General features: G+C 44.6%; 4 protein-coding genes and 1 long non-coding RNA gene across 5 annotated transcripts; 2 read left to right on the top strand and 3 right to left on the bottom strand.

Annotated features, from left to right (window-relative positions):
* The first annotated feature begins 13650 nt into the window (after nucleotides 1-13650).
* Nucleotides 13651-16145, top strand: LOC124684297 (NEP1-interacting protein 1-like). Its single transcript, XM_047218642.1, has 5 exons — nucleotides 13651-13843; nucleotides 14423-14601; nucleotides 15115-15198; nucleotides 15313-15483; nucleotides 15720-16145. The coding sequence occupies exons 1-5, from the start codon at nucleotides 13678-13680 to the stop codon at nucleotides 15840-15842; spliced, it is 723 nt and encodes a 240-aa protein (XP_047074598.1). The 5' UTR covers nucleotides 13651-13677; the 3' UTR covers nucleotides 15843-16145.
* A 106-nt stretch (nucleotides 16146-16251) lies between these two features.
* LOC124684295 (putative disease resistance protein RGA4) lies at nucleotides 16252-27135 on the bottom strand. The gene is made up of 4 exons (XM_047218641.1): nucleotides 23433-27135; nucleotides 22431-22443; nucleotides 16468-16551; nucleotides 16252-16368 (listed from the first exon to the last, which is right to left on the bottom strand). The coding sequence occupies exons 1-3, from the start codon at nucleotides 27133-27135 to the stop codon at nucleotides 16494-16496; spliced, it is 3774 nt and encodes a 1257-aa protein (XP_047074597.1). The 3' UTR covers nucleotides 16252-16368; nucleotides 16468-16493.
* LOC124684296 lies at nucleotides 17870-18592 on the top strand. Its single transcript, XR_006996973.1, has 3 exons — nucleotides 17870-18063; nucleotides 18207-18310; nucleotides 18469-18592. It is a non-coding gene; the product is annotated as an uncharacterized LOC124684296 (long non-coding RNA).
* Nucleotides 27136-47552: 20417 nt separating the features above from the next.
* On the bottom strand, nucleotides 47553-54331 carry LOC124662533 (DNA (cytosine-5)-methyltransferase DRM2-like). Its single transcript, XM_047200361.1, has 8 exons — nucleotides 54146-54331; nucleotides 51830-52342; nucleotides 50766-50933; nucleotides 50420-50629; nucleotides 50271-50336; nucleotides 50069-50165; nucleotides 47811-48577; nucleotides 47553-47656 (listed from the first exon to the last, which is right to left on the bottom strand). Exons 1-8 carry the CDS (start codon nucleotides 54329-54331, stop codon nucleotides 47597-47599), a joined length of 2067 nt encoding a protein of 688 aa, XP_047056317.1. The 3' UTR covers nucleotides 47553-47596.
* Nucleotides 54332-67177: 12846 nt separating this feature from the next.
* On the bottom strand, nucleotides 67178-67759 carry LOC124684294. Its single transcript, XM_047218640.1, has one exon. The coding sequence runs from the start codon at nucleotides 67757-67759 to the stop codon at nucleotides 67178-67180; it is 582 nt and encodes a 193-aa protein (XP_047074596.1).
* Between the last annotated feature and the right edge of the window lie 1622 nt (nucleotides 67760-69381).

Here is a 69381-nt window from a genome sequence, read left to right as displayed (position 1 = left end):
GGATCGAATCATTATTTCTCAAACCCTAGTTTTCATATTCGTCGAGTACTTTTCGGCTGAAACCTTCGAGATCTACTTGCCCTCTACATCCAACTAAACCCTAGTCTACAATCCGTAGACATTGACAAGTTAATACCTTGTCACCCGGTGCAGGATCTCAACGGACGGGGTTTCGGAGGCCTGCTCTCCCGGACGGCTGTGCACACAGTCGCCAGGATGGGGAAGACTAGAGAGTAGCGCAGCAAAAGGAACTTCGTGAGAGAGACAGACTAGAGAGTTCTGAGAGCTGCATTCTCCAGATCTGGTATAGCCTGGGAGGAGAGCCGACCCGACCGCGTTGCCACGCGTAGGAAGCCAGGGACACGCGCCGAGCATGCACATGCAGGTCGACACGTACCCAACTCAGTTGGTGCACCAAGCAAAAATTTAGCCTTCCTTGAGTGTGTCTCGAACTCGAACTCGAGTCACGAAACGCGACGTGCGTGCGTGACGTGCCGTGCCTTGCCGAGGCAGGGCAGGCGGAGGAGGAGGAGTGCGCGAGGGCTCCTTCTATTCTCACTCACTTGGAAGGAATAGAACAGCAACCCTTATATACCACTCCAACTCTCTCCCAACTAGCAATGTGGGACTAAACTTTGTCCCCCATGGCTGTCCCAAGCTGCCAACGTGATGGGCCTTGAGATTTCAGGAATTGTAGACTACATGGACTGCCTAACTGGGCTGCAGCCCATCTACATTCAACAATCCCCCACCAGATCTCATATGCACATCAGATGACACATTAGTTCCATTCACTGTTTAATATACCTGCACTTCAGTGGAGACTGTTAAGTTGAACTTCCACCTAGACAAGGAGTTACGCTTGACTACAACTGAACAATGGACTATGCTTTGAATTGTCATTCTTTGTGCAGCAAGTTTCACTCAATGTCGGCACGGTACTAGGCTACCATAGCCTTCCCCTCTGGTGGAGCTTATAAGTCATACTCCTCGGCCCCTCATGAGCTTACTAGAGATTCACCCAAATCTCCCACACTATGACCAGTAGTGTCACTCGTATAGGTGTGTTCTTCAAAGATCGCCCTGTAGGACAGCGTCTTCGCTCATCAAGAGCCGCTCAGAACACATTAAGACATTGTCAACCTGCCTTACAGTAGCTATGAGAGAATTGCATCTGCAGCGGAGTGGGAGTATTAAATTTTCTCTCAACTCAGTTGCTCGGTTTGTTTTCCCAGGTCCTAGTTCACGGAATTTCCGATCACATAGGTTGGGTTACCCCCTCGGCAACTCAAGTGGGTCTCAAACCCATCTCCCTCGATGCAAGGTCTATCATGTTTCTTGATAATCCTTTTGTGAAAGGATCTGCCAGATTTTTAGCACTTTGGACATAATCCAATGCTATCACTCCGGAGTTCTTCAGTTTTCTGACAGACTTCAATCTCCTCTTGATATGTTTGGAACTTTTCATATTATCCTTAGAACTTTTCACTTTAATAATCACAGTTTGATTATCACAGTTCATGAGGATGGTCGGTATTGGTTTTTCAACCATAGGCAAGTCCATCAAGAGCTCACGAAGCCATTCCGCTTCGACGATAGGCTGTATCTAATGCTGTGAGTTCTGCTTCCATAGTTGACCTCGTTAAGATGATCTGCTTGCAAGACTTCCAGGAAACAGCGCCACCACCAAGAGTAAAAAGATATCCACTTGTGGCCTTCATCTTAGCATCTGAAACCAATTGGAATCACTATACCCTTCAAGTCCTCTTGGATACCCGGTATAATGAATTCCATAACTCATGGTTCCTTTTAGATAGCGCATCACTCTCTCAAGAGCATTTTTGCATACAGCAAACGAGATATCAGGCCTCGTAGCACAAGCTAAATACATGAGTGAACCAATGATTTGAGAGTATCTTAATTGATCTTTAGTTGCCTTTTCATTCTTTCGAAGCAAGACACTAGGATCATAAGGTGTGAGAGAAGATTTGCAATCGGCATAGCCAAATCTGCTCAACACCTTCTCAACATAATGAGATTGCACAAGTGTAATCCCATTATTCCCATCTCTCGATAACTTGATGTTCAATATAACATCAGCTTCTCCAAGATCTTTCATCTCGAAACACTGAGATAAGAAGGTTTTTACCTCCTCAATGACTTTGAGACTTGTCCCAAAAATTAGTATGTCATCCACATACAAGCATAGGACAACTCCCTCACCCCCACCATGGCGGTAGTACACACATTTGTCAGCTTCATTGACAACAAAGCCCACAGATGTCAAAGTTCTTTCAAACTTCTCATGCCATTGTTTGGGAGCTTGTTTGAGACCATACAAAGATTTCTTTAATTTACACACCTTTCTTTGTTGACCTTGTAGTACGAAATCATCAGGTTGTTCCATGTAAATTTCCTCGTCCAACTCTCCATTTAGGAAAGCCGTCTTAACGTCCATTTGATAAACGAGAAGACCGTGTGAGGCAGCCAATGACAGTAGTACTCGAATGGTGGTCAATCTCGCCACAGGTGAGTAGGTATCGAAGAAATCTTCGCCTTCCTTTTGGGTATAGCCTTTGGCTACAAACGGGCTCGGTTTGAGCGCAGCAGCAAAACCAGAAGGTGAAAATTGCCTAAGCATATAAGGTTTTTGGATTGTTAGATTATTAGGCAATTTCCGTGTGAGTTTAATTAGTGAAAGCAACATTACAGATGCACAAGCATACTTAACCACACACATCAGACTAAGCACATGCATCAGATCTGAACATGGAACAAGCAGAAGTGCAAGGTAGGAGAGAAAAAGCACGTACATCGCGACCGGGAAGGTCGCACCAGCAGCAGCACCACCACCATGGGTATTGTTGATGTCGCCCATGGTGTAGTCAAAGTCGTCGATGAAGCAGTCGAACCGGCGAACAAGATCACGAACAGCAGCGAGCAGTCGCGCCGAGACGCTCCCCAAAAGCCTTATCGCCTGTCTCCCGGTGTAGGATCTCAACGGACGGGGTTTCGGAGGCCTGCTCTCCCGGACGGCTGTGCACGCAGTCGCCGGGATGGGGAAGACTAGAGAGTAGCGCAGCAAAAGGAACTTCGTGAGAGAGACGGACTAGAGAGTTCTGAGAGCTGCATTCTCCAGATCTGGTATAGCCTGGGAGGAAAGCCGACCCGACCGCGTTGCCACGCATAGGAAGCCAGGGACACGCGCCGAGCATTCACATGCAGGTCGACACGTACCCAACTCAGTTGGTGCACCAAGCAAAAATTTAGGCTTCCTTGAGTGTGTCTCGAACTCGAACTCGAGTCACGAAACGTGACGTGCGTGACGTGCCGTGCCATGCCGAGGCGGGGCGGGCGGAGGATGATGAGTGCGCGAGGGCTCCTTCTATTCTCACTCACTTGGAAGGACTAGAACAGCAACCCTTATATACCACTCCAACTCTCTCTCAACTTGCAATGTGGGACTAAACTTTGTCCCCCATGGCTGTCCAAAGCTGCCAACGTGATGGGCCTTGAGATTTCAGGAATTGTAGACTACATGGGCTGCCTAACTGGGCTGCAGCCCATCTACATTCAACATGAGGTTGACGAAGTCACCACTGACGCCTCGGTGTTGACGGGCACGTCATCTACCACTGAAAGCATCGCCGGTTAAATTCTGAAATTAATTAAGGTAAATGCAAACATCCATATCAAGTCTAGGATTTGTTTTTACATGTATGGCCTACCAGAATGAAGTTCTATTAAGTTAATGGGACCTCGCTCGACAGTACGCGCTTCCTTATAATGTACCCAATTAATTAAGTTGACCATGCATACGATTACTTAACTATTGCATGTGAACGAGCTTCCCTGTTTCTTCTTCACCATCGATCTAAAGCTAGGAAGATTGCATTGCATTTGCATGTGATCTTCACACGGACGTGTCCGATTCATGCGCCACTCCTCTTAACTTCATTTCACGGGTAGATGGCCGGGTAGGTCACCAACTCGATCTAAGAAGCATGAAGTGTTCTAATTATTTCCTTTGTGAAAATCGTACTGATACTACAATGTTTATGTGATCGGGAGACGGGAGGTAGTAAGATAATTCAGCTTGGGAGGAAAAATATCTAAGGGGTTCATGCATCCGCACCCATGCGATGAAGGCCCTCCTATTAATAACAAATCGAGAATTCAATCCTGGGAAAATAACATGTCGGAAAACATGCCAAGTTATGGGCAAAAATTGGATCTCATATAGAACACCATATACAACGATTGTGATCTTTTATATGGGACCCATATATTGATAGCTACAGTTACTAAGAAGAAAATCTTGTACTACTATAATCTATCGGCCGACGATAGATGAGAGACCGATGCTCAAATCATTCGGTGTCGCTTTTTTTTTCTTTCGAAGGTACAATACTGCAATGTATATGATAAAGTAGGTACACGTGTAGAGAATGCAGTCGTCTCTTAATTGTTCATGATGTCTAGATGATTAAGAAGACCTAATATATTTCTCCACTTATCCTGCAAAATAATTTTTCACTTTCTCTTGTTATTTCCCACTTTACAAAGTCGCCGTGCCTCTAGTCTCCTTTGTTGGCTCCTACCCGTCACTGCCTTGACGAAGGGAATATACCTAACAATACCACTATTTACACGATATATGGTAGCACCAAGATTGAAATTGTAGTGTAAATGGTCATGAACAATGAGAAGTCAGAAAATGTAGCCACTACATGGACACAATATTGTTAACTGATAGTAAGTCATAAAAATTAAAATAATGTTTTAAAATTTCACGTAATGCATGTCTGATCCACCACCACCACTCGTCTTTATTTCATTACACGGGTGGATGGCCACATAGGCCGTAGGTCTACCAACTCAGGCGAAGAAGCATTTATCCACGAAGAATAATATGTGAAAGTCATGCTACTATAGTGGACATGATAGGGTCATATGGTTAGTTATAGATATTTTAGCGTGGGAGGAATTTTCTGTGAAAGAAAAAACCATCTAGCTAGAGATGCATACTATACTACTGATAATATGTCGGAAATTCAATCTCGAAAAAATGGCATGCCAAAAAAGATGTGGAGTTGTGGAAGGAGCGAAATGCCAAGGTTTTGACCAACAAGGCTTCCATGCCTTTGGCATGGGAGCTGTGGAAGGAGCGAAATGCTAGGGTTTTCAGCAACAAGGCTTCCATGCCTTTGGCAGTCATGCAGAAGATAAAGGATGAGAGCAAGAACTGGATCTTGGCGGGAGCAAAACACCTGGCAGACATAACGACATAATTTTGTTCTTGTTCCTTTTCTTTTGTTCGTTGGCCTAAGCCTCTATGTTTGCTCCTTCTATATCAATATAAAAGGCAATGCTTTTGCCTCGTTTCAAAAAAAAGAAAGAAAAGATGTGGAGTTATTGGCGAAGGTGATATATGGTTTAAATGGGATAACCATAACTTATATTACGATGGTGATGGTGATCTTTTATGGGCCCATCTATTACTATCATCTACTGATCGACTATATTGAGGACCCATGCTCGAATAATTTGATGACATATTCTTTAATTATATCCTTCAAGGTATATCAAGCTAAAAGTACGTAAGCCTCCATGTTGCTTAGGTATCACAATAAACATGCGCACGCGATAAAAAATCGATTATAGAAGTGTGATTATTCGATAGCATATGGTACAATGGAGAATTATTTCTAATTACATCTTGTAACCAATCAACTCTAAAGGAATCTTTTCAATTTCTCTCATTTATATTTCTACACTAATCCTACAAAGAAGTCTTTCATTTCGTGGTAATACGAACATCAAAACGGTAGTGCAAATGATCATGGAAAATGAAAGGTAGAAAAGATAACCATAACATGGACACAACATTGTTAACCTATCATGTCGTGAAATTTCAAACCGGGGGGGACGATGAGCTCGGTTAAAAAAGAAAACTGCAGTAAAGATGAAAAGGAGAGAGGAAAAACAGCTATTTTTATTCATTTATCCTGATATACTTATATTGGTTTTCATTATTTGGAGCATGCTTCGTTGCTAACACATCTCCTTCAATGGTTTCTCTGTCAAACTTGTGCGTGATGCGTTAGCCGTCAATGGTGTTTCTTTCTTTATTTCTAGAGGATCGTCACCCATCAGTCGTTAATGCACTCGACTGGGCTCAGATCAGCTCAGCTAGCAGCTGTGAAGAGGGCAGGCTGTGTCGACCTCGACCGTGATCGCCTGCGGCCCTGACGAGTACGACGCCACGACGCGCGCGCGGCCCTCCTAGCTTCCGTCGACAGTCTCCTAATACTATGAATTAATTAGCGTGTCTGTGAGTGCTCGTGCTACTAGTCCTGGATCATTTGATCGGTTGGTGAAGTGACATGATCCGGGTGGTTCGTGTCTTCTTAAGAGCATCTCCAGCCGCGTCCCCCAAACCGTCCCCCAAAGCGCGCCGGATCAAGCGTTTGGGGACGTGTTTTGTTCGTGCCGCGTTTGGGACGTCGCTCCCCAGCCGCGTCCCCCAAACGCCGCCCCCAAACATTAAAAGTACTTTTTTTTGGCTAGAAAAAAACTATTTACTAATATTCAAATCGTTGAACATAAACAAATTATATATAAAACTTCGGAAAAATATAATTAAATACATATAAACTATCTACTTCTTCTTCGCTGATAGCCCCGCCTCGTCGTCGTCATCGCGGTGGCGCTTCCTGCTCGTCATCTCTTCCGAAGAGGCGGTGTCGGCGCCCGACGCGTCGGAGTCCTCCTCGTCGTCGGCGGTGCTCGTCGGCTGCACCTTGGCCTTGGCCTTGGCGGCCTTGGCCTTGGCCGCCTTCGCCTTCGCACGGGCCACCGCCGCCGCCGCGTCCTCGCTCTCTTCTTCCTCCGTGTCCTCCTCCCAGCCCAGCCATTCCTCCTCGCCGTCAACCGGCGGCGGGGAATCGTCGCCGGCCGCTCGGCGTCCTGGCTCTCTCCCACCAATGGCGCCGGCCCGGCAGGCTTTCCCTCGCTGGAGGTGTCGAACGGGAGCTGGGAGATGTAGCTCATCGTCGCTGGAGGTGTCAGATGGAGGCTTGGATGAATGGTGGCGTACGTACGGCGTACGTATGGGTCTTATTGAGCGCGGATGAACGGCGGCGCAGAAGTCGAAGAGAGCAGCGGTTGCTCTTCCGAGGAGTCGGAGCTCCATTCCGGCGGGGTTGGCGCGTCGTCGACGCGGTTGCCAATGCGACGGTTCCGCTTCCTGGCAAGCCGCATCGTCGCTACGTATGTGGCGGTTGAGCGTCCGAGCCGCCGACGGGTCGGGCCCCCGCCTCCTCGCCTCTCATTTCGTTGTGTCCGGCGTGCCCGGTGCGTCCCCTGTGGGACGGGGACGGGCTCGGGACGCCGGACACCGTATCGGGCCGCGCCGGACAAAAAAGGCCTTTGGGGCGCGCGACTGGGAACGTTTTTTTGTCCGGCGCGCCCCAGATCGCTTTGGGGGACGGTTTGGGGGACGCGACTGGAGATGCTCTAACTCGTGTACACACACGCTCGCCCTGCCTCTTGATTCTCGCATCCGCACCGGTCTAAATTTTATCGCGTATATGCAAAATTTCCATATGAAATGTTTCACATACGCAGCATTTAATTTCTATTGGATTCAGTTTTACGAATCCAACAATCAATATAGGAAAGAATTCTGAGGATCGAAATTCTGAGGATTTTGATACTCCGAATTTTGTACAAATATCCTTCCCGTTGTCGATCTGTCCCCGATCTCAGCAGGACCTCAAATTTGACTGTCGTCCTTTTCCTTGCCCATACACAATATTGTACTCCATCTTTAATAGGGTACTATTTATAATTCTTATTACATTTTAAGTTTGTTTGTACTATTATGAATGATTATCACTTCCGTCTTTAATTAATGGGGTCTGCACATTTTTTTAGTCAATACGACCTTAACGAGGTGTGGGGTTCTGCATCTGACAGTCCTAGTTCGGTGGAATTTTTTTGGAAAAAAATACGACCTACAAATTTTCAATCGACTGAGAACGTAACTAAATTTTAGTTGCAACCCATGTTGCAAGTCGTGACTAGCACGAATCGCAAAACAAATCTAACGGTTTGGATTTCTTTTAGTTGCATCTCTATTTGCAATTGAAAAACTGAAGAAAAAAAAAAGCTCAGCTGCAATACAACTTGCAACTAATATGTGCACAAATCATGATACAATCTGATGGTGTACGACTTGACTAAAAGTTAACGTAGTTCTCAACTAACTAAGAACTAGCAATTTCGATTTTTTTTTAACATGGCAACCTCTTGGTGAGGTCGCGTGGTTGCAGGTGTATTCTGGACTGCTGATTTATCTCTCGAGATTCCCGCTAGCCTTGGTAGATGGAAAAATTTCATTTCTCTCTCTTCATTTTATCTGAATCTCAAAGCAAAACGGACGGTGTCCAAACACACACAACGTGCGTGGAAGTACAAAGTATTTCCCTCCGTTATATAATCTCCGTTCCAACATATAAGACACAATTTGATTGCCAAAATCTATGATTTCACTAACTATTAATCCAATTAAAAAGTTCGCTTTCGGCTGGCTCAGTTTATGTCAGACCACCAAATAGATAGACACTATTAAGTTTGTACTGAAAAACACTTCGCACGGTTATTATTCTGCAACCATTGGAAAAAAATGTCCAAGAATGATTACTTGTCAAAGGAGAAAAAGAAGCCTAACTCTAAGATTGATTACAGTGCATTGCATTGTACGTAATCCAACATTAGCGTCACTGTACTGTTTAGTCTTACGGTACACATCGTCAAGTCATTTTCGGGACAGGCCGGCTGCCAGTGTCAACCAAAACGTTTCTGAACCAGGTCAGTCTTCATGCATGACAGCTTGCAGCGAATGCGAGTGTCATCCTAAGATTGAGTATGCATCTACCCCTGGTGGATGGGCGTTAAAGCCTTGTCCAAATCTGGAGATTTTGGTTTCCTAATCAGCTCCTCTTTTTTCTGGAGCAACCACTCAGCGAGATAATTTTATATGTAATTTAAGTCCACATGATAAATTCGTGGTTGCAATTGCAACCCCATGTGTTATTCTAAGATGCACGGAGCATAAAAATTTCAACGATTTTGAAGTCGGCTTAGTTCGAACTTAATTCTTGGCGAGAATGGCTTACAAAGCTATTTTATCAAAAAACAGTAGTTGTAAAGAACACAACCGGAGGAGTAACGCTACATCACTACAGGAATGGGAGGCTATGCCGAGGGCCAGGCTATACGCCGACGGCCAAAAGTCGGGGCCGTCGGCGTATGGCTCGGCCAGGCCAGCCTGCCCTTTCAACACTCGGCGAAACATGGCCGTCGGCGTAGCGACCTCTACGCCGAGGGCAGCGCTCGGCATATCTTTGGCCCTAGGCGTAGACAGGGCTACGCCGACGGCCACCCTCGGCGTAGGCTATTTTTCAAATTTGTCTAATTTTGTAAAAATCATAACTAATTCATATGATGTCGGAAAAATGCGTATGAGGTATCAAAATGTTCAGAAAAACATCCTCTATCCGTTTATGTCAAAATCATGCATATTTGAATCATGTAGAATAACATGTTAATATAGAAACAATTCAATCACTTTCTTATATGTTCTCAGGTTCCCGTTTTAGCCAGATGACAATTTAAACGAAGTCAGAAAATCTCGCGGAGCCGCATGGCATCATTTTATGTGTCCTAGTAACCACTCCAAAAGATGGAATTGGGATACGACAATTATTTTGGAAAACCCTTCACGAACAGGGCTATCATGTCCGGATTTCTATGGCTTTTAGGGCAATGAGTAGGAAACGGCCCGTGACACCGCATAGTTTGTCGGAACGAGACCATATTTGGCACGTGCGTGGTCCCTGGGATGGGAAGCAAGGCCCCGGGAGCGCATTTCCAATCCGACCCATGGGCGATGGTTTTTTCATTTTCGGGGTGCCAAAACAGGTTTTTTTGTGAAGGAACTACATGGGGCGCATTTTAGTATTGCGTGAGACCTCTGCGTAGTGGTAGGACACCGCCTTCGCACCCCATATCACATGCCATATGTGCGCGCTAGCTATCTGGGAATCCATGCGGCTTCCTGCGGTGTCCCGCCGAATCCGCTGGAAAGTGACCGGATTTGAACTAGGGCTACACTTTCCGTCGCTCAATAAATTCCGCAAAAATTGTTTTGAGGTCTATGACATATCAGTTTATGTGCTAATTTTTGTCCGTTTAGCGCGATGGTAAACGGGTGCACCAGCGCGCCCGGTACGACCATACCGCATCTCCGTGGGGCCCCCTTTTGGCCAAATGACAATTTAAACAAAGTCAGAAAATCCCGCGGAGCCGCATGACGTCATTTTATGTGTCCTAGTAACCACTCCAAAAGTCAGAATTAGGATACGGCAATTATTTTGGAAAACCCTTCACAAACAGGGCTATCACGTCCGAAGTTCTATGGCTTTTAGGGCAAATGAGTAGGAAACGGCCCGTGACACCGCATAGTTTGTCGGAACGAGGCCATATTTGGCACGTGCGTGGTCCCTGGGATGGGAAGCAAGGCCCCGGGAGCGGATTTCCAATCCGACCCATGGGCTATGGTTTTTTCATTTTCGGGGTGCCAAAACGGGTTTTTTTTGTGAAGGAACTACATAAGGCGCATTTTAGTATTGCGCGAGACCTCTGCGTAGTGGTAGGACACCGCCTTCGCACCACATATCACATGCCATATGTGCGCGCTAGTTATCTGGGAATCCATGCGGCTTCCTGCGGTATCCCGCCGAATCCGCTGGAAAGTGACCGGATTTGAACTAGGGCTACACTTTCCGTCGCTCAATAAATTCCGCAAAAAATGTTTTTAGGTCTATGACATATCAGTTTATGTGCCAATTTTTGTCCGTTTAGCGCGATGGTAAACGGGTGCACCAGCGCGCCCGGTACGGACATACCGCATCTCCGTGGGGGCCCGTTTTGGCCAAATGACAATTTAAACAAAGTCAGAAAATCCCGCGGAGCCGCATGGCGTCATTTTATGTATCCTAGTAACCACTCTAAAAGTCGGAATTAGGATACGGCAATTATTTTGGAAAACCCTTCACAAACAGGGCTATCACTTCCGGAGTTCTATGGCTTTTAGGGCAAATGAGTAGGAAACGGCCCGTGACATCGCATAGTTTGTCGGAACGAGGCCATATTTGGCACGTGCGTGGTCCCTGGGATGGGAAGCAAGGCCCCGGGAGCGGATTTCCAATCCGACCCATGGGCGATGGTTTTTTCATTTTCGGGGTGCCAAAACGGGTTTATTTTGTGAAGCAGCTACATGGGGCGCATTTTAGTATTGCGCGAGACCTCCGCGTAGTGGTAGGACACCGCCTTCGCACCACATATCACATGCCATATGTGCGCGCTAGCTATCTGGGAATCCATGCGGCTTCCTGCGGTGTCCCGCCGAATCCGCTGGAAACTGACCGGATTTGAACTAGGGGTACACTTTCCGTCGCTCAATAAATTCCGCAAAAAATGTTTTTATGTCTATAACACATCACTTTATGTGCTAATTTTTGTCCGTTTAGCGTGTTGGCGAACGGTGCACCACCCCGCCCGATACGGCCATTTCGCATCTCGCGAGGGGTCATGTTTTGGCCACATGTCAAATTGGGCGTCATATTTGGATTCCTCTAATTTTTAGGTTCAAATGATGATATGTATGTTATATTTAGATTCCTCTCATTTTTCTGATTGATTTAGACATATTATTTGTGGAATTTTGATTTTCCGATTTAAAGATATTAATTATTCAATATTAAATAGAAAAAAGACCAAAAAATAAAATCATTTTATTTTTATTTGAATTCAATATTATTATTACTTATATATATTCATTGTTGTCTACTTAAGTAATTGTTTGGGATTCAAAAATAAAGAAGTGTGCATCACGGTTCAAGGGTTAATAGGTTTGATATGCTATTATTATCAGCAAGAGGTGTCAATTCTATAATGGAAGCTCATTCGAATGGAACCAAAAAGTTAAGCGTGCTGAGGCTGGAGTAGTGTGAGGATGGGTGACCGACTGGGAAGTTTAACCATGATTGTAATTTGACATAAGATTAAGTGTAGTTAGAGTTAAAAGTGTATTGGGTGAAAGATAAACAAGTAAAAAAAAGAAAAAAGGAAAAAATTGTGTAAAAGAAATTAAAATTTTTAAATTTTTAAAAGTCTATGCCTAGGGTTTTGCCGTCGGCATATAGAAAAAAATATTTTTTTTTTGAATTTTTTTTTGAATTTTTTTGCAAACGGGAAATTTGAATTTTTTTAAAAGTCTATGCCGAGGGTTTTGCCGTCGGCGTAGCGTCCTACGCCGAGGGCCGGGCTACGCCGACGGCGATAGTGCCTTTGCCGAGGGACTTACACGCCGAGGAGCTATGCCGAGGGCGTCCCTCGGCATAGCCTACGACGAGGGCCAAAGCATGCTACGCCGAGGGTTCCCGGCCCTCGGCATATAGCCCCATTCCTGTAGTGCATCTACATTATGTGCCGAACTTCCAAAGAGATGCACCAGGTGCTAACCCCGCACTATCGGTGCTTAATCTTTTACCACGGATAATGTCGATCGTCGCCGTTGACCGATGATGGCTGGCCACCCTCTTCCTCCTTCTTCTCCGGCGCAGCACTCCACTGCACCGACCTGTCCTGACAGAAAGCCAATCGTTCACCTCTTAAGACACGGAGTGAACATTCAAATTAATAATATTTTCCACAATCAACAACATAAAATAAAAGTCATGTAATTTATGTGCACATGATAAATTTGTGGTTGCAATTGTAACCTCATGTCCAGACGCAAAAGAAATTGCAACCTCGTGCGTTATTCTGAGGTGCATGGAGCATAGTAAAATTTCATCGATTTCGAGGTCGACTAAGTTTTAACTTAATTCTTGGTTAGAATGATTTACAAAATCGTTCTGTTAAAAAAAAGTAGTCCAAGAGAACACAACAGTGAAGTAACGTACAGTACTTCTAGGTTCTGTACCGAAGTTCCAAAGAGATGCACCCGGTGCTAGCCCCGCCACTATCAGCGCATAATCCAACTTCGCTGAAAGTTTCTAGTCCTTTGCCATTCAAATTAACAACATTTCCCACAATCAACAACATAAAATAGAATTCAGTCGGCACGATCTCTACTTTCTTTCACAGTCACAAGAAGCAAACAAAACCCCCGAAGAAATTAATCCATCCGATCGATCTACTCTATCCACCCCTGGCTCCGACTGATTGATGGCGGCATGTGCTTGCTCCGGGGCAAGAAAATATCTGGGAAACACGTAGGTAAAAGCACGGCCGCCATTGATGACACGCACGCACAGGCAGGGCAGGTGGTAGGCGGCCATGGATGCCGTCAGCTCCGCCTTCGCCAGGAAGAAAAGAAGGGCGTCGGGGGCAAGCCGATTCAATGCGCCGGTCACGAGTTGGTTGGCGCCATAAAGTCTCCACCTTTCTCCACTCCCTTCTTCTTCTTCCTTCTCTCTCTTCCACTGCCAGTGCTTCGTCGTCATCAAGACATCGATCCCCTCTCCTCCTGCCAGTGCTTCTTCGATTCGTCTGTCTGTCTTCTTCGATTGGAGGAAGTGAAGTGAGGTTCTGAGGCGGGGAAGGATGGATCCGTCGGGGGCGTTCTCCCGGAGCTCGAGCAATGTGTCGTTGGCGTCGCTGGTCAGGAGCGGCAGCGGCGGGAGCGGGCGCGGCAGGGGCGGCGCCGTGGGGAGCAGGCGGATGATGCAGCGGGTGCTCCGCGGCGTCATCACCTTCATCTTTGCCATAGGTACGGACTACTCAAAATCCTCTCAGTTTCTTCGTCAGTTTGCTTTTTTGCCGGTCGATCTTGGGCTTTAAGCTGATCCGTGTCTCTGATGAGCCTCGGATGCATCTTCTCCAGTCTTAATTTCTTCAGATGTCGTGCCTGTTTCGCTCTTTCGGCTTGGTTCCTACCTATGGCCTGAGCAGAACAGGGATGTTTCTTTGGTGTACACCTTAGCTTCCAGCTTCAGTTCATACCGATGATATTTGTTCAGAAAAAAGGGGAGCATGTGTAGATGATAGCATCCATGCTCATCTATGTTTATGCAGACCTGTGTGCGGGGAGGGCAGGATCCGGGCGTTGCTCTTTCCATCTTGCTCACAAAATTTCTCTCCTTTTTCCCCTCCACTGCGAATGAACGGATTCTTCACCTGCAAAACTAGAGTTTTATTTCCTTCCATATTGAGCCTAAAATTTCGCATTCGGGCCTTGTTCAGTTTTCAGTGTTCACAAAATTAAGCGTGTGATCTTTGTGCAATTACGGTTGATCTGCTTCACATACTTCACACTGATCTTCTGAACGTTGACATGTCTCTTGTGCAGCCGGGCTGTTCCTGGGAGCCGTCACCGGCGGTCTGATCGGCCTCGCCACCGAGAGCGGCCTGTTCCGCGGCACGGGCATTGGCGCCATCACCGGCGCGCTGGTGTCCATCGAGGTCGTCGACTCCTCCATCCGCCTATGGCGCTCCCGCCGGTCCGGGATCTGGAGCATCCTCTACGTGGTAAGCGCCCTGAACCGCATGCTTGGTCCATGGATGGTTGGCAGCAAGTAGATAGGAGTAGGACAGCAAACTCGCAACTGACGCACACGCTTGCTTGCTCATCTAGGCTTCCTTGTCTGTTGATGTATCAGTGTTTCTTGCTTAAATTGCATTGACTAATTGTGCTCCTCACTTCGGCTAGCTAATGATGTGTTTATGTTGCACTGCTGCTGTAGAACCCTAAACATGCTCTCACCTTTTTAAAAGGCTGAAGTTCAGTGTTCATCCCAAAGTAAAGACCCATCTTTTTTTTTCCTTTGCTTTATGATGCACAGCTTGGATTAGAACTTTCTGAGTGGTGGTGTGCACCTCTTACGTATGTATCCTTGTCATCCGAAAATGTTTCGACCACAACAATTCTTCTGAGGCTGCATATCAGAATGAAAATGTCTTTTGATGCTACGAAACTTTGGGTTGGCTGAAACTTTCTGGTCTGCTTGAGCCTAACACACCTTTTAATTACTGGAAATACAGCTTAATGTGATCTACAGCCTCATCACGGGCAGGCTTGTCCGTGAGAAGGTTGATCCGGCGGTGCAGCGGGTGGTTCGCAGCCAGGTCAGTTCATCACCTGCAATACGTGCATGGTTGATGCAAAGCTACTGTCTAAAATTAGTTACTGCACTTTTTATTTTGTCTAAAAGTATCCTGCATGTTTATTTGGATATACAGATGAATGCCGTGGACTCATCGCAGTTCAGGGAGGCCCCTGACCTTTTCGAGATCGAGGGCACCAACGGCATGCCGAGGGCGTCGATTGATAAGCTGCCCGAGAACAGGATCACCGAGGAGTACAACCGCAACGCCGTCGGTGATCTTTCAGGATGCTCTGTCTGCCTCCAGGTCTGCCTGAAACCCGCTAACACCTAAAGCATACACCTCTCTGCAGTTTTTTGTACTCCCCAAAACCTCATTGCCTTCTGTCATGTAAACACTCAGATTGTTTTCCTCATTCTGTTTCCATGTGAAGATCATTGCTTGTTTAGAGTGATGAACTTCTTTTACGTGACTTCTTTTCGAACTTCTTTTTACATGATGTGTCCTCTAAACTTTTTGGTGATGTTGCTGGTGGTTTTCAGGATTTCCAGATTGGGGAGAAGGTGCGGAGCTTGCCCGATTGCTGGCACGTGTTCCACGTGCCGTGCATCGACGGCTGGCTGATCAAACACGGGTCGTGCCCGCTGTGCAGGAGGAAGCTCTAGATCATCATCATCACCATCCTCAACGACGATCGATGAAGAACTGTGCTCTGTTATTAGAAAGGAGGCTATGGTTGCTGCTTTGCATGCTGTGTGCGCGCGCTATGCCTGTGTTGCTGTTGCTAGGAGGCTGACATATCTATAGAACGAACCCTAAATTTATAGAGTTTTTGTTTTTTTGCTTTTGCTTTTTGATCTCTCTCCCGATCAATGTAATATAGTATGTACTACTGAAAAATGAAAAAGCACCGGACCGGCTTGCGCTTTGTTCTCTGGTAATGTTACATATCGCAATATTGTACAATATCTTGCATGGTCTCTGAATTATCGATTCATTTGACGATCAGTTGGTAACTTGATATGGTGAAATTCCTAACGAACATGAAATTTTGAGACCTTTTCCTTCTGGGACTGATTACGGATCTCACAACTTCAGTATGTCTTGGGGCTGTGGGCGTACACTTCAGGATCTGGCTGTCTTGCAAATGAATAGCTCTACTCCAAGTGATCCCTTCCCTGGCTGTATGTGCTGGAAGAAGTCTGCAACCAGGCATGAGAGTTTATAATCCCACTAACTTATTCTTGCAATAAAAGAAGAAAGCGTTACAACAAAGTAGAGATGACATACTTCCAAAGTGTTATTCCCGTGTTTCTCTAATATCTAGAGATGGCATACTTCCATGTCTTCGGTTTCAACAGGTTTGGGATAGGCCTTGGCGTATCTGCAGAGAGTAACAATACAAAAACTTATACTTAGAGGAACATCATTAAGGAAATGAAATTAAGGTTAAAGGAATAATTAATCTGTTCCAGTTTTCTGTCATATAATCATTAGATCATTATCTAACTAGGCACCTGGGAGCCGAATTGAGTTTCTGTCTAACTAGGGGAGTGATGTTTTGGCACATGGGAGCGTATGCTCCCTTTATTTTGAAATGCAAGTTAGACACATTTTAAAATGTTAAAAAATTTGAAACAAAAATTTCGTACGTACATCTTCATGTGCTACGCGTTCACAAAGTCGTTTCATGAAAAATCGACTTGTCGTGTGACGTGTGTAATAAAGACAAAATTCGGTGCTAAAGAAAAGATTTGTCACAAGATAAATTTTCTCTTTTTCTAGTAGACTACAAAAAAAATCATTTTTTCGTGAAACTTGACGAACACACATATAACTACTATATTATAGGGCAACCAACATCTTTTTTCCCATAATTTTGAGCTTCTTTCCGAATTAACCTCCTGCTGACACGTACTCTATTTAATAGTCTGCTTTTCGCTGATTTTTTTGGTGTGTGATTTCGGTGCCCCGTGCGATTTTTATGGTCGTGTTTACTGCATGCTCTCCTTTCTTTCCTTTTGTTTTCCGGGTGACTTTAGCTGGAACAGCGCACCGCTTTGACCAAGTTTAGTCTATTCGCGAGCGCCAGATAATCCTGGAAGAGTCTCCTCGGTGCTTCTCTCCCCAGCGTGCTACACAAGACGGAGCAGCAGCCGCGGCCGGCGCATCCTCGGCTCCACGGTGGCCTCCCTCCGTTCCCCGACGGCCGGCGCCTCCTCGGCTCCCCCGCCACCGGCGCGCGGCGGCCGGCGCCTCCTCAGTCCCGCGGCGGCCGGCATGCGCCCCGTCGGCCCCCCCGGAGGTCGGCGCGTCCGCGGCGGTTGGCGCCTCCTCGGCTCCCCGGCCGCCGGGCGTCCTCTGATGTGCAGAGGTCAGCGCGTCCGCGACAGCCAGCGTCTCCTCTGATGCGCGGCGTCCGGCGCGTTCTCGGCTCCCCGACGGCTAGAGTTCCTCTGATGCCCGGGGGCCGGCGCCTCCTTGGCTTTCCGGCGGCCGGTTACTTCTTCATGGCGAGCGGCAGCTGCAGTGGCTTCCGCAGCAAGCGGTAGCAGAAGATGGCGCCAGGTCGGCGATGACGAGTGGCATGGAGTTGACGGTCGTGACAGAGTGGACGACATGAACATGTGCTCACCGGTGACGCAGGCAGCGGGAAGAGCCATGGTTGCGGCGGCGCTTCGACGTTTTGACCGAGGGAGATGCGGGACCATAGCTGCCGTCGGAGGAGCACAAGTATTTTCTCGACCACCCCTCTCTCGTGTGCACTCTTTCTTAGCCGATGGCGCCAAGAGGCAAGAGCTCAAAGGCAGAAGCCCGTGAACTTTGATCTCAAGTTCATGGATATTCTTCAACTGAGCCACGGTAACATGTTCCCTTGCTCTCTAGGTATGTTCACTCAATCCTCTTCCAAGGGTTTTGTTTGATTGGACTAAGTCAAGCTTAGATCTACATTTTGAATGAGAATTATTTTTCCTAGCTCCTTTTGCTGCTCAAGCCTATAATCCCATTTTGTGTACATAAATTTGTAGGGATGTTGCCATGGTGGACTCATAGTGCAGCAAACGGTGTGCGTCAGTTCACGTTGGAGAGGAAGATATGGACCAAGTTGTGAGAGTTGCAAAATCTGGAAAAGGTCAGATTTCCTACTGATATATGGATTATATAACTGTACCATGGCAGTTCAATACAGCAAGCTAGGTCGCTTTCTACCTTTTCTGTTTTCTCTTCGTATGCTGATTTTTGTGTCTCGAACAAAAGCTGCATATCTCTATTAATCGAGCATATCTGCAGATGAGGAGGCAAATGAACATCATCACCAGCTAGGAGATGGTGAGCGCCACAGGGCACGTACTTCATGTTCTCTGATGAGGAGAGTACCCTCGCTGTCATCCATCCACGGCTCCGCTCGCCGATCAATAAGATACCATTCTCATCTGTCTCTGCCTTCTCCTGCTTATGTTCTCTTATACAACATATGCATTCAGTAATTTTGTTGCATGTATTAGTTTCCTCGCTTTATGTTGATTCTTTCTACCACACGAGTTTGCTATTTCTCCATACATATTTCTCCTAATATGAGTAGTAAGTGAAAGTTGAAGATTAAAATAATGTTGTTAATATTTGCATTTTTGAAACATTCTTCAAATGATCAGATAATGTGTTAATGCTATATATGTTCGAAGAATGTTTTTCACAATTACTTAAACATGAGAACATATGTAAATCCTATTGTAGTTCCCTGTTTTCCTTTGCATTTAGAGAACATATACAGCTTGAGATATATGCACTCACAGAAAGTAGATTAATTGGGATGAGTCGATGATGCATACATATCTTTTGGACTAAGTTAGCTTCTAGGATGTTGCAACCAGTTGATAAAATTTTTAGGCACTGCTGTTATCACCATGTGTTGTCAGCATTTAAATACTCAGTACATTCTGGCCATTTAAAATCATATCTACATTTCAATTGGCAGTACTTGAAAATTTTACATCTTAATAAGTGATGATATACATAAGGGATATGGATGAGCGAGTTCAAACAGGTGAGGTAATCTCTAAATTGTATTCATCCTTAAAATGAATGAGTGGACCTTCTTCTGCCCATTTCGAAAAAATGGCATGGTAGAAGCAACGAGAGAATAGAACTCTCTACATTCGAATGACTAAGACTTATACTTTTTTTAGAAGTGTTTCATGCGCGAAAACAACCATCATTACTCATTATGCTGCGCGTGACAGTGTGTTCGGTGTTGTTGGCCTATATGCGACTATTGAAGTACTTCAGAATAAACTTGGCACTCATTTTGCAATCTTAAGATTGCATTGCCATTGTTATTTATCTTTCAACAGCAAGAACATCGGCCTGTAACTTTGACATCTCTCTCATCTATGCATGTAAATGGCGTGTTCTTTTTTCTTCCTATTTTACTCTTGCCTACAACTTCAGACGCCATGTGCTCTCAGGTCCTTTTCCATGTCTGATGTAATTGAATTGTGCATCTGCTAAATGGCCTTACTTTACTCTTTGCCAGGAATGATAGACAATGAGTAGTGAAGATATGGTGTTACTGCAATCAGGGTCACATCAAATCTTCCTAGCTGGCAAGCTAAAAGTACAGCGATGAAGGAGCCTGTGTCAGCTAGCCGTATTTCTGTGTATATATGGAATATAGCGACAAAGTAGCTTCTGTTAGCTAGCCGTACTTCTAGGTATGTAATCTAATAAATGGAGTTTTATTTATGAAACAATTATTCATCTTTTTGTGTGTTCAGGGGTGGTAACGGTCATATTAATTAAATGGATCTCGGTTAGGTAAACAGTCATACTATCTAAATTGAGTCCTACTTTCGTACTTCACCATCTGTTAAATTTTAATCACCAGAAATGTGTCCTCTTATCTAATGTAATCTTATAAACTCTGCAATCATGTCCAAATATGAATTAGCACTACAGCTAATCCTAATTTTATAGATGAATTTGCGTTGGCACCACTAGGTCATGTGGATTGGATCTGACGCATGCAATAGCAATAAGGGAAGCAAGCAAGTTGCTGCCCCATCTTTCTCTGATGTGCAAGGATCACTGTAATTTGTAACTTTTGATATAGTCTAAGGATATGATGTTTCATATAATCCAAGCTGTGGCATTCTGACTGAGTAGTGTGAACTGGCGGTTGTAGTTTATGAATGTGTAGAGGCAAAATTTCTGAAAGCAGTCCATACTTGCTGAATAAGGTGACTCATATCTGAACTTCTATGCACTTTAAATCTCTTTCAGGGCGAATCCAGGGTCACACACACACGGGGCACTAGCGTGGCAGCGAGTCCGGCGACCACCGGCGCAGGAACTCTAGCTTCCAGGTGAACCATTCCTCTCCCTGCCTTTTTTTACTTCCCTTGATCTGATAATTTATCACATATTTTCTTTTCTTTTTTCAGTTCAGTCAAGTCAAGCCATCACTGCTTTACCACATTGCATGGTGGGGGCCTAGGTGTGTGGAAGTACTTACCGGTTGCCGCCCATCATGGAGGCGTTGGTCAAGGCCAAGGCAACATGCTCCTTGCTATTGGAGTCCATGGTGCAGATCTCCTATGGTGCATATCCGTTCAGTGACAGACTTATTCAACTTTCTCAAGCTATTCCCACACTTTGATTTCATTCAGGTACCTAGCCTACCAAATTTGAGGTTTTGCAGTGTATATATATACACTTATGGGAAATATTGGTAGCTGAATGCAACCAATTGTTTTGGCTCAGTTGTGCATATTCTGTATTCATCTACTACCTATGTGTAATTAAGGCCTTCTCATCTTAAATCCCAGACTACAAATTTTCTGCGAATAAATATTTAATGACTATGTAGGTATGACAGAATATACCCATATATTTTTGATAGATTAGCCAAGTAGGGATTAACTGGTTTATAACAAAGTTTGCAAAAGGCTACTATTTCAGCAATCAAGCATTCAAATTTATTGATGTAATTTATATTCCAATTGTTTGCAATATTCTGAGTAAACTGACCTTACATACAATTGAAGCACGTGGAGCTACTACTGTGATTTAGATTTCGATTCCAACTGCTTGCAGTACTATGATAAATATTCCATACTTTTCAATTCTAGCTGCTTGCAATATTCTAAGATATGTTCCCTCACTACCAGGTCAATGCTCTCATATGAATCTCTCATATCAGCCAATTCGCAACAGTTGAGATATTTAATTGACCAATTGATCAAGAAAGAAATAATTTCTATCACGTTGCTAACTGATGTTAAATCTGCCACCAGGTAGTTGGTCCTCTTTAATGGGAATGCAAAATAAACTTAGTAAGAACAGTAAGAAGTTACCTACTGCATTCTGAGTTTTACAGGATAGTCCTTTTTTTGTATTAGTATCTTTCAATGTGTGCCTCTGATTGTTTCATGTCAATGTTTTAAAAATTGTAAATACATTATTGACCTATTTAGCTAACTTATCTCAGATAGAGTAAGCATACCACTTTCTAATTGTCGTTATTAATTAGAAGTAAACATGCCTTACCTTTTGCTGTCAGTTTTTTGGCATCATTATTATGTTCGGAAATATTTTCAACACAGTTGGTGTTGTATATAGTTTATTATAGCAAGCCGATAACCCTTGCATAATTATGTGGAGGTTATGTGGATTGCCTACTGTTATCTTCTTTATGAATTATTAGTTGGGGGTACATATTCTTCATTTTATATTTGTACATGCATACATCCTGCTAGGCCTATGATCTTAAGTCATGTGTTCTTTGCAGAAATGGAATTTTGACACAGATAGATCAAAGGAAATATTCTGAATTTTTGGCAATCAGGTAATTATATTTATCATAAATGCCCCGCCTTATCGCTAATTGCAGATCTGTTCTCCTATTTTCGTAGGGCCGTATCTCTATTCTAACAAAAGTGCATATCAGATTCGAAATATAACATGTTCACTAATATGTCAGATCTGAAATGCTAATCCTTTGTTTTTTTTTAGGGAAAACCCTCTTTTCATCTATTAGTTAGCCGAATTTTATCACCTTTCAAAGATAGAGGGCTAAGTTTTTTTTTTTCCTTTAAAATGATTTGCTAGGTATGCGGAAATAAGCAAAATTTTGTTTCACCTTAATTTTCATGCAATGGTCTTATTATTCTTTTCCATGATTACCTTCTTGATACCAAATTTATAGAAAGTTATCATGTTCAAAGATACTTAAGGCTTTTGGACAAAATGGATACACATCAGCATCAACTTTCCACCCAGATGGCATTATCCTTGGAATAGACAAGCTTTAAGCTGTTGTTAAAATTTGGGATGTAAAATGTCACGTGAGAAAACAAAAATATCACTCAGATTTGCATCGATGCCATGCTCTTCTAATGCCTCTACTATTAAACCAAATTAAATCTTTCTATAATATTGGGGAAGTGCATTATAAATGGATTGGCTGCAGGGCGTTCCTATTTAGTGTTTTACAGTTAATTAGATTCCTTCTCTAGATTAGTAATTAATTAAGTGGGATTGTTTAACTATCGTCAGTCTTGGCCTCTTTGAAATATGATCAAGTGGATATATAGTTTATAAATGGATTGGTTGCAGGGCGTTCCTAATGATGTTTGCATATAAAATTTTATAAAATTGCTACCTATCTGAATCAGTAACATTTCTATGGTTCCTAAAATGCAACTTTGATACAGTAAAGGAGGTGATCGAAGATTTGGTTGAGTCAGAGAATGAGATTACGGAGGCTAGACCCACAGAGAGGAGGAGCTCGACTGGTCGGACCAAGATGACACCACCAACGAAGAACCTCTGAGGGTACAGCCAGTGATGCCGTCATCCTCTCCTCCGAGGATGAAGATAACGCCAACGAGCGATGGCAAGAGGCTAGAATAATCAGAGCACTTGCCTGAGCATAGTGATCTACCCTACTACTTAAGTTTAGTTTACTGAATGTATGACTTAATCTAGCGTTGCATGCTATTAGTGTTTAGTGCCTAATGAGGTATGCAATGCAAGCTTCACTTCTAAATGTTTTTACACCGTTTTAACTTAAAATAGGAGCATATTTCACTATTCAACTTGCTGCTTCCTTCACGGCGCGGCGTGCCGCCGCGCCAGTCCTTGCTAGTATATATTATGGAGATGTACATGTAAATTTTTTTAACACTTAGAAATATATTAAGGGAGTACATTTAATACTGGAAAGTAAGAGAAGGTAGTAATTGCTATGTGCTTACTTCCATAATGATGGGCATCTATGTCTTCCTCCTGCATGCTGCCCAGCCGTTGCTGCAGGCTTGTAGGGAGCGTCTTCATACCAAGACATTCTGTAATGGTAAGGCGTTGGAGAGATGAGTATGCTTGCGGCCCATCCGGTAGGGATGATAGGGTATTGCAGTCACGAAGTTTAAGGAGCTCCAACAATGGGAGCTCTCCCGAGCAAGATTCCAGAGATGTCAACCCATCACAGCGCCTTATGTCTATTTCCTTGAGGGACGGGGAAAGATGGAGAACCCCTGTTAAGCCATCACACATATCTAATTTTAATTCTTCTAAGTGCTCCACCCAGGCTTCAGGCGATGATAAGGATGAAACTTCCTGTATATTAGATGACCCATGATGAATCGACAATGCTGAGTGTGCCTGCTGCACCCTCCTGCCGAAGTTAGACTTAAGCTTACTGCACCCCGAAATTTTCATTCTCCTGAGAGATGGAGGGATGCTGAAGACCTCAACCAAGCTGCCACAGCACCATATCGTCAGAGACTCTAGACCTGGCAGGAGCTGTTTCGTTTGTGACGATGTTGATGACTCAGCAGGAGCTTGTCTATATCCAGTCAGTTCACTGCAGCGATCAATCCGAAGCCTCCTCAAGGATACCAATCCTTCAAACTCTTTCTCTGGCCAGTATACGAGCGCAAAGCACCAATAAATTGACAAATCTTGAAGGTGTACAAAACATGCACACAGCTCTATCACATCTGAGTTAAAGTATTTTAACACCAATACTGCTAGAGGAAAATCAAGATAATTCCATTTTTCCTTTCCGTCCAGCACTTCCCTTAGAGTATGCTCAGCCATGGTTTTTTCCATCAAATGTTGCTCATCCGTGCCACCGCCTTCAATGTTACTCAGTTCCAGATTGGTCAATGAAGTCTTATGTCTAGCTACCCACAGCAACAACTGGCCCTCACGTCCTTCCATGTTTAACGCACTGAGCTTTGGTGATTTAGCTGTAGTTGTTAACTCTTGACATCTATGAAGACTTGCATTCTGAAGGTTAGGGAAGGTTGGACGTCCTGGCAGTTTTTTCAACTTTCCGCAACCAGTAATATACAACTTCTCAAGCAGAGGAAACATTATCTCGTCTCCTTGCATCGTATCATCATCTGTGTCCCACCATCTCTCCAAACTGTCAAGATCTTCTAGTGTAAGCTCCTTCAGATTTGGGAATGCAAAGGATGTATCATTGTGACGGTTGAACAACCATTTCAATCGTGAACAGTTGAAAAGATGGATCTCACCAATGTTTGGCAACCTAGCCAACGTCATTGGAAACGTGGTTGCTCCATATGAGTGTATTCTTATAGCATATAACCCTTCATGAGGTTTTAGTTTCTCCAGCACTCTTGCATCATTCACATTACTCGATGTATAATAAAGACGTCTGGTCCACTTTAATGTTAACTCTCTTATTTCCTTCTTCTCCATGAGGTTTGCCGCTGCTGCATCTTTTTCGGTGACGTTCTCTAGAGAACTTAGCTCTAGTTGACCACCAAGATTTAAATGCCCGAGCTCTCCAACCTTACTGCAATCAGAGCCACTACCTGCTACAAAACATGTAAGCGTCTGTAGGGATGTGAGTTTTCTGAGGTCTTGAGGCATGCTCTTCAGCGCTGGACAACATTGTGTGTAAACGTGTCGAAGGGCAGTCATATACTTCATTTGTCTTGGAAGTCCACCAAGCAATTTGCAGCCAGAGAGGTTCAGCGTTTGCAGGTTGTATAGAGTACTCATATCTTCAGGAACTGCTCTGATAGAACTTCTTGAGAGATCTAAGTATCTCAAGACATGTAGATGGTTTGGATTCAGAGGAAATGATGGTATATGTAAACGGAGCTGTAATGCTTGTAAAGAGCTGTATTTCGATTGATGCTGCAATGAACTACTCAGAGGGATATCACACATAAGTGTTTGAATAGTTGCAGAGCTGTTCTTCAGAGATCTATTCAATTTTCTTTCGGGTTTCTGGCATGACAGAAATAATTTCCGAGCAGTGTTTGGAAGCCATTCACTCTGACTTCGTTCCTTGGTCACGACAACAGATTTAAGCATGCTTGGTTCCTCGGTTGCGAAGGCACATTCCTTTTCCATTACAGACATTGCAACATCATGCATAAGATCATAAATTTGACATGTAGTAATGGAATAACAAACCCCCATGTGTTCAGTTTCCCGGACTGTGCCTTTGACTTGTTTCACATTCTGGAAGAATGACCTTGAAGCTAGCTCTCTAAATATTTGTTTGCCAACAGTTTCAAGACAAACTTGATTTTCTTGGACAATAAACCCATGTGCAATCCATAGTTGAATTAGCTTGTCCACATCAATCACGTAGCCTTTGGGGAATATAGCACAAAAGGCAAAGCATTGTTTCATACGCGACGGCAACACATTGTAGCTGAGTTTGAGTACTGGTAAGATTCCAGACTCCTCGGTGTAAATGTTGCTTCTGCTTGAAATAGCTTTCCATTCTTCCTCACTGGTCTTGGTGCGGAGTACAAAGCCCAGTGCTGCTGCAGCTAAAGGAGAACCAACACATCTCTTGACAATCTCACCAACCATATTCACCAACACAGCAGGCCTTTGCTCTTCCTTGTGCAAATGGCTGAATGCTCTTGTCTCGATGATTTCTTTGATAAATGTATCGTCCAAAGCTGCGAGATTATAAGCTTCAGTAGTGCCCAATATTTCAGCCATTCCTTCATCACGAGTTGTAGTCAAGACCACACTACCCCTGCCACCATGTTGAAGTCGGGCTATGAGATGTTCCCAGATATGAACCTGTTGTTTCCAGATATCATCCAACACAAGGAGGTACCTTTGCCCAGTCACAACATTTTGAAGGCTATCTAGCGGTGTCTTACTATGAGTTGCTTCTCTACCAACCTTCTTCTCGGGAACTGCCTCAATTATACTTTTAGCTAGAGAATCCACATCAAAGGCATCAGAGACACCCACCCATACCAGAAAATCGAAGTGCTTCTGAATTTCAGGTTCATTATAAACAAGCTGTGCTAATGTGGTCTTGCCCAGACCCCCCATTCCAACGATGGGAACAACTGTGAGAAATGGATTGTTAGCTTGGCCAACTAGTATGTCAACAATATTTTTATTATCTTTGGCTCTGGATTGATTGGTGATTTCCTTTAGATCAAAGATATCATGATCCGTCTCTCGCCACTGGTTGGATACAGGGGGTTGTTGTTGACGCTGAAAGTGAAAGGTACTCATTTCAGTCACAAGGACCTCGATGGCCTTCACAATTTTCCAGAGCTTTCTTCCCATCCTGTTACGGAATATGAAACGGTTGTGAGTGGGAAAGAGTTTTACCACATCGAAGCCAAGCTCCTTGTATTGTCCATTCCTCTTGGCTTCGCGACGAAGCACCTCGTACTTGAACTCATCAAAGACTTTATTCGCCTGGTAAGCTACTTTCTTGATGGCCTCGAGCCAAGCCTTGACACCTTCTTTGTGCGATGCCGCCTGCTCGGCGACAGTGATGACGTCCAAGATGGCTAACAAGCTGCGGTTCAGGATATCACGCTGCTTCTCCATGCCCTTCATCACTTTGTACTGGTCGAGGAGGTTGTTGGATGCCTTCTCCACGATGATTTTGACCAGTGGTTCAACCACCATGGTGGCCACAACCACCGCCATTGGAATACCAAGGAGACACAAGAATACAGAGAAGCACAAGTGCAGTGTAAGGTGGAGAAGAAAATGGTCCGAACAAGGTATGTTTGCTTGCTTGTAAGGACAATGAAAGGAAATGTAGCTAATATTGACTTCCGGGGGGAGAGGTACATGTAGATGTGTTTGATTCCATTTATTGATTGCATCCACTAGCACAATATAGAAACAACAGCTGTACACTTGTATTCTTTTAATAACAGAAGACTACTTCCGTACAGAGCCAACGCCTTCTGCAGTGTTGTGCTCTCACCAAGAGGAACTTCGTCTGTCCAACAACCATCTTCAGTCAGTCGCCGCCGGGCACTTGCTTGGGGGCTGCATCTGTGTCTCCTGTGACCCATAAGTACGAACATATTGCTGCGAAGGATGCCAGCGCCTGTCACAAAGCTGGAGTATACGAACACTACGATTATGGTTATGTCAGACATCGTGATCGATGTAGGGGTTCTCCCCTTCCGACTTGATCAAAAAAAGACATCGTGATCGATCGATTCTTCTTGAGGTTGGAAACCTGGAATACCTCATCTCGCAGCATCCTAGCAATCCCGGAGAGAACAGAGAAAGTGTGGATCGTTAAGGATCCTCACTTTGTACCAAGGGCTACACAAGACGCTAAATGAACATATGGGTATTTTTATTTTTGGAATGGTAAGCCTCCAGGACAGCACTCAGAATTTTTAAGCCGCTAAATGGCAAACATAAAGTTTGTGTTAAGGGGTCTACTTTTTGTTGTACCTGCGTGTGTCTATGACAAACCACAAATTTGTGATGGTTTAGGGTTTCTTCTTTTCTTTTTGGATTGCTGGAATACATATGTTCATATCCAAATGCTTCTGACTTCCGAGAACGGAGAACCATCTGTATAATAGTGTGGATTTCTGGAATTTATGCTCTTCCAGCAGTCACAATTAAAAGTTGGGCTTGCTCACAGATTCAACACATCGCTTTTTAATAAATAAAATAACACAGCGAAAAGCTTCATTGACTTTCTTTTACGAATATGGACAGAAATTCAAGAAGAAGCAAAGAAAGTAAAAAGGTAATAAACCATGCGGAAACACTAGATACAAAAGTTTAATCCAAACTGCCTCGACAATTGCATTTCAGCAGCAAAAGCTACGGTAAAAAAATTGCCCATGGATATAACACTGTGTTACTATCTAGATAGTGTGTTGCCGTTGTTAGAGTAGTAGTAGAGATAGATCGAGATTACAATTCTAAACTACCTAATATGACTAAACCCATAATATACTCTAGCAGCCATCAATGGCATCTTGTATCAGTGCATCAATCACCACCTAACAAGATCAGTGCGTGATATTGTCATGCTTGCCAACTCGGTAAACAATACTATGAAAGGGGCGATGTAAGTAACATTGTTTGAAGCTGTGCTAATGAGAACAATTGGCTACATATAAGATAACCACTTTCCCTGTTCATTATCAAGGCTGATGCAAGTCTTGGGCTGATGTCATAAAGGAATATTTAAAACTAACAGACAATGAATACTTTGAAAGGGACGACGTGAGTAACATATTGTTTGAATTTGTGCTAATGAGGCCAGTTGGCTACATATTAGATAACCACTTTACCATGTTCGTTACCCAGGCTCATGCCATAAGATAATGCGCACTCCACCAAGCAATGTGATGCCTATTAACTTGATAATCAATACTATGAAAGAACTGCTTGAGTAATATAGTCTGTAGCTGTTGCTAATGGGGCCCAGTTGGCTACCTATGAGATACTAGTCTTCCCTGTCCATTGCCAATGCTACTGCCAGCCAGAATAGAAGACTCTTGTGTACTACCACCGTTATGAATTATACGTCCTCCTCAAAATTTGAGCCTAACTTTGATCATAAAAATAGAAGGGCGGGCCTGGTGCAGCGGTAGAGCCTCACCGCCTGTGACCGAGAGGTCCCAGGTTCGAGTCGCGGTCTCCTCACATTGCACTTTGTGAGGGTAAGGCTTGCCACTAACACCTTCCCCAGACCCCGCATAGTGCGGGAGCTCTCAGCACTAACACCTTCCCCAGAACCCGCATAGTGCGGGAGTTCTCAGCACTGAGTACGTCCTTTTTTATCATAAAAATAACTAATAATAATTATTTGTCACAAAAATTATGTTGGTGGAAAATTCTTTTAAATATGAATTCAATTGTATAATTTATGTAGCATATAATTTATATTAATATGTTAAATTCATAGCCAAAGTGCTCAAATTTCGAGGGGCCTTATAATCCCTAACGGAGGGAGTATTATCAACCCCACTTTATACTGTTTGGATAAAACACTTAATTCCAGCCTCACAAACTGCCCAGCACAGTAAGCTTCGGCCATCTGGAGGTCTGAATATTCCTCCTTCCAGAGGGTGTCCATTCCAGTTAGATCAACACACTGTGCCGTTACGGACGATGCTATGCAATGAAGATGGAATGCTCATAGAATTGTAAAATTGTAAGAACAAAAAGGAGATTTAATACAACATTGTACTATTCTAAATCTTCTTATGTCATTGCCCACTATAGCCTATACCCTCCCTTTGCTCGCATGGTGCTAACCCTGTTGCAGCCTAGCTCTTTACACTACTATTTAGGTAACAGTGAGCAAGCGGGTATAAAGACGTTACAAAAACCGTTATAAAAAGGTAAAATAAAGCTTATAAATTTTTATGTCTTTTGAATCTATTGTGTTCTTGAAAAACACTGATGTTGCGTAGAAACTAAAGGAATTCTACGTTTTTTGGTCAGTTCAAGTGACATTTCTATCGCGTTTATGTTGGGTGATGCTCCTAGATGATTTTCATGTGTGTCAGAAACATAGAAAGGGCTAAGAAAATTTAGCACATAGAATAGAAATGAAGTCGATAGACTGACCTTATGTGAGATGGCATGTTTCATTTTGGTCGTGAACAACAATTGGTTTTGAACTTCATAAATTGGTTGGCTACCTGATCTACACGGGCGGAAAATCCCTTTCTCTACAATTGGTTTTGAACTTCATAAATGGGCGGGCAAACAAGTATGGCCAAACACATTTAAAAGATTAAACTAAGGTAGCATTTGCAAAAGTCACCTGAATACAACAGGAGTTGGGTTGAAGAGAGATCTCCAAAGTAAATGGGTAGACATATAAAGTAAAACATAAAAAATTCAACCACTACATATATTAAGGAGATATGAAGAGTTGTGTCGGCACAATACCCGCACCAACATTTGTCGATCCTTTGAACCGGTAAATGATTCGTCAGTAGATGCATAGGCTCTTGTGACTGTTCAACCTTTGCAGACATATCTCCATGTCGTTGGCTTCAGCAGCATAGGCTCTGCACAGATTAATAATGTAGAAACACTTAAGAGGAAGGGCATTACAGAAATGATGAATATAGGTTAATTAAAGGAACATTGAATTTGTTCCAATTTTGTGCTGAACTACTAGTAGATGCTATTATTATTATCTAACTAGTGCATTTAATAATTTTTAGTAATAAGGATTAATAGAGAAGGCAGTTGCTGCGTGCTTACTTCCATAATGATGGGCATCTATGAGTATGTGTTCCATCCGGATGCTGCCCAGCCGTTGCTGCAGACTTGTAGGGAGCATCTTGATACCAGCACTATCTAGAGAGCTGTTTGAGAGATGAGTACACTTGAGGCCCATCAGGTAGGGATGACAGGTTATTGCAAGCAGAAAGCACGAGGTACTCCAAAGACGGGCAAGATTCCAGGGATGTCAACCCATCGCAGCACCAAATGTTTAGATTCTTGAGGGACTGGGGAAGATATAGAACCCCTGTTAAGCTATGACATTTCACTAATGTTATTATTTTAAAATGCTCCGCCCCAGCTCCAAGTGGTGATGATGACGACACCTCCGGCATAGTACTAGATAACCCTTCATCAATCAACAATACCGACTGTCTGTGCTGCATCCTCCTGCGGAAGGTAGACTCAAGCTTACTGCACCAACCAATTGTCAATTTCCTGAGAGATGCAGGGGTGTTAAAGACCTCAACTAAACTATCACAATAATCTATTGTCAGAGACTCTAGACATGGCAGGAGCTGACTCATTTCTCAGGATGTTGATTGCTCGGCATGAGCCTGTGCATGTCCACTCAGATTCTTGCACTCCCATATACCAAGCAACCTTAAGGATACCAATCCTTCGAACTCTTTTTCTGGCTAGTGGACAAGCGCATGGGAACGCCAAATTGACAACTCTTGAAGGTGTACAAAACATGCACACAACGCTATTACACCTGAAAAGTCTTTTAACTTCAAAACTGCCACAGGTAAATCATGACCATTCCATTTTTCCTTGGCATCCAGCACTTCCTTCAAACCATGCTCAGCCACCGCCGAGGTTATTTATGTTTTTTTCGATAAAGGGAATATATTAATATCGAGAGATACCAATTACACCCAGCCTCTGCAACAACGCACCACCCTAATGGCACTACGGATGCACACAGCCAAAAAAAGAAAAAGAAAACTAAGAAACAAAAGTCCCGCTACAGTATCACGGACCTAACAACAGCAATACATCCACCACCATGACAACACCTGAATTGCGGACTCTCCAAAAACGACGCCTCCAAGAAGGGAACGAGTGCTCCAACACCGTCGTCGCCCGATCAAAGATCTTAGGTTTTCACCCTGAAGATAGTCCCCACTCTCAAAACAATGCCTCCACCAAGGTCACTGCCAGGCACAACCAGTTAAGGCCAGACCTTGGGTTTTCACCCTGAAAGGTAGGACTCTGCGCTTCACATGTGTTGTCGCCCCCACTTTCATACAGCTGATGTGAAGTCCGGACACCAAGCAACCCCCTCAACAACGCGGAGACTTGAACCTCCCTTAGCTAGTCCTCCCCTCCGGCCTTCATGAAATTCTCTTCTTCCGACTTTCATCATGGATCCATAGTCACTTGATGTCAACACAGAAAAAGAGCTTCGCGTTGCTCCCTCCAGAACCAAACGGTCGGAATAAACGCATGGGTGCGCACGACCGAATACCTCCGATCCAGCAAACTCCAGGCACAAAGCACTATTACATTCGCCGGCGGAGCCTTCCGGAACTCAACACTCCGGCTAGATCACGAGTCCAGGCCTCCGGTAGGTCTTCCTCTTCACGCAAGAGAGACCCTAGGACCACGCCCGCCACCTGCCACCAGGTCGACGGCGCCACCGCCATCCAGGGCCGCCGCCCTTGGTGCCGTGGTCCCAAACCTTGAGGAGGAGCAGTGCGAGATCCGTCTCCATCATTGCTGGCCGGGCGATGCCGAGGCTAGGACGGAAGGAGAGGATCGCGTCGCCATGTTCCGGATCCCCCATCACCGCCCGCCCGAAGGCCGCGACGAGGAAGAGGAGAGCTGCGCCCCCAGATCAAGGCCATGCCGCCGCCACCAACACCGGCCGCCCGGCGAGGGGCCGCTCCGCCACCACCCTCCACGGTCCGGGACCATCCCCCCGTGCGGAGGCTAGCCTCCTTCCACCGCACGGAGGAATCACGCGAGGAGCCCCCCCGCCCCCATCATCGGCCGCGCCCGGCTTCGCCGGCGGCGACCTCCGGGGACGACGAGGAGGGCGGGAGGAGGAGGGGGGACGGCGGCGGCGGCTAGGGTTTCCGCCCTAGGTCGCCCAGGAGGGGGAGCGACCCGAGGTTATTTATGTAATGTTTATCAGTTCCATATTGGTCAATGAAATCATATGTCGAGCTACCCATGAGAACAACTCTGCCTCACGTCCTTTCATGTTCAAAACACTCAGCTTTGGTGACTTAGCTGTAGTTGTCAGCATTGGATATCCATCAATATGAACACTCTGCGGGTTAGGAAAAGTCGGATGTCCTGGCAATGCTGTCAACCATTTGCAGTCCCTAATACACAATTTCTCAAGGAGAGGAAACATTATCACTTCTCCTTGCATCCTTGCATCTCATCGTATCTATTTCCCACCATCTCTATAAACAGACGAGACCTTCTAACGTAAGCTCCTTCAGATTGGGAAATGTGAAAGATTTGCAGCTCTCTACAACCGAAAAGATGGATCTCAACAATATTAGGGCCACAACCTGCAACAAATTCCCGAGCCCTCCAACAGTCCAACCTTGCTGCAGTTAGAGCCACTACCTGCAACAAAACATATAAGTGTATGTAGGGATGTGAGTTCTCTGAGGTCTCTAGGCATGCTCTTCAGCCTCTGGACGGAGGGCAGTCGTGTACTTCATTTGTGCACTTGTACAAGTTGTACAGAGTAAAACAAATCTACCTCGATCTGCATTTCTTGAACCAATCACGAATTCAGCTATCCCATCTTCAAACAGTTCAGCAAACACTGTCCGCTCTTTTCTGTTCTCTCGCCGCCGGGAGGAACTCCGTGCGTCCGGCAAAGGTCCCTCCTCCACTCCTTATTGCTGCACGATACGCTCCGGCGGCCGCGCGTTGAGGTAAATAATGAGAGGGGGAACGAGGGCGGCGGCGCCGGACGAGGGCGGCGGCGCCGGACGACGGCGCGCGATGGGGCGGGCGATGCCACGGCCTCCTCGTGCTCCACCGATATGTCCTGGCCCTCCGAATGCTCGCCGGGATTCCGGATGTGGCTTCAGGGAAGAAATTGCGGCGGCGGCGGATTCCGGACGGCGTTGTCTGGGATTTGGGGATCGGCCACCGTAGACGATGGGGAACGACCAAGCGATAGTTGTAGATAATGTCAAAAGTGAAAGTAGATGGTTTTCCGTGTACCTCCGGGTGTATTTATTTACATTGCAATTAGCTCGTACATCAAGCTTACAATCCCAACAATAATGTTAATGGATATATGCACAACTAGGATATTCCAGATTCAGCTATCCCATCGGCATGGGTCAAAATAACTAAAAGCAATCTATGGGCATGGGGAGCCTCTCTTTGGTTCATTTTCTAGTTTCCTCCCATCTCTCGAATTTCACCAAATATTTTTTCGAGGAAAGAGTCGTATCCAGAATTCCATATTATTCATACGCAAGTAGAGAGATAACTAGTGTTTTCCTCCTGCGTGTGCTCATCTTTTATGGAATTTTCAAGAACTTTCAACAAAGTTTCCTTTGGATGTATATTCGATCATCAACAGTACCGTACTGCATATCATGCAATACCCATGTGAGGGAATTCCAATTGTTTAGGAACATGCATAATGAAAACCCTCATTTTGTTTTCTCATGCAATGTGCATATATCTAGAAATTCGTGTCTCGTCTCGCCACTTTTGTGTTGAAACATGAACTGGATGAAAGCAAAGAATAATTATGAGAGGGTGATGACTAATTTCTCAAAACAAATCATGATGGTCTTTGTGGAGAATGGTGTTGTGACACACTCATGCAATTTATACTTTATCATGATATATGCACCTCATCTTCTTTCACGATCATGCTTATGTGTGTATTACCATTCATTGGTGATGGGAGAAAAGCTTCTATATATAGCCGCCACTGATTTCATTTGCTACTTGATTGTATGTCAAGATATAGCTAGCTAACACCTAATTTGTGTGCTTAGTTATTATATTGTTGTTACAGAGTATATTCTCCATTGATGCGTGAGAAATTGGAGGAAACCAAAATGCTAGTTGTCAAGCTTTGTCATCGTTGGGTATGAGCATGTCCACCCATTCAATGAAATAGGCCTAACGCAAGCCATTGCGACTCAAACGATAGTGGTGGCACTAGATATGCACATGCTGGACTAGTTCTCCGACATGCAAGAAGAGAAGCTCGTACGACGGTTTGCCTCCTTCTACAACTTGGGTGTACGACCTGAACAACCTCAAGTACGAGCTGGACAAGGACAAGTACGCACAACGTGACATTGACAACAATGATCTCCCAGTGTTGGTGGATTGGAAATCGGAGGATAGGGTGGCCAGACCTGAAAGACCAATGTCGATGCAGCGGGTGCTGGTCATTCGCTGCAGCGGCAGCTAAAAAGGGTTACACTACATTGAGAACAAGGAGTTTGCATACCTCTCTGGTTCAGCCCGATCCTCGGCTGCAGCTACAGAGATAACAACAACGATGTATCAGGCATTTGGTTATGCGACTCCACACATGGTATACCATGCCCTTGTTGGGCTGGAACCGGATCATGCGACTTAGGGCATCGTGCATATATCTAGGAACACTCGTCTCGTCTCACCACTTTTGTGTTGAAACATGAACTGGATGAAAGCAAAGAAGAACTATGAGAGGGTGGTACACACATTGCAGAGTTATGATAACTAAACTTCTCAACACGAATCTAGAAGGTCTGCGGAGAATGGTGTTGTGACGAATCATACAATTTATACTTTATCATGCTCTATGCACCCCGTGTTCCTTGGCGCGCATGCTTTATATGTGTGTATTACCATTCATTGGTGCCGGGACAAAAGCTTCTATATATACCCCCGCGCTGAATTCATTTGCTACTTGATTGTACTAGTAATTTGGCACGTGCAATGCACGTGTGTTTTTGGCGGTACATTCCAACTCGAATACACATTTATCTGTGTGTAAACTAATATGTCGTATTATGATAAGAATATACCTATCGCAATATGCAGTAGTTAGAAGGAATTATCACTTATGCATGTTCAACGATTGAGAATTTTGTTGTCCATACACTACCGATTTAAGTTTCACCCAAAGATATTAAAACTCATAACTAATTACACTGGAATAGGAAAACTGCAGCACATATAGTTTGGGGTTACCATCATCCTCATCCAAAAATCAAACAAAATTAAAAAGACAAGATGGCATAGTCCAATCTGAAATCGAACATGTAGAAATCATTTGTTCATAACTTTCAAAAGCATTTGGATTTGTATCTTAGAAATAAGATACTCCTACACATTGCATCTAAGTTGAGTTCAAGAGTCTCTATACAAATCGATCAAGCATCCATATGGGCAAATAGGTCATGACCATTTTAATCCAATAGCTATGTCATAGTAACATTAACTCCAGCAGTAAGCATATCTCAGAAAATCCAAGAGATATGCGAGCATCCTTCCATATCCACCCAACAACAGTATTTCAGTACTTTAAAACATTTATGTAATATCAAAATTATAACCATTACTCATGCACCTGTGTAGGTTTCCACCAGCTAGCTCGACAAAACTAAAGACAACTAAAGTTAAAAAACTGGGCGCACTTATCTCCACTACTATTAAAAGAGACAGAGCTCCGGGTGGACGATTTTAATGATCAGAGTGCATATTCTGCTTTTTATTCTTAACAGCAAAACAATTGAGAAATAAAATTAATAACTTGCTACATACTATACTTTAACAATATTCAGAAAATATTAGATTTTTTGGTTCTAGATGAAATAGAACACTTTAATTCACGTATTTAATACACAAAAGAAGCTCACTTCTATCTGGCAACAAAAAGGAAATATCTCCTTACGCTATTATATGCATAAGCCTTAAATAATGCATTCCTTTGTTTGGGATACCTGGTTTTGCTGCATCCAACCAATCATCAGATATGTGTTCAATAGCATGACAAGCTCGACTGCATAGTCCACAACTTTCTTGGTCCTACTTCAAAGAAAAGATACATATCTAGTTGACGTGCAACAATGAGATAAACCATGAACATATATTGGAATTGAGATGGGTCAAGAACTTACTATATGCCCTAAATATGAACACGGAGAACTGCAACTTGACAATAACATTCTAACTGGCATTGCAATTTTCTAACAAAGAAAGAAGAAATAACTGCGAACAAACTGAAAAAATTGAAAAACTTCAATGCAGTAACAGGCTCATGCAAAACCTTTGCAAGGGATAGGTCTCAGGAATAATTGTAGAAGTCAAATGCAGTTACAATTATAGGGCTAATCAAAGCCTATCAGTAAAGCATATTTGAACTGGCAAATGCAAATTACAGGCCCAACAAATGGTGCATGCACTTTCTTCAGAATAAATATATGTCTAATTCTCTGTAAATTCACATCTATAATTTTCGTACATGATTGCAATAAAATAGCAGCTCCTACTACTTCCGTAAAAAAAGGACTTTCACGTGCATGCAAATCAGAATGGATAGATCATGGTTAAGAGTATGTTAGGAATCTCTCCGGCTCCGTCAAACCCGAGAAGCCCGTAGAGCTCAGTTTCACCCACTCAGGGAAAATGACCTGCAACTCCTTCCGCTCTGGGAGCGCACTTGAAGAGCAGAGAGGATCCAAACAACAATGACACTCAAGTGCTTAGGGAAGGTTGTTTAATTTGTACCAAAAGAACTGATACAAACAGATCAGAGCATGGAAACATTGCAAAATCAGGTATGGAGAAACAACTAAAACTGTCAAAATATCCACCATTTACCTATATACTCTTCAACCAAATAATCTGCTACCACTGTAATGTCAAAAGGCAAAATTCTGATCAATATTCTTGTCTTCAGCTATAGATTGCGAACTCTATCTTGTATGTTCAAGTAAGATTTCCCTTTGATTCTGAATAAAATTCCCATGGTGTGCTAGAATGGATGAACGAAGGGGAAATATTGCATCAGACCTTGATTGGCGGCAGACGTGCGGCTGCGTCCGCGCTCGTGAGGGACGACGCAAGCGATGGGCGGCGGGCGACGGGACGTGCGGCAGGCGGGCGACGGGCGGCGGGCGGGCGACGGGCGACGGGCGGCGGGCGGGCGACGGGGCGGCGGGGACGGGCGGCAGGCGGGCGACGGGCGGCGGGCGGGCGACGGGCGGGCGACGGGCGGCGGGCGGCGGGCGGCAAGCGGCGGGCCGCGGGCGACGGGCGGCAGGCGGCAGGCGGCAGGCGGCGAGCGACGTGCGACGCGCGACGGGAGTGATTAGAGTGATTAGCCTAATTAGTGATTAGCCTTGATTTGCGTTTGGATTGTCAGCCCCGGACTGTTTTAGCGCTAATGTCGGGTGGCCTTTGAAGCGTTGGATGAGTGTTTGACGGCTGCGATCTTTTGGATCTGCCCCCTCTGGGCCTTTTTATATTGGTATAGATATCAAGAGAGATAGCTAACAAGTTATCTTGTGCTTTTGTTATTCTCCTCCATGTCATTATTCGGTCATACTACTATATTATCGATGTTGAGGTGAGACATTGGAGGAAATCAAAATGCTAAGTCGCGAGCTCTGTCATCAGTTCATCACTGGGTACGAGCATGTCCGTCCATTAAATAAGATGGGGCTAATGCACGACTTCACATCTCAGTACATAGTCCTGGCGCTAGATAGGCAGCGGCTGGACCAGCTCTCCGCATTCTATCTGCTACAACCTGGAGTAGGACATGAACAACCTCAAGTAGAAGCTGGACAACGATGAATATATAATTCGGATAATTAAGTTATATTTAGATCATGTAATAGTTTTAAGATCAGAGCCAAGAATTAGGTACCAGGTGGAGGCAAGAACCAATTTATGGCTTCATGACCTTAAAAAAAAGATCCGAATGAGATATATTTATGCTATCGCACCTTTTAATCACAGAGGTTCCCATTCATAATTAAATTCAGAAATTACAAGTTCATGAAAGACAAGAGAAAATGGCTACTAAATAAGCCAATGTTCCCAGATTCGGTTTGCTAGACATATTAGAAGGAAATTTTTATCAAGGATTCATATCGTAAATCAAGAGCGACACAGTGTGTCAGGCCTGGCAAAAGGATTTTCAATAGTCTGGCTTAGGTTTGCACTGAAATTATGCATCACTTGGGTAATCAGATGACCGACCACATCCATCATTGCCTTCCTCTTGGGCACAAGCACTCTAAGTAAAACTCGGTAGCATCTTTAATAGAACTTCAGAAAGTTCCAGAGTTTCAGACTGCCGCTGAATGACCATAATAATGTAGAAACAAGACATGATCTGATAATATAGGAGTAGCTACTGATAGGTTACATAGCATACCATGAATGCAATACTGACAATTGTATTCAAATCAAAAATCAAAAAACACCAACCACGCCACACAAGGATGCATCTCACTCTAAGATAAGCAAAGCATAGCAAGACATCATACCACCTCAGAAGCTAGTGTGAGGATATCAGGGCATCTCCAACCGCGCGACCCATCCCGCGCCCGCGCGTCCGGATGGGTCGAAACGGACAAAAACCCGGCCCAACGCGGGGACGCACCGCAAAAGCGGACGGCCGCGGCGTCCGGAACGACGCAAACCCGGCCCAAATCTGGGCTAGGTTTGCGTGGCCGCGGATGGCACGCGCCGTCCGCTCGCGTCCGCGCGCCGGTCGCCTCGTCTCCCTTGGGCCCACCTGTCGGTGACCGGGGAGTCTAATAAATGGGGACCGGAGGGGATCCGGCCCTCCACTCCGGTCCCCACTCCACTCCCCGAGCGAACCGCCGCCATGGCCCCGAAGCGACGGTTCGCTCCCGGAGCCAATGACGACGAGGCCAGCAGCAGTCGGCGTCGGCCGCCGGCGCTGCGGGCCGGAGGGAACCGCGGCGGCCTCCACATCGGAGAGGCCGCCCGCGGCGGTGCGGCATTGCCGCAACCGCCACCTCTCCTCATCGAGCCCAAGCCGGAGTCCTCGGAGGAGGACCCGGACCTCCGCACCGCCCTGATCATCTCGGCGGCGGAGGAGGAGGCGAAATGGCCGCAGCTCCATGCGGCCATTCGCACCTCCGAGATGGAGGAGGCGGCGCGGCAGGAGGCCGAGGAGGCGGAGGGCTGGGAGCTCTACGCCCAGGCCCGCCAGGAGCGACGGGAGGAGGAGGAGGCGGCGCGGCGGGAGGAGGCCAGGCGCCGCGCCGACGAGCAGCGCCGCCAGGAGGACAGTGCCGCCGCCGGAGGAGGCGGCGCCGGGAGGCCGAGCGCCGCCGGCCGGGCAGAGAGGCGGCAGCGCCTCCGGGGAGGAGGCGGCGCGGGTGGCTCCGGACCCCCGCTCGCCGTGGGAGGAGGCCCTGTGGTCTCCGTGGCCGGAGTCCCCGGCGCGGTCGAGCCACAACAGTGCCTCGCCGCCCGGGGACGTCGTCCACGACGACGACATCGCCGACGACGCCCACAGGGGCTAGGCGGCGCACCGGCGGCGCACCGGCGGCCACCGCGCCGCCGACCAAACCCTAATAGAGGGTTTTTAAATTAGTTTAAATTTAAAAGCCCATATAGGGGCTTCTTTTGTTAGTTTTATTTGCCCAAAATAGGGCTATGTACTAAATTTGCCCAAAATAGGGCATATGTTCAATGAAATTTCGTTTAAATTTGCCTCTTTTTTTGTTTTTGTTTTTCTCCGGTTTATGCGATGCGTCCGCGCGTTGGGCGCAGCGCGCGACCCAAACGGACACGCGGACGCGGGGCGCTGTCCGCGTGTCCGGGCGGCGACCCAAACGGCCCAAAACGGACGGCCCAGCGCGTCCGTTTGGGTCGCGCGGTTGGAGATGCCCTCATGCATCACGTCCGCCTTACACCACTCAATCTGCTCCACCTTGCCATCCATTAGAAACGAGAGTGACAGACAATTGGAAATACAAAGTAGTCCCTCCGTTCATAAGTAGATGTCTTAGATTTATCAAAATTTAGATGATAGAGGCAGTAATACATTACGACATCAAGAGCGAGAGTGGTGAAATCGGTGTCTTGTTCTCAACAGAAACCCACCGAGATTCAATCTAGATAGCTTGTTGCTAGCTTTGCAACCACATTAAGTTGCAGCCTGCCGCAACACGCTTTGCAGTTGCAGCCTGCCGCTGCACACCCACCACACCCAGATACTGTCAGAGCTTCAGGCCTAGATGTCGCCGTCCGCATGCCACCACAGCCATATATCGTCAGCGCTGCAGGTCGAGATTTCGACGTCACATGCCATCGAGTCCGCACTTCTGTGTGGCCAGTGGACAGCAAGAGAGAGTGGGGGAGGATGGCCTTGCATGGTTTCGTCATCGCCTACCATCGACTTTCCATAGTTGAGCGGGCCACCACCGCCGATTGCGTGCTCATCCCGGAGCATAGCATGACGGTTGGATCTAAGGTGGAGCTATGCATGGGAGTCGGTGGAGGATTTGGCTGTCAAGGGGAGTCACCGAGACGGTGTGGAGGGAGTCGGAGAGGCGACCACCCATACTTGCCCTGCTCGCCACCGCCCTGTTTCATTCCAACCACCATCACCATCGAAGCTCCCGTCGTACCTCCAGATTCCGGACGCGCCGTCCTCACCACCACTCCTACGCGGAAGATGGAGACACTCCTCTTGTTGGGGGCACGTTCGGCCATCGGGAAGCGTATGGTAGGAGGAGAGGCGCGGGGCTCGAGGTCAGAAAGGGATTGGTAGCTAGGGTTTTTACCGCACGTCGCCTCGCAAAAATGGCCGAGGAACCAAGTATGAGCCCTGTTGCTCTCTGTGGAGCGGGACCAGCAGCACGAATGTGCCCATATGTCATCGAGCCTTTTACCCAGACGAGAAGTGACAAGCAATGAGACAAATCCAACGGCTGTAATTCACAGCATGAGTAAAATTTGCCACTGCCCTACCAGGATTCAAGGAACTGGATAGATGTGCCCCTTTGCATGCAGTGAACGGGCAGATAGGCTATGGCTTTTATGGGGGATAGGAATTTCTGGCACCGGAGAGCCAAAAATAGTATTTTTAAATAAAGTTTTAAAAATCGGAATATTTTAAGAAATCAAAGATGATCAAGTATTCTTCTTGAATAAAAATGTTTGGACAACAAATAATTTCCGTTGACCTGAGGAAAAAAAAAGAACAATTTATGACGAATATAAGCAAAATAGTACTTGTATATATGGTGTTTTTGTCTGTTTCTTTGACCCAAGAAACATGGAAAGTTATTCCATGGCTAATCTTCCTTATACAAGTACAATATGTGATTATCTTTGATTTCAAAAAAGAATCAGAATTCTTTAAACCTTTTTTGAATTACTAAATATTTTTGTATGTATAGGATGCGCTGGCACCCATGTGCACTTGGTTGCATTGGGGACGTATCCCAGGGTTTCAAACCCACACGGGAATTTTCAGTGCATAGGGATCCCCTCCTGCCAGGGGAAAACACACCCGGTTCCCTGTTGCCATTTGGTAGCAAGTGGGAGGGGAGCAAGTCCAAGGCTACCAGAATCGGAACAGTGGGGAAATTTGGTAGAAATGCAACTAAACTGAAATAAGGTAACAGCAATTTCGAATTTTCTATATTTGTCAGACACTTAAAAGTTTAGCATATAATGCTTTTTTGAGAAAACAAAAATAAACAACAATTCTAAAAATTAATACAGAAGCATGCAAATATATGCATACATCAATCTTACATCTCATGCCAGGCAAATAATGCATCATCGTGTTTCACCGGCATATCGCGATAACTCTTCAGGAGCCACCTGGCAGGGTAAACCTGAGAGAGGGCTTCACAGCCACCATGACACGCCTGACAGGGGCACCCTCGCCTTGGACTTCACAGCCACCATGACACGCCTGTAGAGCTGCACGTCCAGCTCGCTCAGGTCCTCCACCAACCAGTCCCTCGGGACCGCCTGTGACAACGACGAGCAACAGTGAGCCTCAACGATCTCGTCTGACTTGCAATTGTCGGTGTACGACTACACCACGGTCCCCAGGCTCGCCATCGCCTTGGTGGCGATGGAGTCGATGCACCTTAAACAGCTTCAGGCTCGTCTGGTAGACCTCGTCGGTGCCATTTTGGCTAGCCTCGATTATCAGCTGCTGCAGCATGTTGCCCTTGGAATGCAGAGGGAACTGAAAATAGATTGTGCGGTGCTCAATATTACTGACAGTTTTTTTAACCAATGGTTTTTCATGAAATTGTCATGTGGTCAAAAGTACAGAGGTTTTAGGTGAAGATTCAGTGGGCATGATTGAACAGTGGGAATTTGTTGATCTGTTGTAGCATTCTGTGTGTCGAACAGATGCAGCAAATTGACATATTTAATTGTGAGGCATCTGTACATGCAAATGTTGCCAACAACCATATGGCTAGAGAAAACTTGCGGAAATGTAAAGACGGTCTAAGGGAATGTGTTCAAAGATTCTTTGAGGCGGCATGGATTCAAATTACAAGTGGTGTTATTTACAAAACAAAATGATGTTAAACAAAGCAGCATCTTTGGCGTGCTGATAGCTGTACATGTGAGGATGCATCGTCTTACTAATTAGCTTAAGTTCACCACCACACCTTCAGATTTATTCAGATACATCAATGATAAACAGGCTTGGGAATGGTTAAGTGCAGAGGACCTAATTACCTTGTGCAGGTAGAACCTTGCCTCCTTGACATGGACGGCGATGTCTGATGGCAGGTCGGACAGCACGTATCTGCAGGAGGATGATCTGTTGAGAGTTGCATAGTGGTTGCGCACAAGACATGGAACAGGAGAATGCAGTACAACAGGCAGGGTATATTTTGTGTTATATTCAAGTATAGTGCCCATAAGAAAGTAGGGCAGGAATGTCTGGAGACATCTTTTCTGAAAATGCTAGAATAGTCAAAACGTCTAGATATGCTATCTGAGTTTCGAGTGGTTATGTGATCATAGAATATTAACTCAACTACCCCAATTTGAAATGTTACACCGATAACAGTTTTGAGGATATAGACATCAAACAAGAGCATAAAACGCTCTGGTTTACTTGTATGGACATTTCTACAGAATATATGCTGCACGTGGGTAAACTGAGGAATATATATAGTACTAGTAGCATTTTACAGTAAAAGAAAATGGATTCTTTTTTACATGCCTAAGGAATGGCTCTGTAGCAGCTAACTCCATATCTGGCCTGAAACGAAGCTAGGACATGTGTGTTTATCATCCGTACAAGCTTGGTTTACAAGTAAGAAACTGAGAAGTGATCGGTTTTGGTTGAGTAGGAAACACAGCCAAAGTATTGGCATGAATCTTTCTGTGTCTAGATTGTCCCAACCAGGTCTAGAACTATGTATACGAAGTGTATGGATTGGTATCAAAAGTATTGGCAGTGTGTAGATATATAGTGCACTACCATCGACCGATATCAGAAATAAAAAAAAAATACAAAGGATTTAAGGTTATTATATCTAGAACAGACCCTTATATGTGTCAGCAACAATTCAGCATTACTAACAATCGATCAGCAACTCCCGTGGCACAATGAAACAACACAGTTAAAGAGGGCTATCACAATTCATATGGGCATGTATACCAATAAATCATCTTCAGATAAGGTATTAGATCCTAACAATGAATTATGTAGTCAAAGAAAAATAACATCCTGATATGCTGAGAGAAGAAAGCAAATCTGAAAAAAGAATCTCAACCTCATCCACTCATCAGAACATGTCAATTAGGACTGGCCAAAATTGATGAAAGTCATGTTGCACATCTATCCAACAACACACAGTTGTCACATGCATACAGAAGAATCAGGCTAGAAGAAATTAGTATACATAGTTCTGAATTAACATCTTGATATAGCTTGCATCAGAATTTTAGGTAGTGAAAAAATGCAACTACTCATGATTCAAAGTTTGATAGGGGACATTTTAGCATCTACCTTCTCCATAAGTTGTGACCTCCATTGCGAGAAGTCACCTCCTCCAATAACCTTTGTGTTCTCTTTCATAATAAGAACTCGATGATCTATCTTCTCAAACTATTATCTTGTTCTCTTACTATGTGGTGGCAAGAAAAAATGTATCGATGCTGCAGATTACCCTGAAGAAAAGCAATTGTTTAGGAGTTCTTCATAAATCAATGAGTTTTCTTTCGTAACTGGGGTATCAATGAGTTTCATCTGAAACGAGTAGAGGCATGGTCTTTGAGAATCAGTAAATCCTAGTGCAGAATTAGTTTTTTTTTACTAATGAGATTCTCTTCAGAAATTCTTCAGTGCTATGTATGCAGATAAAACTACATTATCATCATCAGCTAGTTTGGTTTGCAGAGCAAAAGCAATAGTAACACGAAACCAATTTCTCGTCTGCTAATACATGTGAGGTATAACTAGTACTTCTAACAATTTATATGGCCTCAAGTTATTCTTTGTCTGCTAGACATCTCAATTGCTAGAACTGCATCTAGAGGCATCAAGAACAATCCACAGTAAACTAAAAAAAAATTGCTTACAAGATCTGCTGTATCGCATCAATAGATTTCAGGATGTGGAAGGAAGATATGGGGGAGGACCGGAGGAGGAGGTTGTGCTCACCGGTGATTTGAGTACTGCCGTTCCGTCGCCGGAGGAGAGGACCATCAGCGTTCCCGGAGGAAGACCACCGTCGCCATTGCCGGAGGGGAGAGGAGCTTCGACGGAGGCAGAGTAGAGCTCGGCCGAAGGAGAAGGAGGATCGTGCAGGTAGAGCGCTTGGAGGGGCCTTGTTCCGGTCGCCGAAGGAAATAGAACAGCGGGTTGGATCTGTCTCCCACGTAGGCAACCAAATGGGTCTTGGGATTTTCCGGGTCCGTTTCGCCCGTGAGTTTCTTGCCCAGAGGAAGTACGGGGATCCCCTTAGGATCCTCTGCAACCAAACAAGCCCTTATGGTAGAAATTGAACGCTTGGGTCCCAGAGTGCTCTCGTCAGGCGATAGGCTTGCACCGATCGATGCTGTCCTTTTTGGCAAGCATGCAAGGGCATAATCAGAGCATTGAGGCTGTTGATAATTCCAGCGAGCTTTCTTCCGTAAAAACAGGGCTGATGTGCATGGCAGCCAGTCCAGCCACTGTCTGGTCGCCTGGGAGATGCCTAAAATTCAGGGCAGCATGGGCATTCAGAACGAACACAATCACAAAAAAGCCCTTATGGTCAACCTCCCTGCCAAGCTGATCTCCAGGAAGGCCGCTCCGTGCTTCAACTGGCTTGTGCATGATGGTACCTTTCTCAACACTTTCAGATCTCTCCAGGGGCGACTGACACACCATTTTAGAAATTCATCTTGCCGCTGCTGCAAACGGTTCAGATCAGAATACGGCTTTCTGTCAGTTGCTGCAATCAGGTAGTTCCATCTCTTGAGCTCTGCTATGTTCTTGCGGGTTTATGGCAACGACACCTCTTATCAATGAACGTCTAACTTTGTTGTCCAATGTCTGCTAATCACTTTGTCATGTGGCTTGGTTCAGTGTCTGCAAAATGAAATGCTTTGGAGGTCTTGGTTTCAAGAATCTCTGGCTGCAGGGACTCGCTTTACTCGTTCGGTGGTAGTGATTGGTTGCGGAGGACCGATAACGCCAGACCGTGATACTCCTTTGGATTAGCTTACTGTACATGATCCTCGACACCAACAGTGCTGACTCCTCCTGGCCTTGGTCTCCATCAGGGTGCTATACTGCAAGTTCTACTACATGATGCTCTCGCAGGGAGCGGCGAGAACAGCGGCCAACCCTTGCATTTGGAGAACCTGGGTGCCAGCTTGCTGCAAACTATTCATCTGGTCAGCATTAAAATACAGAATCTGGTTTTGGGGTAAGAGGACAGGACATGGGCTTCAATATCATATATGTCTGCAGTCTGAAGAAATGACTGACCACCTATCGCTGCATTGTGTTTTTGCCCCGCAGGTGTGATTCAGATGTACACACACATATGCTGGAGTTCAGTGTTGCCATTCCGCACCTTGGAGACTGACTAGAACTGGAAGTTTGGTGGATTTGTACTTGATCTGCGTGAGGAATCAGAGACACAAGCTATGATACCCTAGTGATTTGCTGTGTGCTGGAACTTATGGAGCACTGTTAAGGTTATTCATGCTGGGTGCAGCATGTTCTAGCCTCTTGTAATCATGTCTGCCTTGTATAAAAATCTGGCAGAAGTGTACAGGATCGGAAAATTTTGGCTTAATCTCCCCTCGTTCATCCAAAGATCATGCCATCAAGGACTCAAGGCACTTGTTTGTAGCTGTTTTCCCTGAGCTAGCTGTAAGCCCATATTCTTCTTAACAGATCAGTCAAGGGTTCAGAAGGAAGGGTTGTTCGTTCGAGGGTGAATCCTGCGATTGTTTGACATATGTTATACACAAAGAAGCATCGTCCTTGTCTCCTTGATGCATTGAATCAGCACCTACAGGTATAAGAAGAGGAATTTAGATATTCAGCAATCAGTACTTTCAAGAAGAATTATGTGCATAGTTGAACGAAAGTTAACATTTGAACTTGGCAGTTCAACAACATCAAGTATTCAACTACAAATTTAGCATTTACAAATTGCAGTATTTAATCCCAGTTATACCTTTCATGGAGAGATCCTTCTCATGATTTTTCTGACTTGTTTCACTATGCGAACATAGTGATAGAACAACTTCGATTGCTCCCCCTCCAGCCCTACGCGGCTGTACCGATTCCCACCAGAAATGTTATTACAGGGGCTTCCGCCTACAATGATGTCAAATCCACCAAATCTGTTCACCAAGGTCTCAATCTCACTGTCATTGACGTTCTCCACATTTCCAATTTCAATCAGCTCTCCACTCTGCTTCGTTTTCTCCCACCACGTCCTGAGGACACCTTGGTTGACTTCTGAAATTTCAGCAGAAACAACGATATTCAGTCGTATTCCTAATCGGTGCAGTGCTACCTCTGCTCCACCGATACCGGTAAAAAGTGATAAGACCCGGATGCCATTAGGAAACACCGCTTTTAATACAGACAAATGAAATGCCACGGTGTCAACCTGAAATGAATTCCCAAGGGACTTGTATCTCTCCGTGTTGGTAAAACTTCTGGTGTGATATTTTGGGAAGCCCATCAGTAACTCCACTTCATCTGGATCTAATGTAGCAACTGTTTTGGGTCCAACCCAGATAAGGTTCCACTGTCTACATTTGTCAAGGATTTTCTTCTGATCAAATTTACTCGGGATGCCATCACAATCTGTGAGCACCTTTCGAACAAATTTAGATGCCGTGGCAGGGGCCATAACTGTCTGTATGCAATTCAACCGTTCTCTTTTGTCCCACTGCGGCCACCATTCTGTTGTCCTAGGAAAGGCATCCTTTATTGTTCTTGACTGAATCGGAAGGAGAGGGAATCTTCCAGCTATAGGAAGATTGTGGATGTATCCTCGCTTTCTTGATGCTACACAGAAATACTTTGAGTCAACGTATTCTGGCTCTATGTTGTAGAGAGATCTAGACATTTCGTCCCAAACTCCTCGTAGAGCGCACGCGACATTCTCGAAATAAAAGTACGGCGGCCCTTCAGCTATACCAGGTAGTTTTCTAGATATCGTCATGTCCATCTCTCCATTTGGAACACCAAAGCCAACCATGCGTCTGCTACTGCTACCAGAGGCCCTCTCCACATGTCGCAACAGTTCGATATTGATTCTCCTTCTTTTGCGTTGACATTCTACTACATTATCACCACTGCCACCGCCTATCTTGCCTATCTGTGCAGCATATACTGCATCAGCTAGTACATAAAGCGGTTCATTCCCACCTGTTACATATTTGGACAACATTAGAAGAAGCAAATTTGGTGGGGACGCCAACAATAAAATGTAGCATGTGGCATGGGCTGCCATTGAGAAGGAGACTATGCTAGTCCGTATTGGTTCTTAGGATTGTTGCACATTGAGATCAGTAACAAAATTGCAGACTGGGTTATCAGTGCTACTCAAAATACGTCACTGAAGTTTGACAATTAATTATATTGCTAACTACTACTCTCAAAATCCTAGGCCGTTTCCACCTGCCCTGCCCATATGCTAGACCGCCTTGGAGGTCTAAGGTTCAAAGGAGTGGAGTTGGTCAGGCACCTAGAGGACCTAAGACAATCAAGATTGCATCAAAATTAAAATGCATGTTATGTGGTAGTACAACACAAATTGCAAGAACTTGCAAAAAAATCCAGAAGCTAAAAACAAGCAGAATGACTGCATAAGGGGAGCAGCTAGTAAGATAAAGAAGACACGGGTACTTGCAGAACATTGAGCGAGAAAAAACTATTGCCTAATTTCAGTCTGAATGCTTGTAGCAACAGCATTGAGTTTCTTATTTCAAACTGAATTGGCAGGAAGTTAGGATGCAGGAACAGGCACACAAACTGAGGCCACACAGGAGACTTGTACATGTCAAACTGCGCCAAGCCAACAACTTGCTCAAGCACAAAACAGCTGCAGCAGCACAAGAACACAAGAAAAGCAGCTTGCGAAGAAAAGGGGAAAGGACTAGTTGCAAGCAGAGCTTCACAAGCAAAGAACACCACCACAAAAGCAGCCCAACAGGCAAAAAAAGAAGACAGTAGCATTAGTTGTGTGTACAGGTGCTCCTGAAGCAACAAATGTAGATGTTCAAGATAGAACATTCATCCCACCTACACAACCATTACCATTTGCTGAGCTTCAACATCTGCCACGATGAACCATTTCATGTACTGCACCACCTAAACATACTACAGCAAAAGAAAGAAGAACAAATGGAATATATGCTCTTTGGACATGGAAAGTAAACTTTGTGATCTTGTAGGGTTTCTTTTACTTGCTGGTCAGCTGCAGACAATCTGATCATGATGTATTTTGTGAATGTTATAGACCCCAAGGTTTTGTGGATGCTTTATCTTAATTTGAGTACATTACCATGCAAGTGTTCCTTAATTTGATCTTTGTGGTTTGACTTGGTGAATGTCATACAATGTAATCTGAACACATATTGCTATATCAAGCTCGTGTGGCTACAATAATGCCTTAGGAGTGAGTGGAGAAAAATGTTTGTCCACAGGGGGTTATGTGCTACTAGATGGTTAGGGTCTGGTCCTGAGACTTGTGTGGCACACGATGCCCGCTGTGTAATAATGGTCAACACAACAGCTTGGAAAATATGTCATAGTTATGGGGCTAAGTGAGCTTAGTGACTGACCTGCTTTCATAGACTGGGGCTACCACTTTACAACGTATGAGAAATAATATTCGGGTAAAAGTTTAAGGGTTACCACATCTGGTAATGGCTGCAGAGGCCTCATTGCTTGTAAATCCCATTTCAACAAGTTTGAAAAACTTCTCACTCTCTGTGAGTTCTTCATCAAATGTCTGTGGAAAACATAGAACCAAGGTCATTCCATATTCAGTTACCGAATGCAACAAACTGTCACGAGAACAATCGGATACCTCTAGGTCTGTTGGTGAGCTGATCACCTCTAGGTCCCCTGATGAGCTGCTGAACCCTTCTAAATCAATTGATGAGCTGAATCCCTCATCAGTCTGCAGAACAACACAGCTAAATGGTTAAAATCCCTACCGGTACTGCCTCCTACACTGCTAATTAGTGGAATTGAACAGCTCACCTCCCGATGATCAAACAGCCACTGCAGGACAACTGCCTCCTCGGCTCTTCCTCCTCTAGCGTTCTCGAGAGCCATGGCAACCTCCTCCGCGGAAAACCCCATCCCAGTGAAGTGGGTGGCCATGGCAACCTCCTCCGCGGAAAACCCCATCCCGATGAAGTGGGTGGCCATCGGGCTTGTCAAGTGCGTCGCGCCCTGCCGTGAGGAACCCTATATGTGGACAGAAGAAGAAGAAACTGACAGTCAAACTGGGTTCGAGGAATGAGGGTACGCAAACACGCATACATGGGTAAACCCCCTACGGCTACACCGTGCTACTGCTAACAAGTGGGGCTGAACAGCTCACCTTCTGTTGATCAAGCAGCCACTGCAGGACGTCTGCCTCCTTGTCTCCTCCTCCTCCTCTTCCAGCATGTTCGAGAGCCATGGCGACCTTCTCTGCAGGGAACCCCATCTCGATGAAGTGGGCAACCATCAGCCTCGCCAAATAAGATGTGTCCTGCCGCGAGGAACCCTACACATGTACAGGAAAGAAAAATGGTCAAAATCAAGTTCAAGGAATGAGGATAGGTACACAAGAGTTTTGCTGCACTTTCTAGATAATAATAGGCAGGATAACTAGGTACATGCTCTTGTGCCTCCACGTGAGTCTCCACATGAGTAACAGTAACAATACAGAATTGTCGATCCTGTTTCGTACACCACACTAATGAACTGATGATATTGGACTGAACTTACCACCAAAAGGGTCAGCTTTGGGATGACTAGATGAATCCGTCCTTCACCTCTAACTCTACAAGAAACGCATGGCCAACCACCACTGGGTCGGCCCATCTAAATTCGCAATACCCCCATCCTGGATCCAGATGAATTGATGGTGAATCTATGTAACAAACAGCAACTAATGAGGCCACCCTTCCACACTTCGGCAGAACACATGATTGTGCCTCCACATGAGTAACAGTAATAATGCAGAATTTTCAATCCTGTTTCCCACACCACACTAATTAACTGATGATATTGGACAGAATTTACCACCGCAGAGGGCCAGCTCTAACTCTAGGATGAATCCCTCCTTCACCTCTAACTCTACAAGAAATGCATGGGCAACCACCACTGGGTCGGCCCATCTAAATTCTGGAATCCAGATGAATTGATGGTGAAACGATGCAACAACCAAAAAAAATCCTAACTTTACCCTGATTGCAAGCTGCCAAAGACGTCAGATTGGAGCAAAATCAGCCATGGCGGCGGAGGCGCGCCCTCCCCAATGCCATGGCACCGGTTAACCCATTCCCTCGCGCCACCACGACTAGATGGAGAGAAAGGTCACGCCGCCGCAACAGCCGGCGGCGGCCCCTCTTGAAAAAAACCCCGCATTTGGAAACAAAACCAGGGCGCTGCACTCACCGGCCTCTCCGAGACGTCCCGCGGCGGCGGCGGCGGCGGCGGGGGTTTTGTGGCGCCGTTCCATCCGCCGGTGGTCCAGGCGGAGGCGGCGGTAGATGCGCTCGTGCTGGCCAAGCCCCTGGGCTGGCCAAGCTGAGAGCGACGCGCCCGCCGTTCGCCGTCCCCGTCGCCAGCGCGCAGGCCGGAGGGGCCGCCCCCGTGCTGGTCATGCTGGATGCCGCTGGGCCGCCATTCGCCGTCCCCGTCGCCTGCGCGCAGGCCGGAGGAGCCGGCCCCGTGCTGGTCAAGATGGATGCCGCGGGGCCGCCATTCGCCGTCCCCGTCGCCGGCGCGCAGGCCGGAGGAGCCGGGCCCGTGCTGGCCAAGCTGGAAGCCGCGGGGCCGCCGTTCGCCACTCCCGTCGCCCGCGCGCAGGCCGGAGGAGCCGGCCCCGTGCTGGTCAAGATGGATGCCGCGGGGCCGCCATTCGCCGTCCCCGTCGCCAGCGCTACGGCCGGAGGTGCTGCCGCCGTGCTGCGCCAAATCGAAGCGCGTGGTTGTGTGAGAGACAAATTCGGGATTAAGTGCACAAAAGGAGGAGTAGTAGTATAAGAGCAATTCCAATAGTATAGCCAATTGTTGGCTATAACAAGATGTTATATCATTTGTAGTCATCATATAGCTAACATGTACAATAGTTGGCTATAAGAATGTAGTACTTTACTAATATATGGCCCACCTTTCACTCTCACAAGGTGCCTAGGAGCACGTGCAAGAGTCTGGTATATTGCATAGTAGCCCACCTCCCTTCTCTCTCCTCTTCTCTCTCCTCCAACTCATCTAAAATATATTATTTAATGTCTTATAGTCAGCTGACTGGACTCTATTGTACTTGCTCTAAAAAGATTGAAGTTTTTACCATGTTTTGTTGTCCTGTTGATCCCGAGAAGAGAGGTGCGCGAAATTAAGGGATGCCCAAGATTGTGCGCCTTTCCAAGTCTAGCTCTCCCCATACGTACGTTTATACATGGAGCTAGTGGGAGTTGAAACCCTAGAATGGAGGATATGTTTTGTTTGGTAGTAGAGTTTTTTTTTTAGAAACATGGTATAAATGCAGACGCTCACGTACACATACTGAAATAATATTCCATATTCCGTTTTTATAAGACACACGTATGTTGGTGGGTTGAGAGTACAATTACCCTCTTAACCATCCAACCTCACGTTGGTTCTCACTACTAAAGTTTTTTACGGGGCTCAGTAGAGATAATTCTCTAAATTATTGGGTAAGTCCCTACCTTTGCCCGCCCCGCATAATTTTTTATCACAATAGGTAAGGGGAAAATATTGAGGATTGAGAAAAAATAAACTAAGATTTGGGTAAAATAGGGTTAAGCGGACATTAAACTCGCTCAATATACTAATAAAAAACATGCTTTTAAAAATAAGTGTGGATTTGGTGGGATTACCTCCACTGGTCTCTATAAAACTCTAGTGCCAAACAAGACCTTAGTGGGATGGTTATACATAATACATTATTTTTATTTTGATCGAGGGAGTGTGTCCTACCGCATATAATTCTTGGGGAACCTTTGACATTTTTTTATAATGGTCCTTATACCATGTGCTCCATTTTATGTGTTCTTAATTCTATTCAAAAATTTCTAAAGAAAATATAAAAACAAGAATTGAGCTAATTGGTAATGATCCTTATCCTTGGTGCTCGCATACTTGTTTTTGACCAAACCCTTTTATTTGCAATTTATGTTTCTATCCTTTTTCTAATTATTTTCAAATGGTTTCAAAATGGTTTGTCTTGGATGTCCAAGTGACCATCCAAAACCATTCTGTCTTGTTTTGTATTTTCAAAATTTCACCATCAGCAATTTTGGAACTTGGGAAGGTTATAGCTTAACGAAATTTTGGCATTTTGGATTGGGCATCCAATACAACAAACCCCATTTCAAATTGTTTTCATTCGCTTGTTCAAAATCATCCATGTTGTTTTCCGCTGATTTGTATTTTCAAAATTTCTCAATTACCAAGTTTCAAATCTGACAAAACCTTGGTTTACAAAGTTGTTCGGTTTTTTCATTATGCATCCATTGGTGAAAACCTCATAATTTTATCTATTCAAAACCCTATCTTTTCCTTCCTTGTAAGTTTCTAGCTATTTGAAATTTGAAATCTTATAGTTTACAAAGTTTCGAATTTCACAAAACTCTTGTTTAAGAAAATGTTGGAAATGCAATCTGGCGTAAGTTCATTGGGGCCGTTCGGCTGCCCATTCTGTTTGTTCAGGTCGATACAGTACCCTCCATTCCTATCACGCCTCACATTGTCCGGGTAGCCGGGCAGATCGGCCAACATCCAATATTGTCCAGCCTTTTGTCCCTCGAGATAGTACATGTGTGGCTGACACAAGATGTTGTGTGCCATGGCCACATATGTCCTGTCGCGGCTCACCGCGACGACGTTAGGGTATAGCAGGCCGTCCTTGAGCAACGACAGTGCCGCTAGCATTTTGGTTTCGTCCAATTTCTCAACTCAACATTTAGAATGTAGAAGAACAATGGAATAATAACATGGTGGATAATAACCTAGCTAGAGATCTTGACATAGAATGAAGTAGAAAATGAAATCTATCGGGGATATATTATAGAGAGCAGCTTTCTCCTAGTATCAATGGGAATGCACACATATAGGCATGACCACGGAGGAAAGTGAGGGACATAGAGCATGATAAAGTCTAAACTACATGAGTACATCACAAAACTATTCTCCACAAAGGCCAAAGTTAATAATCATAACTTTGCAGCATGTGTATTACCCTCTTGTGCTTCTTCTTTGCTTTCATCTACTTCATGTTAAACACGGAAATGAGACATGAGATAAGTATTCCTAAATATATGCACAATGCATGAGAGAAAAACAAAAATCATTCTACGTCGGCCTAAACAATTAAAATATATCAGATGGATATCGAATGATACGTGGTACAAGCTGGAAAAAATGGGATGCTCGAATACACATCAAAAGGGGAACTTTTGTTGCGGTTGGAAGTTCCATGTAAGGTATATGCGTGTGTATTTCACGAAACTTGACGAATGCACATATATTGTCGAGATGTACATGTTGAATTTTTTGTCAAAAAAATTAACACTTCGAAATATGTTTTTTTGGGAGCATATGCAGGATCCGTGCACTTCTTTTTTGCTTTAATCCAGTTCATCTTTCAACACGGAAGTGAAACATGCAAAAATTATTCCTAGATATATGCACAAAGCATGAGAAAACAAAACATGATATCTCACTTTGCATTGGCCTAAAAGTAATAACATAGTACAAGTCCTTACAAGATTTTTGTCCATGACCCCAAGTTGGGAGTTTTGCAATATAAGTTCAAACAAGAAGTTGTGTTCGGAAAATTTCCAATGTGTCAATAATTTCAATTTTAAAGATAGTTTATGGAGTTTCTTTTTTCATCATGCTATTATTGTGAAAATTACCTAATTAGATGTAGCCATCGATGGATTAATTTAAGTTGTCTTGTGTTATCAGCATCCGCACCACACTATGAGCCACTTTGGTTGGCAAAACTAAGATTTGGTCAAAGCATTTATATTTATAATTTGCATCTCTGTTGGGTTTGGTTGTTCCTCAAACTCTCCTAGCCATGAAGGTTCAAGTATAATCAGTGTCCCTTGTAATATCTAGAAATTTGAGGTGGTGCATAATTTGGGTATACCTTATCTGAGAGGTTGTTGGTAAAACAGGTAACTTACCTCACGTTGAACATCAAAGTCCATCAAAGTCCACTGTCGTACCGTTGCAATTTTCTACCATCTTGATTGTGATTTCCCTTGCATAGAGTTCAACCGGGATCTAACATGGGTTCTGTTAAGGTTTATGCACTAGCCAACCAAAAGTCCGAACTGATGAAAAGGGCTAGGCAATGACGAGAAGACAAGTCAACACGTGTAGAGAGGCAAAGAGGCAGCGGAAGGCCGGATACACACGACAGGAAAGAGGCAGCGGGAGGCCGGATACACACGGCAGGAGGCTGCGGGGATTTTTTTTAGAATAAATTGGGAAAGCCAGGATTTGAACTCGAGACCTGGGGCTCTGATACCATGTTAAGGTTTATGCACTAGCCACTTGAATCAAAAGTCCGAACTGATGGAAAGGGCTAGGCAATCTACTTATACACGTCAACAGGTTCGACCAGGAGCTGACCATATTATTAAGTTATCCAAAAAGTGTTCTTTTTAATAACTCTAACAACAACTTCTGGCACTTAGATGATGTTATAAGGGTCACTTAGTATCGTTCCTTGAGTGTGCCACATAAGTTAAGTGTGAAGTGTGTATGCTCTGTTCAGTGTCTTACATTGTTTCGTTAATGAAATTAGATAACTGTAACTAGATGAGCAGCCACCCACTGTCAACTGCTCGCCAAATAAGACAGTTTATCCTCAGGTGGTCTTGGCTCTGCATGAAAACAAAAGTGGTATTGGCTTCCTCTGCATAGGGGAGGAGGGACCGATGGAGCTGGCTAACAGCCACAGGGCATCTGGAGGCACTCAACATGTACTGCGCGCTGACCTAGAGGTAATGAGGCCGGCTTACGACCAAAGAAGAAAACCAGATACACATCAAGTGCGCAATTCAACGCTGGATATTTTTCTGGTCATAATCTATTAACTTATGAACCTTTTTTGATGTTGTTTATTCCTTGGATCCTACCACACCTCCATGTTTTTGGCATAATTTAAAATAGATATGTCTCTATTCTTCAGCATTTCTAGTGTTTCGTCGGTGCGCGTGCCGCCACGCCTGCTCAAGCTAGTACTCCACTAAGAGAAAATGCATTGTAGCAGTCGTAGCTTACAATACACAAAAAAAAATCTAGGATAAGGTGATAAGATATGATGCATTGGAGAAGGCCTAAAGTAAGTGTCATAACTTTATCGATATATAGGTGTATCTAGACACATTTAAATCTAGTTAAAGTTGTGATAATTATTTTAGAAGGAAGAGAGTAATTAAATAACATATTCCAGCTTTCAGTTTCTGCATGGCGTGACAAATAACAATCCTACACTCATTTCTCTTCCACGAAGCTCTTTAGATTAGTCGTAGTAACACACTCACGAGCCTCTATAACTCTATAAGAGGAGGTACTCGCAAGTACCCGTACGCGGTCTACCACACATTGTCAGCCGGATCTATTATTGAAAGACTACAATTAATAATTAATGGAGATAGGAGACGTTTTAGTAGTGGTGGCGATGGCCATGCTCCTTGCAACCGTCGACCAGCGAGCGATCACATAAAAGTCAGCGCGGAGGACCTGGCTTTAGAGCAGGCAATGGTTTTGCCACTGACCGCGATCTCGTCCACGAGGCGAGCTTCCAAGTGCCAACTAGCATTTTGGCTTCCTCTTATTTCTCACCTTAGCAATAAAAACATACCAGTATAACGGAATAAAAACATGGCGGAGAATAACTAAGCACTTCTCTAGGTTGCTAGCTCGCTACCTACACAAACAACCAAGTAGCAAATGAAATCAGCTGGGAGCATATATATATAGAAGCTTTCGTCCCTGCATCAATGAATTGTAATACTCGTATAAGCTTGTGCACCAACAAACATGAGGTGCATCGAGAGCATGACAAAGACTAAATTGCATGAGCACGTCACAAAAACCGTTCTGCACAAAGGCCAGCATGATCAGTTTTGAGAAATTTTCATCATAAGTTACGACCATGTGTATCACCCTCTTGTACTTCTTCTCTGTTTTCAGCTAGTTCACGTTTCAACACGAAATTGGAGACACGAGATAAGTGTTCCTAGACATGCACAACGCATGATAACAAAATAATGGATCTTATTTGGGAAAAGTGTGGTGGAGCAGGTGCGCTCCACACACCTTCTCATTTTTTGTCTTTTCTTTTTTCTATCTCTCAAATCATACAATATTTCGATTAGATGTTTTTTGCAAATCACCCAAAACAACAAATAGAATGGAGGAAAAATAGTTCAGAATTTTTTTGTGCAAATTTAAATTTTAAATTATTAAAAATTCAAAATAAATTCTTGAGATACATATATAGATAATGACATAAAAAATCCAAAATATTTTTCCCACATTCCAATTGTTATGTTTAAGTGATCTGCAAGTTTTTGACTTCAAAGAATGTGCGATGTGAGAGATACAAAAATGAGAAATTGTTTGAGAGGGGAACAAAAAAACATTATCACGGATCTTGATGCAGTATACATGGTGTGGATACGGGTGCTCACCAAGCACCTGCTCTAAAAGTCCACTCTCATCTTATTTTGCATTGACTCAAATAACTGAAATATCTCACGTGGATAATGCATGATACATAGTATGGTACAATGAAGGTGGAAAAATGTCATAACTGGATACACATCAAAAGGGATATTTTTTTTGCATGGAGCACCACTAGTCTGATTTAAAGTTCGACAGACCCGAGCCACACAGTCCCCCTCCTCTTGGTCGCTTCACTGAGTGTCACGCCCTTGGCCGCCATGAGCTCCTCCACCTCCACGAAGTTGCTGTCAAGCCGTATTTCCGCCAAGTGCTTTAGTGGAGCCGTTCGGCCACCCCTTCTCTCTTGGTTTAGGGCGAACCTCCCTTCCTGTCACGCCTCACATTGTCCGGGTAGATGGGTAGATCGGCCAAGAACACGTAGTGGCCAACCTTTTGTCCCTGGAGATAGTACATGTGTGCCTGGCACGGCATGTCGTGCGCCACAACCACGTACATAGTGTCATGGCTCACCACGACACCGTTGGGGTATGGCAGGCTGTCCTTGAGAAGCGGTAGGACATGGCTGCTAGCATTTTGGTTTCCTCCAGTTTCTCAACTCAACATTTAGAATGTACAAGTACATCTGAATAATAACATGGTGGATAATAACCTAGTGATCTTGACATACAATGAAGTAGAAATTGAAATCTGTTGGGGATATATATATAGAAGCTTTCATCCTAGTACAATGGTAATGCACACAAATAAGCATGGGCACGGAGGAAAGTGAGGGGCACATAGCATGATACAGTCTAAACTACATGAGTACATCACAAAACCATTCGCCAATAAGGCCATGCTAATTAGATTTGAGAAATTAGTCATCATAAGTTTGTAACATGTATATCACCCTCTCGTATTTCTTATTTGCTTTAATCAAGTTCATCTTTCAACACGGAAGCGATACAAGTTAAATATTCCTAGATATATGCACAATGCATGCGAAAACAAAACATTCGACGTCACTCTACATTGGCCTGAACATAATAAAAGAGGCCAAGTTTTACAAGATTTTTGTCCATACCTAAGTTTGGGATTTTTGCAATATAAGTTCAAACATGAAATGGTGTTTGGAAATTTTCCACTTGATTTCAATTTAAAGATATTTTTATGGGATTTATTTTTATTCATCATGATATAACTGTGAAAATTACCTAATTAGTTGAAGCCATCGACGGGTTAATTTAACTTTCATTGTATTATTAGCATTCGGCACCACACTATGAGCCAGATTGGTGGGCCAAACTAAAGTTTTGTCAAAGCATTTATATTTCTGTCCCTATTCAGTTACTATTGCATTAAAACAAAGCATATAGAAGCTAAAGTTGATGAACAATTATAAATTTACGAAGAAAATAAATATTGTTTGGGGAATTTCATTGAAATTATGCAGCCAAAATTTGTTCATGCACGATTTACTTCGATTTGCTGTTTTCAACGATACTTAACTTCCTTAAATGAATCCACCCCTAGCAAATGCTTAATTTCTACACGCTAGTCTACGCTTGCCTTTCCTGTGTGGTGCTAGATTCATAAAGCTTTCGACACGGCTTCACTGTTGTACAAGTTCCATGCACTACGTAGTCGATTTTTTCGATAAAGGATGCTTTATTACTTAAAAGTTTTAAAAGTTTTAAGAATTACACAAAGCCTCTGCATAGCTAAGATGCACACAGCCGTACTACGTAGATAGTCTTGTTCTCATCAGAAATCAGAAATTAAAAGGGCCGTCTGGCTTGTGTTCCGTTCATGCCATAAAAACAAACGCAGCTGTGACACCGATCTTCTGTGGATCAAGATTCCGTCGTACTTGTAAGTTGTAACATTAGTTGCTATATTAGCACCGGGCAAGCAGTAATTTAGTTGCACAAAGCACTAAAACCTGACTCTTTTCTTTCCCGAATGGAAACAAGTAATGTTTGAAATGGATTATTTATTTATTCTGTTTCTTGACCCGTAATTAAGCAGAAATATACGTCAACAACGTTAAGAGGAAGAAAAAGAAATAACATAAAAAAATACATCACTTGCATGTCATGATTTGTACTTCATCTGCTTCAAATTAAGTGTTCCATTTTTTTAGTGCAATGCAATACTTAATTCGGAATGGATGCCTATATTTCTAGACTCCAGCGTTCAAAGTAACCTGCAAGCCACCCGTATTTTTTTCAGTCGGCGCATGGTGTGACAATATTTTCGTAGTACTCTACTCCGTACTTCTTCCCCTTTACCAACTCTTCACTAATAAAGTAGACAATGGCTCGGCCGGAGAGTAGCACGTGCGCGTGTGTATAACACAGGAGGTATTCCTGCTGACCTGCACTCTTCACACGACTGCACTTCTTAGAGCTAATGGTGATTGGAGGCTCTATCGTTCTGGTGGCGATGGCCATGCTACCGAGGCCAGGATCACCAAGGAGTGCAACTGGAATGCTGCATGATCACCTAGGATTACAACCTGAACAGAGCGGGAATGCTATCAGGCGTCAGCGATCTTCTGGATGCTCGGTCTGCCTATCTTTCAAACCACTGTGATAAAGCATAAGCCTATCTCTGGAACCACTGTGATAGGGTGTAAACATTCGGAAGTTCGCTCATTCTGTTGTAATGTGCAGCTCATCGGTTTTCTCCGAACTTTTTGCATGACGTTTCTTTATGAACTTCTTGGTGTGGATGTTTTCTGGTGGTTTCCAGGATTTCCAATCCCAGTGTCAGTCTACCAGATACAAACGAACGTTGTGCAACTGCACCAGAACCAAAGGTAAGCGCAATTGAAGTAGCAGTATACAAGCAAATAAGGGAAGGAGGGAAAACAAATCAAGCCAGCGGCAAGGATCCCGACGTATGATGTACAAGCAAGGCGGTATGCCCGGGCAACGAGAAGAGGGATTATCGCAAGCAGCCATCGACAAGCAGGTCCATCACACGCTTTGGCCTGATAAACGCAGAGAGCACTTCATATTTAGTGAGTTCAGGGTTTGGAGGGATACATTATATATAGAGAACCATGTGAGAAAATAACACACCACAACACATAAACTTGGGTAGCACAAACATTTTTCCCCCTAGAAGCATCGGGTGGTGGAACAAATGTTATATGCCAGTTGCACTCCAAAATTTGATGTAGGAAAAATCATATGGATGAAGAGAATGTATATGGATGCTACAAATGCATTGGTATGCTTATTTGACATCTACCAATAGGAAATAAGTACAACCAACCTCAAACATCACATGTACTTAGCAAGAACGCAACACCTAAACATGGTGATGCAAGAGCTGTACAAGCGATGGGGTGCCTACTACCCGGTGGGGCGCAAGTGCAACCTCAACGATAAGGCTAAGCGATTCAAGATATTTATGGACACATCGATAACTTGAGCAAAGTTGTCGTGCATATCCGGTGACGCATCAACCAATTCTTGGATATAACCCACAATGAGTTCATCACCAGCTACGCATCATGCTATGCTAATAGTGGAGAGCACCAAAGAGAGGATGAGATCATTCCAAAAGGAAAGTTTGTCTTTGCCAACAACAACATCCACGACCACATCGACTGGCATCAGGAGGGTGGCTTGACAAACATATGACAGGTATCAATTTTGGTTTTCTCCAATTTCTCAACATTTGAATGTATGTTATCACCAGAATTTGACCGGATCAGAGGTGGGCCGCGATTGGAGATGGGCTTGAAGAATATACATGGAAGAAATACGTGAATCGGCCTTTATATGCAAAGTTTGGGCTAGTTGGCCCGTGTATCTGTAACATAGTAGGATACGTGTCGGTTAGTTAGAGTTTGCCTCGTGCACGGTTGGGATTATTCCCACGTTAGAAAGTCTACGGACTATAAATATGTATCTAGGGTTTATGGAATAAACAACAACCAACGTTCAACCAACCAAATCAATCTCGGCGCATCGCCAACTCCTTCGTCTCGAGGGTTTCTACCGGTAAGCAACATGCTGCCTAGATCGCATCTTGCGATCTAGGCAGCACAAGCTCCACGTTGTTCATGCGTTGCTCGTACTCGAAGCCTTGTTGATGGCGAGCAACGTAGTTATCATAGATGTGTTAGGGTTAGCATAGTTCTTCGCGTAACATGCTATCGTAGTGCAACCTCGACGTATCTAGCCGCCCTTACACCTATCTTAGGTGTAGGGGCGGCACCCCGCTTGATCATTATCTAGTAGATCCGATCCGTTACGATTGCTCCTTGTTCATCGAGGATTAGTTTAATATCTGCAATAGTTAGGCCTTACAAAGGGTTGGAGGATCCAGCGGCACGTAGGGTGTCGTTTGCTAGTCCTAGACGAGGATGTTCCGGGGATCAACCTCGTGTTGGTTTTTAGGCCTTGTCTAGGATCGGCTTACGATCACCGTGCGTGGCCGCGAGGCCCAATCCTGAGTAGGATGATCCGATTATGCGGTGAAAACCCTAAATCATCGTAGATCTCATTAGCTTTATCTTGATCAAGCAGGACCACCATATATTCGTGCACCTTGTACGAATCATGGGTGGATCGGCTCCTTGAGCCGATTCACAGGATAACCTGAGAGCCGATCGAGGCTCGTATTTATTGTTTACGTGTATGCCATGCAGGAAACTAAGCGAGGCATCTCCATCACCTTCCTGACCAGGTATAGGTCAGGTGGCACGCCCTTGCATCAGCATCGGACGTGTGTACCAGAAGGCTTTGCGGGCCGTCGCTCGGAGGGACCTCGGCCAGCCGCAGCCCTAGGTTGTTCCCGGCTCTACGGTGTTGCCCGTCGCTGCCCGCCGGTGGGTTTTGGCAGCAACACATTCGGCACGCCCGGTGGGACTACATCGGCTTGAGAGCTCGAGGAAATCGGCATTGGTCATGTACTGCGAGCCGATGTTCAGGTATAGTTGCGTGGATAAGCTGCAGAGCCGATATCTGCAGTAACCTAACAGAATCGGCTCGGGGGGCACATAATCAGATAGACAGATGCTATGAACATGTGCGATACATGTGCAGTGAAATATTGGGGGCCGATAGAAAAATCGGCCAGTAGAAAAAAAAAAGAATTCTCATGGATCTACCCGCTGCGTGTTCAAGACGCGGATTTTCACCAAGTCGGTTTTCAGTGCAGCTTCTGTATACCGCCATGGTAAAGACAAGGAAGAGAGCAGTCACTCTGGTGGCAAGGACAAAGAGGAGGCCGGTTCAAGCGATCGGCTTCGATATGATGATAAAAGGTACAATAATGAAGACGGTATAGAGTCTTATAATGCTTTCAATATGTCTTTTATGTGAGTTTTGTTGTACCGGTTCATACTTGTGTTTGCTTTAAACAACCTTGCTAGCCTAAACCTTGTATCGAGAGGGGATACTTCTCATGCATCCAAAATCCTTGAGCCAAATACTATGCCACTTGTGTCCACCATACCTACCTACTACATAGTATTTCTCCGCCATTCCAAAGTAAATTGCTTGAGTGCTACCTTTAAAATTTCATTCTTCACCTTTGCAATATATAGCTCATGGGACAAATAGCTTAAAAACTATTGTGGTATTGAATATGTACTTATGCACTTTATCTCTTATTAAGTTGCTTGTTGTGCGATAACCATGTTTCTGGGGACGCCATCAACTATTCTTTGTTGAATATCATGTGAGTTGCTATGCATGTCCGTCTTGTTTGAATTAAGAGCGATCTACCACCTTATGGTTAAGCATGCATATTGTTAGAGAAGAACATTGGGCCGCTAACTAAAGCCATGATCCATGGTGGAAGTTTCAGTTTTGGACAAATATCCTCAATCTCATATGAGAAAATTACTAATTGTTGTTACATGCTTATGCATAAAAGAGGAGTCCATTATCTGTTGTCTATGTTGTCCCGGTATGGATGTCTAAGTTGAGAATAATCAAAAGCGAGAAATCCAAAATGCGAGCTTTCTCCTTAGACCTTTGTACGGAGCGGCATAGAGGTACCCCTTTGTGACACTTGGTTAAAACATGTGCATTGCGATGATCCGGTAGTCCAAGCTAATTAGGACAAGGTGCGGGCACTATTAGTATACTATGCATGAGGCTTGCAACTTGTAAGATATAATTTACATGATACATATGCTTTATTACTACCGTTGACAAAATTGTTTCATGTTTTCAAAATCAAAGCTCTAGCACAAATATAGCAATCCATGCTTCCTCTGCGAAGGGCCTTTCTTCTACTTTTATTGTTGAGTCGGTTTACCCATTTCCTTCTATCTAAAAAAGCAAACATTTGTGTTAAGCTGTGCATTGATTCCTACATACTTGCATATTGCACTTGTTATATTACTTTATGTTGATAATATCCAGAAGATGCCACCTTTTGCCCTTTCAGTCCAAATGTCATTTGGTTTTGCAATGTTCTTCCATAGATGATTTTTCATGACATACAGCCGATGCACAACCATCGACTCTAGTACAATTACGCAAGATCTACCGGTTGGGGTGCAAGACACGGATTTCTTGAGGCCCTCTGCTTCCTCGAGGGGGCAAACGATAAGAGCTTCCTCAGCTGCAATGAGCCGATTACAACAGTGCTGTCAGAAGTCAGTTTTGGCGTACAACATCGGCTTTCAACGGGGGAAGAGGCAATCGATGGGGTCAAGAGCGGCTGAATCGGCAGGGTGGCTGTCTCAGAATTATCTGAGTTCCAAGCCTTTGGTCTGATCTGTGCATCTTCACCAGTATTCTCGCCTTGGCTGAGGCTCGGGGGGCAGCTGGCCTGGTAGATGCTCTGTTTTAAAAGCCGATTGGGGTGTCATCGGCTGGTCCTTCGTCGAAACCTTCTTCAAAAATGGGAATTCACGCAGAAGTGGAAGAGGCAAGGCATCATAATGGAGGATACTGCGACGGTTCTGCTCTGCCACGACATGACCCGACGAAGGAAAAGCAAAATGATTTTGGAATTGTCATTTCCAAAACCAGGGGGGCATGTGTTATCACCAGAATTTGACCGGATCAGAGGTGGGCCGCGATTGGAGATAGGCTTGAAGAATATACATGGAAGGAATACGTGAATCGGCCTTTATATGCAAAGTTTGGGCTAGTTGGCCCGTGTATCTGTAACATAGTAGGATACGTGTCGGTTAGTTAGAGTTTGCCTCGTGCACGGTTGGGATTATTCCCACGTTAGAAAGTCTACGGACTATAAATATGTATCTAGGGTTTATGGAATAAACAACAACCAACGTTCAACCAACCAAATCAATCTCGGCGCATCGCCAACTCCTTCGTCTCGAGGGTTTCTACCGGTAAGCAACATGCTGCCTAGATCGCGATCTAGGCAGCACAAGCTCCACGTTGTTCATGCGTTGCTCGTACTGAAGCCTTGTTGATGGCGAGCAACGTAGTTATCATAGATGTGTTAGGGTTAGCATAGTTCTTCGCGTAACATGCTATCGTAGTGCAACCCTGACGTATCTAGCCGCCCTTACACCTATCTTAGGTGTAGGGGCGGCACCCCGCTTGATCATTATCTAGTAGATCCGATCCGTTACGATTGCTCCTTGTTCATCGAGGATTAGTTTAATATCTGCAATAGTTAGGCCTTACAAAGGGTTGGAGGATCTAGCGGCACGTAGGGTGTCGTTTGCTAGTCCTAGACAGGATGTTCCGGGGATCAACCTCGTGTTGGTTTTTAGGCCTTGTCTAGGATCGGCTTACGATCACCGTGCGTGGCCGCGAGGCCCAATCCTGAGTAGGATGATCCGATTATGCGGTGAAAACCCTAAATCGTCGTAGATCTCATTAGCTTTATCTTGATCAAGCAGGACCACCATATATTCGTGCACCTTGTACGAATCATGGGTGGATCGGCTCCTTGAGCCGATTCACGAGATAACCTGAGAGCCGATCGAGGCTCGTATTTAATGTTTACGTGTATGCCATGCAGGAAACTAAGCGAGGCATCTCCATCACCTTCCTGACCAGGTATAGGTCAGGTGGCACGCCCTTGCATCAACATCGAACGTGTGTACCAGAAGGCTTTGCGGGCCGTCGCTCGGAGGGACCTCGGCCAGCCGCAGCCCTAGGTTGTTCCCGGCTCTACGGTGTTGCCCGTCGCTGCCCGCCGGTGGGTTTTGGCAGCAACAATGTACTAATACAACCAAATAATAACATGGAGGAGAATAACCTACATAGCTATCTTGACATACAATCAAGTAGAAAAGGAAATCAGTTGGGATATATATAGAAGCTTTCATCCTGAATCAAGGGTGGTATTGCGCACATATAAGCATGAGCACTTAGGAAAGTGAGGGTCATAGAGCATGACATGGTCTAAACTACATTAGTACACAACACAAAAGTATTCTCCACAATATCCGTGATGATTAGTTTCGAGAAGTTAATCATCATAACTTTGCAGCATGTGTAACACCTTCTTGTATGCTTTCATCTAGTTCATGTTAAACATAGAAATGAGACATGAGATACCTATTCCTAGATATATGTATAATGCATGAGAAAACCAATTAACAAATCTCATTCTTCGAAGGGCTAAGCAATTGAAATATCTCACATCGATAGTGCATGATAAACAACATGGTACAAGGTGAACAAAATCAGATGCTCGAATGCACATCAAAAGGGAACCTTTGTTGCGGTTGGAAGTTCTTTGATATAAAAATTTCCTAGCAACGTAAATCTAGTGAAAAATTACAATCAGTCAACACACATCCTAGCAACGTAACAAGGTTAGTATTCTAGCTATTAATCTACAAAATTAACGTTCGATCTCCACTTTTATGTTAAAAATACTATACTTATGCTCGATCATATTAGATAGCGAAAACACTGCAGATGACCCATAAAAAACCAATCTAGTAATTTCCATGGGTTAAGATTATTACATTGAGGAAAAAATCAATCGTATGGGTCTCCTTTTTTTATCTTTCTTATTAAAGATTTCTATATGCATAATTTCTCATTGGTTTCATGAGAATTTATTGACTTCTTATATATGAAAACAAGATAACCTATAAGCAAGCTATAAGTATCATCTCCTATGTCAATAAGACCAAAGAGATGGAGGGGCATATATTAGCCGCAACCGCTCCTGAACCCCGCGCACCCTCTCTAATTCGGCCGGCGACGGCCTCTCCAGCGAGAACCCGCAGCAAACAGCGCTGTACTCCTCCATGGTGAGATCACTGAACTGGTTGATGCCTTGCGTGCTACTATGGACCCCTACCGCGTAGCCGGCGTTATGTCGGTCGACGGAGCGGAGGGCGTCCTGGAACATGGCGTAGCGATGCTCCTCGTGGGCGATAGAGCTGTAGATCTTGTCGTCCAGGGCCTTCCACTCCACGAAGATCCGCCGGGTCTCCTCCTCGCTCCTCTCCCTGTCCCAGGACCAGGCGGAGTACCCATTGTTGTGCCACTGCTGGTCGATGAGGCGGAGGCGGTGCTTGAACGTGGCGTACCCGTCCTCCTCCTCCGCGGCGGAGGCGTAGGTCTTGCCGTGCTCCGCTGTCCAGTGCAGGAAGATCCGGCGCGTCTCCTCCTCGCTCCTCGACTTCTCCATGTTGTCCGATGTGTTGCTTGTGGCTGCCGCCAGCGACAGCAGCAGCAGCAGGGCTGCCGCCGCCATGATCCTCATCACCACGGGAATTGATGGTGGCGGGCAGGCGTACGTACGTGGAGTAGAATAGATGTGTGGAAGGGGGCGAGAGTCAGGGACGCTCGATTAATTGATCAATCTCTCGTCGAAACCCTGGCGGTGCTCGATTGGTTGTCGTTTCGGTCGGTGAAGTATATTTAGAGGCTCAGGGTTGAGTCGACGTACGTACAAGAGACCGGGACGTAGACGAATCGCATGCACATACAAGAAACGTAGACGTAGAAGTAGACTCATGGATGGGCTTACGTATCCAAACCACCCACGATCGGGCTCTTGTTTTGTTGTTGGAATTGATCTCGGCCACAAGCCCGCCCACAACATAGCAACTTACGAAGAAGGAAAGGAAACACCATAGTTCCAATTAGAATACACACAAGTCACTATTACCAATTAAATGGAGAACCAATCTAAGGTCAGGTGGTTAGGAGGGTAGTTGTACCTCCAACCCACCAGAGCTCAATCTCCAAGTTGACATCTGTGTGTCTTTTAAAGACGAAATATTCTTTCAGTGGGAAGCGATGTTCCTGTTGACGTTCCTGTCGACAGCGAGCGTCTGTGTTGGTACAGTGTTTCTAAAAAAGGATTACCAATTAAATCGGAGCTCCTCCCTATGCGATGCTCCCGGATTTGCAGTTGCAGGACATGAATCGGCGCGCACACTGATTTGTGACATGTACGAAGGTTTGTTAGTATAGCACTCTAACAAGATTTTGGGGCTCTCTCTCTCTCTGTCTTGGGATGAGGATTTTCTTTTTCAAGAACACGCACGAGAATTGCGTATCTTCATTATTAAGATAGAAAGAAAGTCAATTAAAAGAACTCGCCGAGAGCACCGTCACAGGTGAAACTATCCTCCACACTAGCACCACCTACAAAAGGAAACTACTCTGTCTTGGGACGAGGATCTTATTTGTAGTCTGTACATTTACTACGATGCAGAATTCATTTTAAGAATTCCTTTTAGTAAACATATGACTGAACAAAACAAACACATGCATTTTCGGTCCACTCAGCTTATTATGTGGAGTGAGATCATCAATTTGGTGCAAAAACTAGGAGAATTGATGGCCAAGGATCCGAGTGTGCTAACCCTGTATGGGACATTATGTGGAAGATGTAAGTTCCTGGTAAGGTGAAGATTTTCCTTTGGAAATCTCTCAATGGCGCACTACCTGGTATGCAGATTCTTGCCGACCGACATATCAAAGTAAACCCACAATGTCCAGTGTCTCAGCTCGGCCATGAGGATGCTAGGCATCTTTTCTTTACATGTGCTCGGGCACAACTCGTTTGGGATGAACTTGGTTTAAGGGAGTATGTAGAAAACATGTTGCAGGTTCATGGATCGGGCTTTTAGAGCATCCACAGTGTTGTTATGCCACGTGATGAAAAAGGCTTTGGTGTCAAATGGTAAGTTTACCACAGTGTGTAGATTGTCAAAAAAGTCAATGTCCTAGAGGGAGAAAAAATTGGCTGTAGGAGCAGCTTATTGCTCCAACGCCATGATATTTGGCTAGGGTAATAGCCTCTACAATGAAGAGAACCAATGGCAATTTTTCGATCTTTTTGTGTAGTTTGCTGTTGCAAAGAGA

The sequence above is a fragment of the Lolium rigidum genome, chromosome 1, assembly GCF_022539505.1.
Source record: "Lolium rigidum isolate FL_2022 chromosome 1, APGP_CSIRO_Lrig_0.1, whole genome shotgun sequence".
NCBI lineage: Eukaryota > Viridiplantae > Streptophyta > Magnoliopsida > Poales > Poaceae > Lolium > Lolium rigidum.
The sequence above is the reverse complement of the archived record's forward strand: the minus strand, read 5'-3'. Positions and strand labels throughout refer to the sequence as shown.

Excerpts from the sequence above, each read along its gene's own strand:
- LOC124684297 (XM_047218642.1), top strand. The coding sequence starts at position 13,678 with ATGGATCCGTCGGGGGCGTTCTCCCGGAGCTCGAGCAATGTGTCGTTG. Across the intron at positions 14,602-15,114 it reads TCTGGAGCATCCTCTACGTG|CTTAATGTGATCTACAGCCT; the intron begins GTAAGCGCCCTG and ends CTGGAAATACAG. Across the intron at positions 15,199-15,312 it reads AGCGGGTGGTTCGCAGCCAG|ATGAATGCCGTGGACTCATC; the intron begins GTCAGTTCATCA and ends TTGGATATACAG.
- LOC124684295 (XM_047218641.1), bottom strand. The coding sequence starts at position 27,135 with ATGGCGGTGGTTGTGGCCACCATGGTGGTTGAACCACTGGTCAAAATC.
- LOC124662533 (XM_047200361.1), bottom strand. The coding sequence starts at position 54,331 with ATGCTAGCGGCACTGTCGTTGCTCAAGGACGGCCTGCTATACCCTAAC. Across the intron at positions 52,343-54,145 it reads TGCCCGGCTACCCGGACAAT|CACGGCGGCAGCACCTCCGG; the intron begins GTGAGGCGTGAT and ends GATTTGGCGCAG. Across the intron at positions 50,630-50,765 it reads GGCTGCTTGATCAACAGAAG|GGTTCCTCACGGCAGGGCGC; the intron begins GTGAGCTGTTCA and ends GTCCACATATAG.
- LOC124684294 (XM_047218640.1), bottom strand. The coding sequence starts at position 67,759 with ATGGCGGCGGCAGCCCTGCTGCTGCTGCTGTCGCTGGCGGCAGCCACA.